This window comes from Conger conger, chromosome 9 (assembly GCF_963514075.1).
Source record: "Conger conger chromosome 9, fConCon1.1, whole genome shotgun sequence".
In the NCBI taxonomy this organism is placed as follows: Eukaryota; Metazoa; Chordata; class Actinopteri; order Anguilliformes; family Congridae; genus Conger; species Conger conger.
In genome coordinates this window covers 7,846,866-7,910,022 of record NC_083768.1, presented here as the reverse complement: position 1 = coordinate 7,910,022, position 63,157 = coordinate 7,846,866, and the positions used below count along the sequence as shown (strand labels likewise).

Sequence of the window (63,157 nt, the reverse complement as noted above, 5' to 3'; positions counted from 1 at the left end):
TGTGATGAGACCCTGACAAGGCGGTTGTAGGGAACTATAGTATAATAGTATAGTGTTGTAGTTCATTGCCAATTGTATGTGTTATCTTCTAAGTGTAGAAATGTGTGTTTATTGTAGTTAACTTTGTTATTGCTTGTCTGTTCTGTCCAGTGTATGCTTTACCAATGTCAGTGTGTCCTTACCCTGCCTATAAAGTTAATTAAATTTGAGTCTAAGACCGTCTAAGATGCAGCAGACTTGCGGTTGCAGTTCACTGCAGTTGCCCACCAAATACAGTGGGAGCAACAATTATTTGATCCCTTGCTGATTTTGTAGGTTTGCCCACTTACAAAGAATGGAACTGTGTAGAATTTTAATCATAGGTACATTTTAACATTGAGAGACTGAATATCACAAAATAATCCACAGTATTGCAACAACTTGGGATTTCTAGTTTCATGAAAATATGGTCAGGCTTTACTCTTTGGCAGCACATCCAGGATCTTAACCACATAGGAGGTTGAATGCTATGCCATCCTGTTAATGAGATTATGAGTAATCCAGCAATGAAATATTTTAGTAAAAATGAACTTCACTGTGATGCATGTTCATTTAGATGCAGCAGAGTACTTATGGTACAGGCACATAGTACCACAAACACAGTAGCTCTCAGAGGACATTACATATATATATATATATATATATATATATATATATATAATTTATATAATTATTTTTATTTTTATTTTTTATTTAGATGTAATGCTATAACATTTTAGCTTTTACCTTAATTTGCGCAGGTATGAGAACTGAGAACTCAGTTCACCTTTGCTGTTATTTCCTGATAGAAGAGTGTGTTGGCAACTCATTGTGTAGCCTACTGGATAGCAGATGGGTGATTAAGTAGACAGGTGTAAACAGTCAGTTTTGTGGGAATTCACACACTGGGGCTATTGCTCATTCTCTTTCAGGAAAAAGTGCCGTAGGGTCATGTGAGTCAGGACTTAATCTCTCATCTGACGTATAGCATACAGTGTCCCCATCACTGTGCTGGGACATTGCCTTTGTTTTCTCCAGGGGTACCTGCTTAGCTTCAGCACTTTGACATGAGAAGGGTGCCGTGGCATTTAAAATATTGTCTACTTGTAATAATAAAACTGGTAAGAAAAAATCTTGCTATCTGATTGGTTCATAGTAGTGATAAAATAAAGAGAGATGCAACCAAATTTCTTCTTTTTTCTTTTTTTTTGTCAAAATGTCCCCCCCGTTAATGCAGATTTTCTTCTTTCTTTCTTTTTTACATTGATGATATATTTTTTTCATTATTATTATTTTACAGAAAAAAAAAGAAAAGAAAGCATTTACACTGTGAGATCATTTTAATGATTTAATAACCACGATGAGCTGTAATGAGGTTTAAAGAGACAGCACCGTATCTCATGAGATGTAATGAGGTTTGAAGAGACAGCACCGTATCTCTTGGTTTGTAACAGGGCAACGGGTCTCAAAATGTGAACCCAATGTGGGATCACCAGACTGGAAGAGATCAAATGAAAGTTTTTTTGGAAAATAAATACCCAATAAATTATATCTAATTTTGTGACTCTCTAAAATGTGTGAAGTAATCACAAACCAAATTATGTTTTAAATGTAAATGTTGAAAAATGTAAGCCCCAAAAGACAGGAAATTTAATTGATCAGTCCAAACGCTAAAATCAGCCTGCAATCCATCAAGGTGTATCAACACAGAGCTCTCTCTGATTTATTTAATCACATATTCCATTGTTACGTTGCCTGTTTTTTCTTCTTCTTCTTCTTCTTCTTATTATTTTAATTGTATTTTTTTTGAATTATTATTATTATTTTATTTATTTTTTTTAAATATTTTTTTATTTTATTTCTCATAATGGCTTTCTTGACTTTCATTGGCACAACTCTGGTCCTTGTGTTGACAACCAGCGATACCAGACTCTAAAGGCAATCAAAAGCCTGGAAACAAGATTAGACTCTCAAAGCTTTTTTATACTTTACTAAGGAATCGATTGAAAACAACCAACAGCTGAGAAGCCAACGGCCCAATTATTATTTATTCATTCATTCATTATCCTAACCTGCTTATCCTGAACAGGGTCGCAGGGGGGCTGGAGCCTATCCCAGCATACATTGGGTGAAAGGCAGGAATACACCCTGGACAGGTGTGCATTCATCTTCACTCACACTCGCATAATATTATACAAACCCATATGCACTCAGTGATCAATTTATTAGGCAGACCTGTACACCAGCTTGTTAATGCAAATATTTAATCAGCCAATCATACTCGGGCGCCTGTAGCGTAGTGGTTAAGGTAAATGACTGGGACACGCAAGGTCGGTGGTTCTAATCCCGGTCCGCACAGCTGTTGGGCCCTTGAGCAAGGCCCTTAACCCTGCATTGCTCCAGGGGAGGACTGTCTCCTGCCTAGTCTAATCAACTGTACATCGCTCTGGATAAGAGCGTCTGCCAAATGCCATTAATGTAATGTAATGTAATTTGGCAGGAACAAAATCCATAAAAGCATGCAGATGTTATCAGACCAAATAACAGAATGCGGAATACAAGTGACCAAGTGATTGTTGGTGCCAGACACAGTGGTTTGAGTATCTCAGGAACTGCTGATCTCCAGGGATTGTCACGCACAACAGTCTCTAGATATCGCAGAGAGTGAAAAACAAAAAAATATCTAGTGAGCAGTTCTGCAGCCAAAAACATTACATTAATGGCTCTTATCCAGAGCGACGTTCAGTTGATTAGACTAAGCAGGAGACAATCCTCCCCTGGAGCAATGCAGGGTTAAGGGCCTTGCTCAAGGGCCCAACGGCTGTGCGGATCTTATTGTGGCTACACCAGGATTAGAACCACCGACCTTGCATGTCCCAGTCCTTTACCTTAACCACTACGCTACAGGCCGCCTTTCACCCAATGTATGCTGGGATAGGCTCCAGCCCCCCTGCAACCCTGTTCAGGATAAGCAGGTTAGGATAATGAATGAATGAATAAATAATAATTGGGCCGTTGGCTTCTCAGCTGTTGGTTGTTTTCAATCGATTCCTTAGTAAAGTATAAAAAAGCTTTGAGAGTCTAATCTTGTTTCCAGGCTTTTGATTGCCTTTAGAGTCTGGTATCGCTGGTTGTCAACACAAGGACCAGAGTTGTGCCAATGAAAAACATGTTCTTCATGAGAATATCTCTGAACACGGAACGTGTCAAACCTCTAAGTGGTTAGGCTACAGCAGCAGAAGACCCCAAAAATGTACTTACTGAGTGGACATACATTCTCTGGACCTCATACGCACACTTGCATCTGCACACAAACATGGACATGCGCACACACACACACACACACACACACACACACACACATCATACAAGCAAGCAAACCTGCACATACACATTATTCTCTGAAACACGTGCATCTTCACGCATACACACAGTCAGACACACGCAGACACACAGTCAGACACACGCAGACACACAGTCAGACACACGCAGACACACAGTCAGACACACGCAGACACACAGTCAGACACACGCAGACACACAGTCAGACACACGCATACACACAGTCAGACACACGCAGACACACAGTCAGACACACGCAGACACACAGTCAGACACACGCATACACACAGTCAGACACACGCAGACACACAGTCAGACACACGCATACACACAGTCAGACACACGCATACACACAGTCAGACACACGCAGACACACAGTCAGACACACGCAGACACACAGTCAGACACACGCAGACACACAGTCAGACACACGCACACACACAGTCAGACACACGCAGACACACAGTCAGACACACGCAGACACACAGTCAGACACACGCAGACACACAGTCAGACACACGCAGACACACAGTCAGACACACGCAGACACACAGTCAGACACACGCAGACACACAGTCAGACACACGCATACACACAGTCAGACACACGCAGACACACAGTCAGACACACGCATACACACAGTCAGACACACGCAGACACACAGTCAGACACACGCAGACACACAGTCAGACACACGCAGACACACAGTCAGACACACGCATACGCACAGTCAGACACAGTCAGACACACAGTCAGACACACGCATACACACAGTCAGACACACGCAGACACACAGTCAGACACACGCATACGCACAGTCAGACACACGCAGACACACAGTCAGACACACGCATACACACAGTCAGACACACGCAGACACACAGTCAGACACACGCAGACACACAGTCAGACACACGCAGACACACAGTCAGACACACGCAGACACACAGTCAGACACACGCAGACACAAGCCCACCTGTCTTCACAGGTGCGCACACGCACATATACAGGTAGATTTTTATCGTTAGAAACATTACAGTCTGTTGTTTTTCATTCTCCTTATTTCATGATATTTCAAAACTACTTCATTTGTAAAAAGTGATATAATGTTTCCATAATACAAATGTATTATTTGTCATAAAACGGTGGTGTTCTGAATTTCTTGGTGTCTCTGGTAAGACAAAAAATAATAACAAAATGGCCAAGAGAAAAATAGAGTAAATCATCCACAAGCTTTCTATAAAGTTCTCTGCCACTAGATGTCAGGCTAGCTGTAGTATGCAGCATATGGACTTTCATGACTAAGGTTTGTGTATAGTTGTCGGTAAGATCAGTACATTTAAATTAAAGGTTTCTGTTCATGTGTTGGGAGTAGAAGTCTGAACTAGGAGTTCGTGAGTAGTTTCGGTAAGTAAGAATGTCGTTTGTGAATTGTTGTGCAAGTAGGCCGAATGCACACTGACTCAGTGAGAAAGCATGAGAACGGACTCTTGTTTCAGGCTGGATTGGAATCCAAGCTAGATGCGTCTTCCTTCATAACCGAAAGCAAAGGACGAAAAAGACAAAGTGAAACAGCGTATTTAGCCTAACCTCGTTGAAGTGCATGATTCTGCCTGGATTCATGCCTACACCCATCAGGGATTTGGGGCCCGTGAAAAGATAATACAATAGGCCCAAGTACACTCCCCTGCACTGCATAATTACAGTAGGCTACATGTTTTGGGTTGCAGTCAGCCAGGGATCTTGGAATCGTTCTAACCCCCCCCCCCCCCCCCCCCGATCCAAAATGAACAGCAAACCTGACCCCCCCCCCCCCTCCTCCCCATGTAACTGCAATTTATCAATCTAATTGTTCAAATAGGAATCCTGCGATTTCATAGGAGAATCCGCTGGTCACGCGGAACCGTACTGTCCTCTAGGGTCCTCATCACACTTGTCCCTGTATTCGTCCGCTAAATTCCTGTCATGTAATGTAACGTAATGTAATGTAACCCTATCCTGTTAAAGCGTTCTTTGTTGGTCAAAATGAAATGGTCTAGGGGTGTTCACACTTCACACCTATGGCATAGGGTTCCATAAGGGAATTTTTAAAAAAGGTTTCCTTTATGGAATGAAGCCAAAGAACCCTTTCAGACCACTTTTTTTTTCTACCAGTGTAGTCTCGGTCCGTTTGCGTTCACGCCCTGGCAGTTGCTGTGTTTTTTAAAATCGAAGGAATCTGGGTCGGTGAGTGAGTGCGGATCAGGGAGAGGTGAGTGCTGACGTCACACTCTCAGCAGAACAGGTGTAGTGCACAAGAAAAGCGTTTGGAGCATGGCGGCTTAGCGGAGGGAATGAGTCGATTTTCACCTATTGTTTTGATTTATTTTTATGTTGTTTCTTTTTAAATATATACAGCTTGTTTGCCGCGGGACTTGATGAAAATGGGGTCACTTTTCAAACTCTAACCTCGTGTTTTTTTTTTTATGTTATTTAAACTTTCTTTGTAGAAACTCTGATTTTAAAGTCCGTCTCGTCTGTCAAGAAGGCGACATTTTACAGTCGCCTGAAATGCTTTCCGCCGTAGTTGCCTTATTAATGACGCGTGTGCGAAACTGGAATTACAAGTTATGCGATCTTGTTTAATCGTTACTGCCAAGAGAAACGGATGGGCTGGGTTGAGTTTGCGCAATAAAGAAAACAAGTAAACCAAAAAAACAAATCGAATTATTGGAGAACTTCGGCACAGGTTCGCCGACTGTCCAGTAACGGATTGCTGTCCCGATTTTGCCCGATCGCGTCCGTCTAGCTCGAGGACTGGATATACCGTTTCCCCGAGTCAAGTCGAGATTGTTTTGAACTGGATCTAAACTGGGGAGAAAGCTCTACGATAGCACTGAGCACACCTGCGCTCCGCTGAACTGAGACGAGCTGTGTCGGAGCGGAGCTCATGGGCCGGCGAGGCATGGCGAGTCGCCTTTTGGGAACGGGACTTTTGCTTCTAGCGCTCCAGTATTTCGGTAAGAACACGGGGGCCCGGCTACGGTTTGAACAGAATGAGATGTTGTTTTTGCTGGTTGGCGTGTATGTCGGGGGTGGACGACATTTAACCCAAAAGTTAAGCCATTGGCATTGCTGAACCGTAGAACCTCCGTTGCTAACTCTCATACTACAAGTTTCATTAAATGTCATGTCTAGAGTTCGAGCTGCGCTCTTGGGGGGGATGTAAATGTGATATCAGTTGTTACAGAAAACCCTCTCAAGGTGTGTTTTTGTTCACTTTGTTAAAAAAAAGAAGAAACCGGTTGGTCCTGTTTTGCCGTGTGTTAGACATGCAGTAGGCGTACTGTCTGCGGCACAGACAGACGACGCAGGCATAGGACAGAGGCAAACGGCACATACATGCAATACAGACGCGCAGAGGATAGTACAGACAGACCCATGCCATATTGTTCTGGCTCATAAGGGAGGGACAAAACACGGGTCGTGACTAACATCCCTGTAAAATTCCTGTGAAAAAAATATACAAATTAGTAATTTGGCTATGTAACATGGATAGGTTAATCTCAAACTTAATTTCGGTCTTAATGTTCAACTACTATCTCTCAGTTAACGAAAATCACCATAACCAGCAAAACCTGTTGATTATTTTTATTGTATGTTGTGACCTATATGGTGTTTAAAACCATGTCCTGCTCGGCTGTGTTATACAAAGTCACATTACTGACATCTAACAGACATTATTGGCAATACATTTTTAATGAGCTGTGGGAGCTTGAGGCAAGGAAAAATGGCTGTAAACACACACTTGAGATAAAATTGGAAAGATGGAAACATGTCAGATATTTTTTATCAACAGAGGACCTATTTTTATTATTAATTTTTCAATCGCAAACATAGGAACACCAGGTGAGGGAGAAAAAAAAAAAGAAAAATTCCTAAAAACATTTTTCAAACATTTGAAACATAACGGCAATAAAACTTTCAAGTAAACAATAATGAAAACGAAAATTAAAGTGATTAAGATCAAAATCAATAAGATTCAACATTGGGTTCTGAAATTATTTTAATTCAAAAGTTTTTTTCACAGATCATTCCAAATACGAGGTAATTAAGATGGTAGCCTGCCCGGCAGGGCTTCACAGATGAAAACATAGCAGTGCTGATCAGGTCTCAGGCACTCAGGCACACTGTCTGTGCACAGGTAGTTTATTATCGAGTGTCACCTCTCACAGTTAATATTACGCTCTCAGGGCCAGTGAGCTGCAGGTGCGTTCGTACCCAGCAGTTTGTGGAGGCGCAGGGCCGTCGTATTTAAGCCCTTAAATTGAGCCCTTTGCTCAAACGGGGCCTGGTTATTACACTCCTCTAGACACAGCTGATCTGCAGGCACTGACCCCGCTGTACTTAAGAGTGTGTGCAAGAAGGCAGGCAGGAATGTGTGTGTGTGTGTGTGTGAGGACAAGGCCGTGTTTTTGTGTGTGAGTGTGAGCATTAAAGTGTCGACAGTATGTCTGTGTCTATGTATCATTTTGCCTATGTTTTCCATTTGTTACAAACTATTATATTTTAGTGTCTTTTATGGGTAAACTGCCAGGGCCCAGGTTTTACAGTACTGTTCTAGCAGAGACGGACTGTTTATGTGACTTAAGAACCAAGGTGTATTTCACAATGCAGAGGTTGTTTGTAAACATACTGGAACAAATTAGACTTTCTAGTGTCCTGAGAATATACAGCTAGTCATAGTCAGGCTTTATTCTTTGGCAAGACATCCAGGATTTTAAATCGAAAGCTATGCCACCCTCTTTAAGTTGAAATGTTTTAATGTTTTCCAGCAATGAAATCAGAGGTTCTCCATTATGAAAAATGAACTTGACCGTGATGCATGTTCATTGAGATGCAGTGCAGCCTCATACGGTACAGGCACGTAGTACCCCGAAAACAGTAGCTCAGTGCAAGTCGGATATGGCTATTTTTAAAAAAATGTAAATGTAATGCTTCAACTTGTTTTGCTTCAACCTTAATTTAACCAGGTAGAACTCCGTTCACCTTGGTGATCAAAGAGTGTCAGACGGGAAGTGATTGTGTAACCTACAGCACTAGGTGACGGATGGGTGATTAAGTAGATGGGTGTAAACAGTCTGTTTTGTGGGAATTCACACACTGGGGTTATTATTCATTCCCATGGGACCACAATGAGTCAGGACGTGATGTCTCATCTGAAGGACAGCACCTCCTAAGCTGGGCGGCCTGTAGCGTAGTGGTTAAGGTACATGACTGGGACCCGCAAGGTCAGTGGTTCGATCCCCGGTGTAGCCACAATAAGATCCGCACAGCCGTTGGGCCATTGAGCAAGGCCCTTAACCCTGCATTGCTCCAGGGGAGGATTGTCTCCTGCTTAGTCTAAATCAACTGTAAGTTGCTTTGGATAAAAGCGTCAGCCAAATGGCATGTAATGTAATAATGTAATTCTGGGGCATTGGGTTTTCTGTTTGGTCCAGAGGGACCAAAAGCCCACACCTGCTTAGCTTCAGCACTTTTACATAAGAAGGGTACAGGGTAGTATGGCCGCTTAGCTTCAGCACTTTTACATAAGAAGGGTACAGGGTTGTATAGCTGCTTAGCTTCAGCAGTTATCCATGAGAAGAGTACAGGGTGGTACGGCTGCTTAGCTTCAGCACTTTTACATAAGAAGGGTACAGGGTGGTATAGCTGCTTAGCTTCAGCAGTTATCCATGAGAAGAGTACAGGGTGGTACGGCTGCTTAGCTTCAGCACTTTTACATAAGAAGGGTACAGGGTGGTATAGCTGCTTAGCTTCAGCAGTTATCCATGCGAAGGGTACAGGGTAGTATGGCTGCTTAGCTTCAGCAGTTAGTCATGAGAAGGGTACAGGGTGGTGTGGCTGCTTAGCTTCAGAACTTTGACATGAGAAGGGTACATGATGGTATGGCTGCTTAGCTTCAGCTAAGCTTCAGAATAGAGGCAAAAAAATTATTTGTCCCATCCTCAGGCAAGCTACTGAATAATTAATTGCACTTATTGGAATTGTCAGTTACTACGCAGACTGTGTCACTGGGATGATATCTGATCCGGTCATTACTGAATATGATGTTATCATCTTGCGTCAGGTCCTCACCTGTCGTTTATAAAATCAGTTTGCTGTTAAACGTGTCTGTTTATGTGCCTGATATGGAGATGCAACCAAATTTCTTTGACGTATATTGCCCTGTCCGCCCCCGCCCTCCCAGTGCTGAGTGTGCAGGGGGACTTTGTGGAGCCCCCTCCCTCCTTCTCTCTGCGCTCCATCTCGGAGGAGAGGACCCGGCTGCCCTGCAAGTTCCAGGTGGAGGACGGACAGGTCGTGCAGGTGAGCTGGGTCCGGGAGCGGCCCGGCGGAGTCAAGGAGCAGCTCATCACTGCGCATCACACCCAGGGCCAGCCAGGTAACACACCTGAACACTGTTACCTCACACACAGGTAACACACCTGAACACTGTTACCTCACACACAGGTAACACACCTGGACACTGTTACCTCACACACAGGTAACACACCTGGACACTGTTACCTCACACACAGGTAACATACCTGAACACTGTTACCTCACACACAGGTAACACACCTGAACACTGTTACCTCACACACAGGTAACACACCTGGACACTGTTACCTCACACACAGGTAACACACCTGAACACTGTTACCTCACACACAGGTAACACACCTTAACATGGTTACCTCTCACACAGGTAACACACCTGAACACTGTTACCTCACACACAGGTAACACACCTTGACATGGTTACCTCACACACAGGTAACACGCCTTAACATGGTTACCTCACACGCAGGTAAAACACCTGGACACTGTTACCTCACACACGGGTAACACACCTTAACATGGTTACCTCACATGCAGGTAACACACCTTAACGTGGTTACCTCACACACAGGTAACACACCTTAACATGGTTACCTCTCACGCAGGTAACACACCTGAACACTGTTACCTCACACACAGGTAACACACCTTAACATGGTTACCTCACACACAGGTAACACGCCTTAACATGGTTACCTCACACGCAGGTAACACACCTGGACACTGTTACCTCACACACAGGTAACACACCTTAACATGGTTACCTCACATGCAGGTAACACACCTTAACGTGGTTACCTCACACACAGGTAACACACCTTAACATGGTTACCTCTCACGCAGGTAACACACCTGAACACTGTTACCTCACACACAGGTAACACACCTTAACATGGTTACCTCACACAGGGCCAGCCAGGTAACACACCTTTACATGGTAACTCTCACACAGGTATGCCTTAACCTCACAGACAGGTACGCCTTAATCTCACACACAGGTACACCTTAACACAAGTACACCATAACCTCACACAGGCACATGTTAATACTGGTACCCCACACAGCTATACCTTCACATGGATATCTCACACAACTTCACACAAATTTGGCAGCCCTTGCCCAATTTGTGCAGTTTTCTACTTTGAGAGCTGAGCATTGCAGCGATTTGAGAAATGTTGTTTATTTTAATAATAATTTAGGTATCGATGCAGTTCTACAAATTTGTGGAAGTTTGGAATTCTTTTCATCAGTATAGGGTCTTAAAATATTTTGGTGTCTGAAAACCTGTCCAAAATCACTCTGAAAATGAATACAATTATATTTATGCCCCTTGTGATGGTTTAAGATTAAACATTGACATTGAAAAATAATGTAAAATAAATACAACTCGCGGAAATGGAAATTGGGGTTTGTGTGATATCTTTGGCATTAAAGCAGGGAAATGTACTCTGATGACATTATGAAGCTTGGCAAAAAATAATTCTCAATATGTGATGGCTTACTACATCAGCACCACTTGGTGTATGATTTCCAAACTTCTAAGATGAGCAGATATTTTGGTTAAAGGTACAATAGGTAGTTTCTGACTTGTAACAGTCAAGAGAGGAATTGCAGCAACACACACGCTCAAACCACAACACTGTTTATCCCTCCCCTGAACGCGTTGACGTTGAAACGCCATTGGCTGTGGCAGTTGGAACTAATTTTCAACCAATGAACTTGAATAATTGTACAGCTATACAATGTTTTGCTATAGAGTGCCGGCCCGTTAACTGCATATTTTGAAACCCGAATTTAAGGACTATAAATGCAGGCAGAGGGTGAGTCAACATGTCAGTGAGCCTTTTTCAATGATAGGAAGGGATTTACAGTGGTCTTATAACAATGTTTTAACACAGACATCTTACCTATAGTACCTTTAAGAACAGCCACAAGGAAAATTAAGTCAAATGGATAATTAATAAAAAAATTATAAAAAGCCAAAGTTGGGTCTGGCCAGACAATGACTAAAACGTGTTCATTATTCAACCGAGTAGATGGTAAGGTAAAAAGTTTATGAACAAAATTAAGAAGAACTTTATGTTCTTCAAAATGCATAATACAGTGGTGTGAAAAAGGGTTTGCCCCCTTCCTGATTTCTTATTTTTTTGCATGTTTGTCACACTTAAATGTTTCAGATCATCAAACAAATTTAAATATTAGTCAAAGACAACACAAGTAAACACAAAATGCAGTTTTTAAATGAAGGTTTTTATTATTAAGGGAGAAAAAAAATCCAAACCTACATGGCCCTGTGTGAAAAAGTGATTGCCCCCCCTGTTAAAACATAACTGTGGTTTATCAAACCTGTGTTCAATTTCTCTAGCCACACCCAGGCCTGATTACTGCCACACCTGTTCTCAATCAATAAATCACTTAAATAGGACCTGCCTGACAAAGTGAAGTAGACCAAATGATCCTCAAAAGCTAGACATCATGCAGAGATCTAAAGAAATTCAGGAACAAATGAGAAAGAAAGTAATTGAGATCTATCAGTCTGGAAAAGGTTATAAAGCCATTTCTAAAGCTTTGGGACTCCAGCGAACAACAGTGAGAGCCATTATCCACAAATGGTGAAAACATGGAACAGTGGTGAACCTTCCCAGTAGTGGCCTGCCGACCAAAATTACCCCAAGAGCGCAGCAACGACTCATCCAAGAGGTCACAAAAGACCCCACAACAACATCCAAAGAACTGCAGGCCTCACCTGCCTCAGTTAAGGTCAGTGTTCATGACTCCACCATAAGAAAGAGACTGGGCAAAAATGGCCTGCATGGCAGAGTTCCAAGATGAAAACCACTGCTGAGCAAAAAGTACATTAAGGCTCGTCTCAATTTTGCCAGAAAACATCTTGAAGTTCCCCAAGACTTTTGGGAAAATACTCTGTGGTCAGACGAGACAAAAGTTGAACTTTTTGGAAGGTGTGTGTCCCATTACATCTGGCGTAAAAGTAACACCACATTTCAGAAAAAGAACATCATACCAACAGTAAAATATGGTGGTGGCAGTGTGATGGTCTGGGGCTGTTTTGCTGCTTCAGCACCTGGAAGACTTGCTGTGATAAATGGAACCATGAATTCTGCTGTCTACCAAAAAATCCTGAAGGAGAATGTCTGGCCATCTATTTGTGACCTCAAACTGAATCGAACTTGGGTTCTGCAGCAGGACAATGATCCAAAACACACCAGCAAGTCCACCTCTGAATGGCTGAAGAAAAACAAAATGAAGACTTTGGAGTGGCCTAGTCAAAGTCCTGACCTGAATCCTATTGAGATGCTGTGGCATGACCTTAAAAAGGTGGTCCATGCTCGAAAACCCTCCAATGTGGCTGAATTACAACAATTCTGCAAAGATGAGTGGGGCCAGACTTCCTCCACAGTGCTGTAAGAGACTCATTGCAAGTTATCGCAAACGCTTGATTGCAGTTGTTGCTGCTAAGGGTGGCCCAACCAGTTATTAGGTTTAGGGGGCAATCACTTTTTCACACAGGGCCATGTCGGTTTGGATTTTTTTTCTCCCTTAATAATAAAAACCTTCATTTAAAAACTGCATTTTGTGTTTACTTGTGTTGTCTTTGACTAATATTGAAATTTATTTGATGATCTGAAACATTTAAGTGTGACAAACATGCAAAAAAAAAAAAAAAAGTTAAAAAAAGAAATCAGGAAGGGGGGCAAACACTTTTTCACACCACTGTAGGTCTTTCCAACTGGACCTTTACAAGTCACATTGAAAATGTCTTTGGTGTAAAACAATGATCAAAACATATTTTGCATTTATGTATTTAGGTGAAGTTTTTTAACATTGATATAAAATAATGTATAAATAAAAATATTAATATAAGCATATGTATATGAAACTAGATATTTTACAAACCGTTTTCCACACAACTTGAACACCTACCGAAGAAACATTTGTCATTTAATGGACTTTTTTTGAACATGCATTTTTATGGATTTCTGATGTGACTTATAAGTAAATGTTCCTGTAAACTGAGGTCCTGTTTGAACCGATCAAAACATGCAAAGGCATTAGAGTATCAATTGAATTATTTTGACAAGTCATTATTATTATTATTATAAGCCTATTATACATTTTGAGGAACATAACGTTTTGAACTTTCTAGCTTACCAACTGCTTGGTTGAATATACAAAACTTTTGGGCAGTTGTCTGGATGGACCCAAATTTGGCATTGTATAAGTTTTGAATAAATTATCTATTTGACTTCATTTTCCTTGTGGCTGTTCCTAACCAAAATACCCACTAGGCTTGGACGTTTGGAAGTCATACACCAAGTGGGGCTGATGCAATCAAATATAGATTTTTCTTTTTCATTTTTGAATGACGATACAACTTTTTTCATAATGACTATTATGAAAATCGCAAATACAACATTGGAAAAATCTGAAAGTCTGTGATTGCGAAATCTGAATTGTGTTAGAGTAGACATTTTCAGGTTTTTCCCTGCTTTAGTGCCAAAAGATCTAACGCGTACATCCATCATCCAGCAGGTAGTCTCCTAGACTTCATACTTCATCTTCTTCTTCTGACTCACCCCCCCAAACCCATGTCAGCAAGGCTAGAATTTGCTTTTGCCATCCAGGTGCCTCGGCAGAATAAGAGCAAAATCTTCCCGAATCCAGAGAAAGCAACAATTGCGACTCGAGTGCCTGTAATTGTTAAAATGTTCAATGTTAGCTTGAATGTCCTATGCGGTGTAAAGCCAGCATTCAACCTGCTTACGCTGCAGTGGCTGTTATTAGTTTACAATTAGGCATACCATACACCAGGGCTGCCCAACCCTGTTCCTGGATATCTACCGTCTTGTAGGTTTTCACGCCAACCCTAACAAAGCCACACCTCATTCAACAGCTTCAGATCTCATTGAGCTACTTAGTAGGTATTAGTAGTAGTATCAGGTGTGCCAAAGTAGGGTTGACGTGAAAACCTACAGGACGGTAGATCTCCAGGAAGAGGTTTGGATAGCCCTGCCATACACCGTTGGAAAGCTTGTACTGTCCTCTACTCACAGCCAGTTGAGCGCGAAGCTACGCCTACCCCCACTTCCTATTTGTGTTTATATTTCTCAATCGGATTGTTCCGAGACAATAAATGACCACCAAATCTTGAAAGGGACCTCTCTATGTGTAAAAGTAATGCGAAGATGATTGTATATGCATTGTTGTGGCCCAACCATGGTCCATGGACCGGAAACCTAAATTGCCACTAAACCAAAGTCCAAAATGAAAAAGTAGTCTCAAAAACACAGTACTTAAACCAGTGCCTTCAAATCTTCAAATGTGTCTTTCCTAACAGCAGAAACTTCCACCTTTTATTCTTTTTGGGTGGCTGAACATCATTGTCTATCAGTTAATTAGTCAACTGGCTGCAGCTGAAGGGGCCAGCCACATGCATACAGGGGGACTTGTTCCATATTTAGTTGCAGATATTGACAGTAGAATGGCATGATATGATTACAAAGGAAGTCCTCTTGCTTATTTGGCTATTCAGAGAGCAGTGTTTTTCACCGCTGTACTGGAATACCTTCAAGCTATTTTTGCCATTATCTTGTTGCTTTGACGGAATAGAAATTTCTGGCGGTGGAGTGTTCGTATTTATCCTCGCGTTCATGCTCCCAGATAGACGCCATTTTGTATGGAACAGCAGTGGCACTGAGGAAACCCGTATTTCATTTACGTTTCGTGTTTTGCTTAGTAATGAATGTGGGACAAACCTTTCATGTTTTGGCTGTAGTAGCACTGAATGCTCACGGGCAAGGGGCGTTGTTTTCTCTCTCAGTGTTTGGGAAGTTTTCTGAGCGACTGCATTTCGAGAACAACAACCCCATGGCAGACTCGGCGCTGATCATCCAGAACACGGAGGTGTCGGACGAGGCGGTCTACACCTGTCTCATCTCCACCTTCCCCTCGGGAAACTTCGAGAGAAAGCTGTCACTCACCGTCTGGAGTAAGCCCGGTCCACCGCACTGCTCTTCCACCCGTCCATCGACATCACCGACATTAACAGTCGACAACGCCGCAATCATTTCGATCACAGTTATAATGTATAGTATATCTATCAAGAATTATACCTAATCTGGTAAAAATCTAAACATTTTTGGTGCCCCCATTTGTAGTAGAATTTCTTTAAGACCCCTCCCCCCCTCCCTATGTTGTGCCTTTTTCCTTGAACACTTACCCCCCTATTATGTGTTTGCCTGCAGCCCCCCCACCCCCCGCCCCCCACCACTCACTTTGAAAACTCTCAAATCTAATCAGCAATTTAGCAGCAGGGGTTTAATCCGACTGCGTTCCTTGTCTGCGACAGCCACGCCCATCGGCAGCCTGGATCCGGTGGAGCTGGTGGAGGGGCAGGCCTTCGGCCTGGCCGCCACCTGCCGCGCCATGGCCCGCCCCTCCCCCCGCCTCTCCTGGGACACGGAGCTGCCCGGGAAATGGCACAACCGCACGTCGGAGGACGGGCTGGTCTCCACCTACTTCTCCCTGCACCCGCTGCGCAGCATGAACGGCCGGGCGCTCGACTGCCTGGTGTGGCACCCGTCGCTGGGGCGACCGCGCCGGCTCAGCAACCGTCTGGTGGTGCGCTGTGAGTCCGCGCCTGCCGGCCGCCCCGCGTTTGGCCCGGCGCCGCCGTGCGTCTGTGCCGCTTTTAACAGCGTGTTTGTGCCGCTTTTAACAGCGTGTTTGTGCCGCTTTTAACAGCGTGTTTGTACCGCTTTTAACATTGTGTTTCAACACTGTGCGTTTGTGCTGCTTTCAATACTGTTTGTGTGCTGCTATTAACACTGAGTTTGTGCTGCTTTCAACACTGCGTTTCTGCTGCTTTCAACACTGTGAGTTTGTGCTGCTTTCAACACTGAGTTTGTGCTGCTTTCAACACTGAGTTTGTGCTGCTTTCAACACTGAGTTTGTGCTGCTCTTAACACTGTGTTTGTGCTGCTTCTAACACTGAGTTTGTGCTGCTTTCAACACTGAGTTTCTGCTGCTTTTAACACTGAGTTTGTGCTGCTTTCAACACTGTGAGTTTGTGCTACTTTCAACACTGAGTTTGTGCTGCTTTTAACACTGTGTTTGTGCTGCATTTAACACTTAGTTTGTGCTGCTTTTAACACTTAGTTTGTGCTGCATTTAACACTGAGTTTGTGCTGCTTTTAACACTGTGTTTGTGCTGCTTTCAACACTGAGTTTCTGCTGCTTTTAACACTGAGTTTGTGCTGCTTTCAACACTGTGAGTTTGTGCTACTTTCAACACTGAGTTTGTGCTGCTTTTAACACTGTGTTTGTGCTGCATTTAACACTTAGTTTGTGCTGCTTTTAACACTTAGTTTGTGCTGCTTTTAACACTTAGTTTGTGCTGCATTTAACACTGAGTTTGTGCTGCTTTTAACACTGTGTTTGTGCTGCATTTAACACTGTGTTTGTGCTGCATTTAACACTGTGTTTGTGCTGCATTTAACACTGTGAGCTTGTGCTGCTTTCAACACTGAGTTTGTGCTGCTTTTAACACTGAGTCTGTGCTGCTTTTAACACTGTGTTTGTGCTCCTTTTAACACTGTGTTTGTGCTGCTTTTAACACTGTGAGTTTGTGCTGCTTTCAATATAGTTTTACAGTGAATTTGTGTCTCCACTTCCACTGCATAAAACAATTCCAGGAAGTGCGAGATCCCTGCTGTTACACAGTGTGTTTATCTGTTTTCTGTTGTGTGTGTTGAACAGATCCTCCAAACCCTACGGTGAAAGGGTACGATCACAACTGGGTGGTGGGTTATGAGGGAGCGTCTCTCAGGTGTGAGAGTGGAGGGAACCCCAAGCCAGAGAACTTCACCTGGTCTAGGTATCACCTGACTCCATTTTATTTTTTACTTGTGTAAATACACACCTGTTTGTGTATTTGTGTGGGTGTGTGTGCGTGTTCGTGCATGTTTCTGTGTGTTTTTGAGTGGCTTGGATAACTCTGTGTACTATGTGCTCTGTGTGTTTGCATTTATATGTATGCATGGCTGGAAATTAAGTTTTTTTTTGAGTTCCAGAAACAGAGCACTAACCCATTAAAAAGGAGGCCCGTATTTCATTTACGTTTCGTGTTTTGCTTAGTAATGAATGTGGAACGAAACCTTTCATATTTTGGCTGCAGTAGCACTGAATGTTGTATACGCTGCTCTGTGCCTGTGGTGGCACCTTAAATTTCAGTGGTGACGTGTGTAAGTCCCTCTGCACCAGCTTTCCCCTGGGGCATCCCAGTCCGCCAATCATATTTGAATTAGGTATTCAACACCGTTCTGCAGCTCGACTGCTTTTACAGACAAGACTCGCATAGTGTAATCTATTATGTTTGCATCCGTAATAACGTCAGTTACTGCAGAATGCGTCATTTGGTTTCTAACAAACAGTTCTACACCGAAGAACTCTTCATCAAAAGAGCGTGAGGAAACAAGAGTGAGTTTGTAGATGCAGCAGCCGGATGACTGCCAGGGACAGGCTTTCTGTGTGATGCTCTATCTCCTGTGCACATAAACATGGGCACCTTCACACTGTCTGCTTTTTATAGTTAAGGCGTGCAAAAGACTCTGTTTGCTTGAGACGGGTCAGGTGGATGAGCAAATTGGGGTGGTTGATGGGTGGCTAAGTGGGACTTGTAGCAGCACTTGTAGCCTACGTCACATGAATGAAAACATTATTTCTATACGGAGTTTTGTTGTCAAAAATAAATGATACTACACATAATTATTTTGTTATTTTTACAGGGTAATTTATACATGGTTTATATTAAACCCAACACTGGGGCGGACAATTTGTGTATGCATGTGCGTGTGTGTGTTTGTGCGTCCGTGTGTGTGCATGTGTGTGCCTGTGTGTGTGTGTGTGTGTCCTTGTGTGTGCATGTGTGTGCGTGCGTATGTATATGTGTGTGTGTGTGTGTGCATGCGCGTGTGTATATGTGTGTGTGCGTGCATGTGTGTGCATGCGCGTGTGTATATGTGTGTGTGCGTGTGTGCGTATGTGTGTGCGTGCGTGTGTATATGTGTGTGTGCGTGTGTGTCCATGTGTGTGCATGTGTGTGCGTGTGTATATGTGTGTGTCCGTGTGTGTGCGTGCGCATGTGTGTGCGTGCGTGCGTGCGTGTATGTGTTTGTGCGCATGTGCAAGAAAATGTTTGAATAAAGTAGCAGTAAAACTGAACACTGAAATGTAAAGAGGATGCACTCCAGGACAGATCATTTACATATCACGCCCTGCCTCTTTCTCCTTTGCATATCACTGTGTGGAACTTGCAGTTCACATGCATAAAAGCTCAGAGCTGCTTCTGGCCCCATGGGAGGTGTGTGTGTGTGTGTGTGTGTGTGTGTGTGTGTGTGTGCACGCACGTCCATGCAGGTGTATGTGTGTGTTAATGTGTGGATCAGACAGATGTCTGTATCTTTGTGTGTGTGTGTGTGTGTGTGTGTGTGTGTGTGCGCGTGTGCGCGTGCGCGCGCGCGTGAGTGTGTATGTGTGTATGTGTGTCAGACTTGTGTATGTTAATGTGTGTGTGTGTGTGTGTGAGTGTGTATGTGTGTCAGACTTGTGTATTTCAATGTGTAATGTGCCGTGTAGTACTCCGTGAAGTTGCATTGTGTTCTGTAGAAGGGGCGAGGCCTAACCCTGTGTTCTATAGGAGGGGCGGGGGCTAACCCTAACTGTGTTCTATAGGAGGGGCGGGGCCTAACCCTAACTGTGTTCTATAGGAGGGGCGGGGCCTAACCCTAACTGTGTTCTATAGGAGGGGCGGGGCCTAACCCTAACTGTGTTCTATAGGAGGGGCGGGGCCTAACCTGAACTGTGTTCAATAGGAGGGGCGGGGCCTTGCCTGACGACGTGACCGCGGAGGGCGGGACTCTGCGGTTCGGCCGGCCCCTCGCTGTGAGTGACGCGGGCGTGTACGAATGCGAGGCCAGAAACAGCGTGGGCGCTATGAAGGCTGAGGCTGAAATCCTGCTGCAAGGTAAGGGGGCGCAAACTCCTCCCCTTTAGGGTGTCACGGCCATGACGTCGTTTTTAAGGTCAGTTAAAAAAAAACGGCAGTTTCTTCCGCCGTTGCGTTCCGTGCCTCGGTGGTCCGTCAAGGTTTAGATTTAGATTTCTACCGAATATAAGGTCTATGGTTAACATCAGCTTAAGCTTAAGAGAGCTTCACATTTTGTTCTCACGAGGTAAATTACATCCACTAATATCTCAAACGTGTGTGTCTATGCTGTTATGTCTTGTTTCATACAAGCCTGCCTGTAGGCGACATTACGGTTGTAGTTTCAGTATAGCAGCTTGTTAGCAACTTACCTTTTTAAAGCACATAACAGCTTAGACATTTGTGGTTACGATATTAACAGAAACCCTCTTGAGCGTATGTTAACCACAGACCTCCAAGTCAAAATCCCTATGGGATAAAAGCATGGCAAATCTGCCAACGGAACCCATGGCTCAAAAGTGCCAAGTCTCTTCCGGGTTTTCGGACTACAAACTGTAGCAGTCTATTTGACGGTGATTTCTGTGACTCGGTGGACAGATGTTCCACTGCAGGAGCTGCTCCTTGAGGCTGTCCTGGTCTATAACGGCCTGGTGTAAGAACGGCATTGCTGACATAGCTGTGTGTGTGTCTTGTGTGGTTACACGCCTCTCTCGTTCAGGAACTGCACGTCAGGCGTCCACTCTCGAAGGCATGATGCCCATTTTGGGCGGGGCTATCGGGGCGCTGGTGCTAATCCTGGTGGTCTCCATGGTGACAGTGACGTGCTACCACAAGCGCAAAAGCCGCAAGCTGGAGAAGGAGCTGAGCGAGAAACTGTGAGTGTCTAACCCCAAACACACCCCCAAAACCCCAAACACACCCCCAAAACCCCAAACACACCCCAAAAAACACCACCAAACACACCCCAAAACACACCCCCAAAACCCCAAACACAACCCAAAACCCCAAACACACCACCAAACACACCCCCAAAACCCCAAACACACCCCAAAACACACCACCAAAACCCCAAACACACCCCAAACACACCCCCAAAACCCCAAACACACCCCAAAACCCCAAACACACCACCAAACACACCCCCAAAACCCCAAACACACCACCAAACACACCCCAAAACCCCAAAACCCCAAACACACCCCAAAACACACCACCAAACACACCCGAAAAACCCCAAACACACCCCAAAACCCACCACCAAACACACCCCAAAACCCCAAACACACCCCAAAACGCACCACCAAACACACCCCAAAACCCCAAACACACCCCAAAACACACCACCAAACACACCCGAAAAACCCCAAACACACCCCAAAACCCACCACCAAACACACCCCAAAACCCCAAACACACCCCAAAACACACTGCCAAACACACCCCAAAACGCACCACCAAACACACCCCAAAACCCCAAACACACCCCAAAACACACCCCAAAACCCCAAACACACCCCAAAACCCCAAACACACCCCAAAACACACCGCCAAACACACCCCAAAACCCCAAACACACCCCAAAACACACCACCAAACACACCCCAAAACCCCAAACACACCACCAAACACATCCCCAAAATGCACCACCAAACACACCCCAAGACCCCAAACACTCATATCCTCTGTTTATGCATCTCTCTCTCTCTCTCTCTCTCTCTCCCTCTCCCCCTCAGGGAGGAGTACAGCACTCTGTCCAGACAGGCGTCCATCAGGAGATTCTCCTCCATCAACACTGAATGTCGAACACCGGTATGAATAATAATGAAGACGTGGAAGCCATACACACAACCACACGTACACACCTCCACACACCCATACATACACAACCACACGTACGCACCTCCACACACCCATACATACACAACCACACGTACACACCTCCACACACCCATACATACACAACCATACGTACACACCTCCACACACCCATACATACACAACCACACGTACGCACCTCCACACACCCATACATACACAACCATACGTACACACCTCCACACACCCATACATACACAACCACACGTACGCACCTCCACACACCCATACATACACAACCACACGTACGCACCTCCACACACCCATACATACACAACCATACGTACACACCTCCACACACCCATACATACACAACCACACGTACGCACCTCCACACACCCATACATACACAACCATACGTACACACCTCCACACACCCATACATACACAACCACACGTACGCACCTCCACACACCCATACATACACAACCACACGTATGCACCTCCGCACACCCATACATAAAACACACCTACATATGTACACAAGTGCACAGCACTCAGATTTTGACCGAGCTGCTTGTCTCCCTCTCTCAGATGGAGGAACATATTCCCCTCCCATCTGAAAACCACGTAAGGAACAGCACGTCCTCTCTCTTGGTAAGTACTCTGCTGCTAGTACTTCTATTTGTACTCTATCTACTGCTATTCTCTACAATAGCTACTGCTAGTGCCCCTGTCTCTTCAATATCTACGGGGTGTAGATGTTGAAGACCCTGGGACCCGCAAGGTTGGTGGTTCGATCCCCGGTGTAGCCACAATAAGATCTGCACAGCCGTTGGGCCTTGAGCAAGGCCCTTAACCCTGCATCACTCCAGGGGAGGATCGTCTCCTGCTTAGTCTAATCAACTGTACGTCGCTCTGGATTAATGGCTATTAATGTAATGTAATGTAGTGCCTCTTGTCTCGACAATATCTACTCCTTGTGCCTCTATTTCTACTGCTAGTGCCTCCATCTCTGCAATCTCTACTGCTAGTGCCTGTTTCTACAATATCTACTATTTTTACTAAAAAATAATCCATCCAGCCTGACTAAAATTCATACCCAGCGTCATTGACCTTTATACTGCAGTGCAGACAGGGTCGGGGGGGTCATACTTACGTTGCCGTGGGAACCTGAGTGAGATGACGCTCGGGGGGGTAACTGTACTGCATGAAGAGAGCGTCGTCCTGTTATATATCGCCGTCAGCTGCCTGCCTGTATGGCTGTATTTATATAGCGCCTTTCCCCCAGGGCCCCCCGGGTAAGAGAGACAGCCACTCCACCCTCTCCATGGGCCGGGCAGAGAGGCCCGTTCTGTACACCTCCTTCCGCCGAGCCGAGAGAGACGCCTACGTACCGAACGGCATCAACGGCCAGGTGAGTGTGTGTGTGTGTGTGTGTGTGTGTGTGTGTGTGTGTGTACAGAACAGCAGAAACACTACGGTGAGTATGTGTGTGTGTGTGTGTGTGTGTGTGTGTGTGTGTACAGAACAGCATCAACGCCAGGGTGAGTGTTTACGGAATGGCACAAATGCCACGTTCTGTGTGTGTGTGTGTGTGTGTGTGTGTGTGTGTGTGTATAGAACGGCACAAATGCTACTGTGAGTGCACGTCTGTGTATGTGTGCACATTTTTTACATATTTACTTTTGTGTTTCTGTAATGTAATTTTCATTGTAATTTGTCTATACATAGTGTCATGTTACATCATGTTATATATGCATCTCTTGCAAAATAGATTTTTAATCCAAATCGGGGTTTTTTTCCCCAGACTAAATACGACTGAAGCTCAGGTGTGTACGTGATTTTCGTGTTTTATAACGCAAGTTTTTTTTAAAATACTGAATCTCCTCCAACCCCCGGCCTCTTTCAGATCGTGTCCTCCGGCAGCCAGAACCCCTCCCCCCTGACGGTGAGCCCCGCGCCCGTGTCTCTGAGCTCCGTGCCCCCCCCGGTGAAGATGGCCTACAGCAGCGCGTGGAGCGGAGCCCCCACCCCGCCCGACGACGAGGCCGAGGAGAACGAGGAAGAGGACGGCAGCAGCGTGCAGATCTCTGACGCGGTGTCGCGCTACTTTCACTACAACAACAAGGGAGTGCTGGCCCCCAAAAGCCAGCCCAAGGTCATCCTGCTGCAGCCCAGGGGCCAGCTCATCTAGAGTGCTCCTGCAGCAGCGTCCTCCTCGCCCAATCACCGTCCTCCACCGCAAATCCAACAGCCAATCGCCGTCCTCCAACTGAAACCCAACAGCCAATCACCATCCTCTACCGCAAATCCAACAGCCAATCACCGCCCTCCGCCGAAAGTCCAACAGCCAATCACCATCCTCCAACTGAAACCCAACAGCCAATCACCGCCCTCCACCGAAAATCCAACACCCAATCACCATCCTCTACCGCAAATCCAACAGCCAATCACCGCCCTCCACTGAAAGTCCAACAGCCAATCACCATCCTCCAACTGAAACCCAACAGCCAATCACCGCCCTCCACCGAAAATCCAACACCCAATCACCATCCTCTACCGCAAATCCAACAGCCAATCACCATCCTCCAACAGAAACCTAACAGCCAATCACCATCCTCCACCCCAAATCCAACAGCCAATAATTGTCCGCCACTTCCAGCCAACCCAAAAGACAATCCCCATCCTCCTCCTAACGCTATGGCTATGTCCGAATCGGGACTACTGTTGAGTATACATGTTCAGTACACTGGATGAGAACGTTGTTGTCGTTGTACATTTTCTGTGAATGTAGTGTACTTAAAATCCCTGGATGATCTGGGGGTTTCACTGAGCATATCCGGGAGTGGAGCATACTTTGCAGGAAGTAGACGACCATTTTGGGCCTAGAAATATGATGCACAGCTCCTCCAATGCTTCCACAAAGACTCATGAGCATGGCCATGGTGGAACAGCTTAAGTAAAGCGTAGTGCATACTTTGAGGACACAGTCTATGGCTCCTGTGTGTTTTATTTTGTTTTTTTTGTTGTTTTTTTTATAACTTGGGAGTGGGGCTATGCATATCCAATTCCCACCCTACTATGAAATGCCTAATTGTCGCCCCAACCCCAATCATGGAGCAGTCCCCGCCAAACAGGACACACGGGAGTTTTCAGACCTCAGTGCAAAGCCACAGCTTTCATTTGAAACGCATGGCTTAGCCTACAGCCACCTCCCTTGCGTACCTTCGCCGAACTCACACGGGGGGGCAGAATCGAATGCTGAATGCATACAGTTGCGCATCTCCGGGGCTACCAGCCACAAGTCAGCAGTGTGGCACGGTCCGGATTCGAACCCAAGACCGCGGGGCACATCCACATCCACATCCACCACAGCAGCAGATGCTGTCCTCCAGGAAAGCAGGATTACGGAGTTGGCCAGATCACAGCTTTGCTGTTTCGGGTTTTCCTTTGTGCAGTGACCTGGCGAACTCCGTAATCCTGTTTTGTGGAAGGACCACCAGGTGTGAATGTGAGTGCGTAGCTGTTACCATGTGTTATGATTTTGTGATGTACACTTGTATAATATGCAGAACGTTTTATTTTTAATAATGATGACATATGAGGTCATCTGGACGAGGCTTGCCAGTATTTTTATTATTATTGCGGTCTGGTGGTGGTAATTGGTGAACTAGAGGACTTTGTACTGACTCTGTTTACGTTTTATAGGTTACACATGTACTTAAAAGCAGGGATGCACAGCAAGGGCCGATCCGTTTCAGGATTTGTGCCAACTTCTGGTCTTAATGAATCAATCGACTCAATCATGTTATCTGACGTGTATGTACGGCTACAGCAGCACACTGCAAGTGTTTCCTAATGATTTTACTGTGCTGAAGTACAGGCTTGAACCAGGGTAATTTATAGAGCTGTCAGCAAATTAAAACGGCAATTGGTTGGAACAAAAAGCAGTATACAGACGGACCCTTGAGGACCGGAGTTGTGCACCCCTGACTTAAAGAAACCCAGGTATTTTGTTTTGTAATGTATTTCTGTGTTCAGTATTGTATGAGCTTATGTGTTTTGCTTTGTACAGAGATCTCAGCTGTGTCTGCCCAAATACAAAAAAAAAAAAACACTTTCCAAAAGCCTTTGGGAGATGCAGGATATCACATTTTTTTTTTTACAGATTTTGAAGACCAGAGTCTTCATAACTTCATGGAAAAACCTCATAACCGTTATCTCGTCTTTGTGAAAACAGTTTCAGGTGCACCTGTGCTACACCAAACGTTTGTCCCCATCTCATTAAAAAATAAAAAAAATAAAAAAAAATAAAAAGTTTATTGACACATATGTTAACATTAATAACAGTATTAGTCTTCAGTTGTACACCCACAGACGGGGACTGGTGGTCACATGCTATTCCGGCCTGCAGATCCAAAGATTGTTCAAGCAGCTGTCGCGTAAAACAACAAAGTGACAAAGTAGGCAAACGTGTCTATGCTACGCACAAGATTCAAGCCAAAATATTGGAATCACCAGAATATTTTGGCCTCAAAGAGGATTTTATAAGCTGCTTGGGAGTTTAAATAAAAATAAGTGCTACATTTTTGACAATATAAATATGTTATTTAGAGTTTTTTTTTTTAGTATTTGTTTCTTGCCTGTAAATTCGTGTTTAACTGACTTTATTTTACACTTCCACTGTAAGGGTGAAATAAACAAGAAAGGAGGCATTCCAGTCTTGCCGGTTAGAGTGAGCTGCGGTCGACTCCAGTAATTAAATGTACACACCTGGAAGAGTTTAAACTGGGGTGTATACCACAAAGCAGTTAGTTATCCGGTTAACTCTGTAATCTTGGGGGATTGCAGCTAGCTGGATAACTGCACTGAATAATACCCGGAACAGCTCTTTTTACTTCAGTCCATGTTCCAGGTCTGGGGGGGGTTCCAGGTTTTACTCGGTGCAGTTATCCAGATAACTCTGTAATCCAGGGGTCCGTTCCAGAAAGCAGGCTCAAGATGATGAAGATAAACTAGTCTGGTTTGCTTCAGCTAGATGCGGCATGTCCCGATTTCTCTGCTCCACAACAGCGGATTCCAAATCAGCCGATAAAGCTCACTCCAGCTCGGGTAGCCCAACCGTGCTGAACCATTTAAGCCCAATCATGACGATTAAAAGCCATTTCCAATTTTAAAAGATGCCATTTCCAATCACACACAGGAAAAATGTCCCAGAACAAGAGACCATCATTACGGCATACAAGTGCAGATTTTTCAGCTTTAAGTTGAGGCAATTGTGCAATCACTTTCGGTCCTATAGGAATTAGAGAGGACTACATATAAAAAGGGCTGTAATTACCACATGGTTCACCAAATATGGATGTCTAATTTTGTCTGCAGTTTAACCACACAGCGATTGTTTTACTTTACTGTTTGTTTGCTGGAGTATAGAGTCAAAACAACAAAAAAATGTGTCACTGTCCAAATATTAACAAACTGCACTGTATAAGCATACCTCAGCAGTAGCACAAGCAAGGAAGATGATGTCAAAAAAAAAGATGATGTCCACAAAGATATTCTCTCTCATTCAGAAATAAGAGCATCTAATCATAGTCTTAATTATAATTTTTCACAATGTAAAGCCTGGAGAATAGATTCCCATATTGATCTGCAGCACACACAACTGTAGCCTATTTTTACGGTGAAACCATTTTCCAACCCTCTTTTATAGAGCATAATCAAATAAAGTTCACCTGCTAAGTGACACGTCAGATAACTTGCTAAACCCGCTTTCCAGAACGGACCACAGGTTAGAGACAACAGGAGTTTACAAGCACAGTGTTTTTTTTTATGCAAAAGCTGAAGTGTATGAATCAAATTAGTCCACTTTTGCTGTGAACTCTCTGGTGCGTTTTAAGGCTACTTGACTGAGTGAAACTCTTCCCACACTGGCTGCAGGTAAACGGTCTCTCTCCTGTATGAATTCTCTGGTGTGTTTTTAGACTCGATTTCTGGGCAAAACACATCCCGCAGTGTGCACAACAGAACGGTTTCTCCCCGGTGTGAATTCGCTGGTGTGTGCCAAGATTGCACCTCAGACTGAATCGCTTTCCGCAGTGAGGGCAGCTGTATGGCTTCTCCCCCGTGTGACTTCTCTGGTGTAACTTAAGGTGACTGTAGCGATCAAAACTCTTCCCACAGTGTGCACAACTGAACAGTTTCTCTCTGAAATCGGTCCTCCTTGGAGTCTTGCCCTTCTTCCCAGTGTTGAAAGCCCTGGTACTCAGAGTAGAGCTGGTCTCATACTGAGAGCCTGAGTGTGGCTGGGCTGGGCTCTCACTGCCTCTCGTGTGTTTTACTGAGGGTCCATGTTGCTGCTGCTGGGGCAGTAATGTCTGATTCTCTCTCTCCACTGTGTGCACAAGTCTCTCTCTGTACTGACCCTGCTGTGTGTGAATGGCCTCTGATCTGAGCTCCTCACTGCAAGCAGACGGCTTCTCACCCATCTGATCAAACTCCTCAACATATGAAGCCCCAAAAGAGGGCAGTGTGTTTCCAGAGACTTCCATGGTGGCAGGAGCATGTTGTAGCTGTGTGTGAATTGACAGATTCTGTGAGCAATGTTCTGTAGCATTAGAACACACCGGATCATCAGTCTCTAGGTCACTGTCCTCTTGGGTAAAGGAAGTCCATAGCTGACTGTCTCTCTCATACATTACATACTCAGAGCCCAGGTTGTTGAGTCTTCCTGCACTGTGTTCACATCCTGTCTGATTGAGTCTCTGGGCTACATGCTCTCCCTCTTGCTCTGCCTTCCCCACAAACTCCAGTCCACTGAGCTCCTCATCACCGTGTCCACACCTGTGCTTCTCACTCAGCTCCTCTGGATCTCCTACAGGTGTGGGCTCTGTGTCTGGTTTCTTCCCATCTTCTACAGGTGTGGGCTGTGCTACCCGTTCCTCTTCTACAGGTGTGGGCTGTGGGTCACTGTAACACGAGTCCTCTTCCAGTCTCTCCTGCTTGATAAGAACTGGTTCAGTCCTGAACTGATCCACGTTTGCAGACTGTAAGATGAGACAAGAGATTACTGTGAATATAGCTCAGATCCCAACTCACACTTAGTACAGTAATCTAAATCTTACTAATACTAAATCTGAGCTTTAGGTTTGGGCATTTAAGTTTGGGCTTTGCAGCCTGTTGCTCCCAGCTCTTGGTCCAAGCGATGGTTTTGACCTGTCTGGACTACTGCAACTCTCTCCTGGCTGGCCTTCCACCATCTGCCATCAGACTCATCCAACTCATCCAGAATGCAGCAGCTCATCTGGACTTCCCTCCGCTGGCTGCCTGTCATGGCTCGCATCAAATTCAAAACATTGGTGCTAGCTTTCCAAGCAGTTAAGGGGTCAGCCCCCGCTTACCTCCAAAAGATCATCAGACCCTATACGCCTGCCAGACCTCTTTGTTCAGCCACCACAGGCCGCTTGGCACCTCCCCCTCTCCGCACTTCCACCTCACGCTCACGACTACTGTCTGTTCTGGCTCCACGGTGGTGGAACGAACTCCCCGTTGAGGTCAGAACAGCAGAGTCTCTGACCACCTTCAAGCGCAGACTGAAGACACACCTCTTCCAGCTGCACCTCTCCCCACCTCTACCTCCCTGTAAACCCTAAATGATTCTTGTTATTTATTTGGTTCTCACTAGTGTCTTTACTTAACTGTTACAACACTAGGATGACATTTTTGCTAGTTTTGTTTGGCTAGATAAGCTGCTTATTGTTCATATATTTGCGTTGTGCGGAATAAAAACAGTTTTTAGATATAAATTTAATACATTAATCAGATTACTCAAATTGGCCCTAGTCCTTATCTTTGCTTTACTTTTAGCACTTGAAATGTTACTTCCCTTTAGGGTCTTTCAGTGCACTTGCACTGGTTATGGGTATGCACTTTGCACTTTGTTGTATGTTGCTCTGGATAAGAGCGTCTGCCAAATGCCAATAATGTAATGTAATGTTGTAGCAATAAGGTAAGTTCAAACGTAGGCTAGTTCTAAATTCACTTTGAAGTTATGATTTACGCCATAACTTCATTAAAACTGGTTGCACCAACTGATTTAGGTCCGACGTAGAGTTAAGATATAACTTCAAATGTACACCTCCTCCCTAGAACCAGGTGCACAACCACAAGCTAGAATAGGTGTAAGGCAGATGTTGACTAATTTAGACATCATATTACTTGACGTTAGAAGGGCACGAGAGGCAAATAACGACTTGTTTTTTAAACGTGCTTGATTATTCGGAGTAATGAAACGTCACTGTGCGACAATGCTTTGGTTCATGGGATCATTTACGGTCAATTTAGCTAAGATGTAGCGTATGAACTGGGGAACGCGAACAAAAACGCAACTTTGGTTTTAAACGAACTAGTTAAAACGTAACATTTATTGTTGAGTTTACACAGTAACTTGCTATCAGACTTATGCTATATTGGTGCAACAGGCTGCCGTTTCACGAAGGCGGTTACAGAGTTAGCTGGATAGCCAACTGAACACCCAGAACCCTCCCAAATCTGGAATATGTCCGTGCAGTTATCCAGCTAATTGAGTAATCCTGCTTTGTGTTATGCCTCCCTGGTTTGAACCTCATTATTGCAGCCTGTAAAGGTGTCTCTACCTCTTCCAAATCTGCAGGTTCTCCATCTCTCCTCGGACTGAAGCTGCACTCCTGCCCAAAGACTCTCTCTGAAGGGGGAGACTGTCCATTATCTGAAAGTTCATAAAGTTCGTAATTAAAAATTCAGCAAATTCAGTGTTTTCAGCAAAAATATATATAATTCTGCGCTATTTATTAAGTATGTATGCAGTAACTGCTGGAAGACAGAAATGTCCGACAGCTTAATTTCCATCTTAAAAAGGATGTATATAAAAGTAAATTAAAAAACAGGCAGTTGTATACAGATGCATTGCCGTTTGTAAATAAATTTTTCCAGAATACAATATTTATATTGGAGTGCAGACTAGCTAATAGTAATCGTCATTTACAAATATTAGTATCATGCACCGTGAAAACACTTAATTGAAGGGAAAAAAAACCCCTGCGAAATTACGACCATTAGCCTACTAGTCTCATTGCATAATGCCCAACAGTACACCAGATCATTTTCCATGTAGACGGAAGAAATTAAATACGTACAGCAATGAGTAAAAAGTGTAGCTAAGTCGCCGCATGCAGCTCGTGAAATATTCTTTCAAATGATAATATTTTTAAATGAATACCTGAGTACAGCTCATTTACACCTGCTGCTTCTCCAGACCCCGGCGCCGTCACCAGATCGCATTCCATCAGTCGGATCTTCCTTCTGAGCTTTTCATTCTCAATTTGACACCTGTACATTTCCAAGCGCAGAACAGCGCAGTTTTCCTCAAGGAGTTTTTCGATTTGTACAACCGCTGCCTTTGCTAATATTTCCATAATGGAGGTTAACCGCACCTGAAAAGAGTCACACTTCAACATTGTACGGACTATTGACATTTCAAGGCTGACACAGACAACAAAACTCGTATTCGGTGCCAATTTGGACTGTCCAAACCGCACAACTTCAATAGACCAGCGATGTACTTAGCATTGTTATACTGAGCAGTTCGGACGTGGTGGTGAGCAAACGAATTACCGTAAACGCTTATTCGTCGTCCTTTAGCTTCATGGCGTGTGAACAAAGCTTGATAGTACCACACCACCACCTACTGCAACGGAGTGTGTAGCGCAGGGGTGTTCAACCTTATAGTCAACACTCCAGTCATCTGATTAAACAAACGGTCCATGTAAATGTTACTTTATAGATGGTATTGAGCAAATTAACACACATCATAGAAACGCAACAGGTGTACTCTTCAGTACAATCACTATAATGACAATTTTATTCATAAAAAGGCAGACGTGCATACATAGCATTGAACCCACGAATCTGAAAAATAGAAACTCCCAACATCATCATATACTTTATTAACAATAGCCCAAACACCCATTTTGGCACTGTGGGCAGATTGTGGTGTTTTAGGGGTTCGGTGAAAAAGCAGCCCAAACGCTCCACCCCTGCCATACAACCATGTCTGAGAACAGTTATCCTTGGACATGCAGAATAAATATGGACCACAAAGCTGGATGATAAACATCAACAATAGTTCTGGGTGTTTCAGCATCAAAAATCACCATTTGTTCTGGGTGTTTCTGTATTTAAGAGGCAGTTCATCCTAAAAATGAAATTAAAGTAGGTTTCCACTTAACAAGAGAGGCATCTATTCTTCCAGATAGTTTCACTAAGAGCTGTCATCAAATCTCAAATATTCATCACCTTTTCAGACGCAGTTAGCCATCACATAACGGAAACCCATTTTATGGAAATCAATGCGCCACAAATTTACATTAAAAAATCATATAATGTCAGTTACTCGCAAACAACAGAACTCCTACATTTTTATTAAAAATTACATTTTAATAGCATACTTCTACTGCCAGAACTCGCCAAGAATTTTCCGCCGAAGCACCCCAGTATTCTACGGAAAGGCGTGCACATCTTCTTTGTAGTCCGACATTGTGAGGTAAGGGAGTTCCGATATTGTTTTGGCACAATTTTGCTAACTAAAACTCACAGCTGGATAACACGTACACTTTCATGTTTCGATACGCAAGCCAAGTACAGCAAACAGCTGACTAAAACACTGATCAAATAAATGGACACTTTTACTAAGAATACTGATATGCTTTGGTGGAAACTTCTGCTGACGTGGACACGGTTGTCGAGTGTAGAAGAAATACTTCGCAATTAAAATGTGAATTTTTGAGCTCTGTTGATGTTCACAGGTAACTCTGGCATTAGATTTCGGAAGAGACATTGCAATTTTTTGGCAAATTGATTACCAGAAAAGGAGCGGTCCATTGTAAACTGCATCTAAAAAGTTATCTAGAAAATTCATCACATCAGAGAAATGGATCGATCATACTCTGGTTAAGTGGAAACATTAATTTATTTTCTTTTTTTGGGTGAACTGCCTCTTTAAATTACATTGTATCAATTGAATGTACATTGATTGCATCCTACATACTTACAGGTCAAACCCAACTTCCAACTTCACTTTTGAACGTATTTTCTGACCCACATGGGGGAAAAATCCTGCATGTACAGTCCTCTCCAAAAGTACTGGAACAGCAAAGCCAATTCCTTTGGTTTTGCAATACACTGAATAAAATTGGGGTTGAGATAAAAAGGTCAACAGGTTAAACAAGCTTTTTTTATTTTTATTATTACTATTTTTTTAAGCTTTTATTTCCGGGTATTTACACCTAGATGTGTTAAACTATTTAGAACATAGCACCTTTGGCATCAGACCACCCAATTTTTAGGAGAGCAAAAGAATTGCAATGGAGAGTATTTAAGTAAATTCAAGTAAATAACACCTAATATTTGGTAGCATATCTCTCAATATCAACAAACATGCAACCCATTGACATAACCAAACTGTTGCATTCTTCTATTGTGATGCTTTTCCTGGCTTTTCCTGCAGCCTCTTTCAGCTGTTTCGGGGGGCTTTTCCCTTCGATCTCATTTTTAGGAGGTGACATGAATGCTCAATTGGGTTAAGGTCTTGCTGCATGATGAATTTCCTCCCAATTAGTTGGGACGCGTTTCTCTGTAAATTGGCAGACAATGTTTTTGTAGATTTTTTTTTATTTTTTTATTCATCCTGCTGCTTTGAGTTACATCATCGGCGACATTGGCTCAGGAGGTAAGAGCAGTCGTCTGACAGTCGAAGGGTTGCCGGTCGAATCCCGCCCCGGGTGTGCCGAAGTGTCCCTGAGCAAAGCACCTAGTAACCCCCAAATGCTCCTGACGAGCTGGTTGGTGCCTGGCGGGGCAGCCAATCGCCGTTGGTGTGTGTATGATATGTATGAATGAGAAGCATCAATTGTACAGCGCTTTGGATAAATGCCATTAACCATGCAGACCATTAACATCCTCAATAAAGATTAGTGAGCCCACTCCAGAAGCAGCCATGCAAGCCCAAGCCATGACACTTCCTCCACTGTGCTTCACAGATTAACTCGTATATTTTGGATCATGAGCAGATGCCTTCTTTCTCCATACTTTGGCCATTCCATCACTTTTGCAGAGGTTAGTCTTGGTCTCATCCGTCCATAAAACCTTTCTGGCTCATCGCCTACTTTCTGGCTCATCGCTTAATTGTAATCTCGCCTTCCGATTCTTACTACTGAGGAGGGTTTGTATCTCGTGGTATAGCCTCTATATTGCTGTTCTCTTTTAACACGTTTTGCGGTTTACCTGCACAGCTCTCACAATACTTCTGCCTTCAACTGCTGTTGTTTTCCTTGGTCAATGTCTGTTGCTCAGTACACCAGCAGTTTCTTTCTTTTTCAGGACATTTCACGTTGTTGTACAAGCTATCCCCAATGCTTGTTCAATGGCTCTGATCAATTTCCTCATTTCTAACCTCCAAAATGGCTTGCTTTTCTCCCAAAGACAGCTCTCTCGTCCTCATGTGCTAAGTTGTTTAACAAATCTAGATAAATATACCAGGAAAGAAAAGCTAGCGTTCGGATCTGTCATCTCATGTACATATTTTTACCTCAACCTCAATTGTCTTCAGTGTATGGTAAACACAAAATAATTGACTTTGCCGTTCCAATACTTTTGCAGGGGACTGTAACTGTCACTTTTATTAACCATATCACATATAACTATCTACACACCTGTCATCTATACTAAGGTGAGGGGGGATTCAATAACAAAGAAGCAACAAGCGAAAGATTTTAACTCACAAATATTAAACAGAGTTATGGTGTCGAAACAATCTTGATATTTTAACCTGCATATTGAAACCTCCCGTTGGCTTAATTTTTTTTTTATCCAACTACGTGAGCAAGCAATTATTTTAGTTTAATGGGGACTCCAAGTGAGTAGTCTGTCATTAAAATATAAACAGCTTTCACCTGTTAATCAAGTTAATCAATTTTAAACTACAAGCTTTGTGCACTTAAACATGATAAATATTGAATATCTAAGGCCACCTGAAATAGTTACAATAGCCACTACAGGCACAAAATGTAATTATTGAAACCAAGCTCAGCACACAGCTTTTCCGTGTAAACCACCATTTGAGGGTTCTGCTCCCCACTGAGAATTGTTTTGTTTTGGTTTTTTTTCAAACCTCATGCCTTTTGGACGTTCAGGGGCCAGGCCCGGTTCTTGCCTTCTCTTGTCCCTTCCGTTTTCTGTAAAAAAAGCACTATACAAATAAAATTGACTTAATTACTTCATATCTGTCAATGAAATCAGTCCCCGTTTCTTTCGTGTGTCTTCCGCGGGGGTGGAGGGAGCGCGCGGGGCAGCGTGTTCACACAGCGTGACGGTAGTCGTCCTCCTCGGGATACAGGTACTGAATGCAGGGGAAGGTCACCTGTCCGGCGTGAATCCTCTGGTGCGACTTGAGGCTGGACCTCTGGGTGAAGCACTTCCCGCACTGCAGGCAGCGGAAGGGCTTCTTGCCGCTGTGGACGATCGTGTGCCGTATGAGGTTGCTCTGCTTGGAGAAGCGCTTCCCGCACTCCGCGCAGCTGTACGGCTTCTCGCCCGTGTGACTGCGGTGGTGCTCCTTCAGGTGGCTGAAGCGCGTGAAACTCTTCCCGCAGCACGTGCAGCAGAAGCGCCTCTCCCCCGCGAACGCCCTCTGGTAGTTCGCCATCGCCCGGTCGTCAGCCTCGCCCTTCTTGCCGGCGGTGAACGCGCTGGTGCTCTGAGCGGAGCCGGTCCCGTACGGAGAGCCCGAGAGCGGCTGGGCGGGGCTCCGACCGCCTCTCGTGCGCCTCTCTCCGTACTGACCCTGCTGTGCGCGAGTGGCCTCTGATCCGAGCTCCTCGCCGCAAGCAGACGGCTTCCCGCCCATCTTATCGAACTCCTCGACATACGACGCCCCAAAGGAGGGCAGCGTGTTTCCAGAGACTTCCATGGTGGCAGGAGCATGCTGTAGCTGTGTGTGAATTGACAGATTCTGTGAGCAATGTTCTGTAGCATTAGAACACACCGGATCATCAGTCTCTAGGTCACTGTCCTCTTGGGTAAAGGAAGTCCATAGCTGACTGTCTCTCTCATACATTACATACTCAGAGCCCAGACTGTTGAGTCTTCCTGCACTGGGTTCACATCCTGTCTGATTGAGTCTCAGGGCTACATGCTCTTCCTCTTGCTCGGCCTTCCCCACAAACTCCAGTCCACTGAGCTCCTCATCACCGTGTCCACACCTGTGCTGCTCACTCAGCTCCTCTGGGTCTCCTACAGGTGTGGGCTCTGTGTCCGGTTTCTTCCCATCTCCTGCAGGTATGGGCTGTGTTACCTGTTCCTCTTCTACAGGTGTGGGCTGTGAGTCACTGTAACACAAGTCCTCTTCCAGTCTCTCCTTCTTGATCACAACTGGTTCAGCCCTGAACTGTAACAGAGGACCCAGGAGATTCATGAGAATGCACCACAAATCACCACAGACTCTGCAACTGAATACCATGCACACACAGATGCACAGATATAGGTGATCAATGGGTATGTTATGAAATAAATGTTAATTTAGCAGCACTTTGGTGAACAGCACTGAGGTGGTTCATAATGATGCTGGGCTGTAAAGGTGCATCTACCTCTTCCAGAGTTGTGGGTTCTTCTCTTCTCCTCGGTCTGAAGCTCCACCCCTGCCCAAAGACTCTCTCTGCAGGGGGGAAATGTTCCACAATGGCGGGGGAGCGAACTGAAATGTCAACAACACGGACATTTACTCAACTTAGTTAGGTTTTGTAGTCTGCTCTGCGAATTAACTACGTCAGGCTTGCAAACCATATTCTGTTTCACGAGTTCAGAACTCAAAAACAAAACTATGTTATGAAACAAGATTTATTCAGATCTAATATGAAACATCAACAATGTTACTGTTTTGTCCCGCGAGTCTCTCACCTGGTTTCTTCCTTCGCGTCTTCATAAACTCGCGCTCCAGCACCTGTAGTTTGTGCTTCAGCGTTTCAATCTCCCTCTGACTCTGGGATATTTCCAAACGGAAAACAGCGCAGCTGTCGTCAACACGTCGGTTAATCTCAGTCACCGCTGCTTTCGCTAATATCTCCATGATGGACACTAACTGTGTCTGAAACGTCACAAAATTAGACATACTTGGGTTAATAGCTCGGCCTTCGTTATAAATGAAAAAGATGAGTCGTTTGAGTCTTCCTGTGCTGTGGGGCTCGGAAGAAAACACAGCTGCGCAGTTTGTTTCCGTGAACCGGTGACGAGTAAATTACCGTAAACACCGAAAACAACTAGCTCAATATTACAAATGTGGCTTTATTTTTAAATATATATAAAGTTTAACCGATAGTTTTCTGGAGATTTGTTTACTTACAGGAAAGAACCTGCTGCCCTTTGTTGCCAAGAAAGCAACTAGCCCACGGTATTATGAAAATGCTGATGCAAATATAAGCCTTTTGATTCTCCCATTTTACACCACCCTACTTCGCCAATGGATGGTTAGCCCTCACGCATGCGCGGGTATATACGTTAAGCATATCCGTTTCCAGGACGACTCGCTGTACTGTTCACCCGTGAATGTAAACAAACGTAAACAATGATTCTCAGTTAAAAGTACCGAGAGCCATTTGTAATTTTGAAAAATAAAAAATAGGTGTAGGACTTTTCCCCCCACAACTATTGTACAGTGCAAGTACTCTTGAATGAATACTGAATGCTGCTTTTCATCTTACTTTGACGATAATTTATTTTGATGGGCGTATGAATTGAAAACGGAAAACCTTGAGATATACGTATTAGATGCTAAAAGGCACGCTGTAAACGTCTAAAATATTTTTGAATAGCAAAGACAGAAGAAGTAATTACCACCTATCGTGTCTTGCCAAGCACTGCACTTTGTGCTTGCACCGGAATAAGCTTTGTCGTGTGCCCTAAAAGGACGTGTCAAAAAGCACCGAAAAAGTTAAACCGAGAATTTTAAGTGCATAACGACAATACTGTTGTATGTTCGAATTTTGACATTTATTTCCCTGTGTGCAAGATGAAATTGTATGTGCATGCCATTGGGTTTCTATGTGCTACTCTGGTTCAGGGATTTCTCCCAAAGATGGACACACCAGATCCACGTTCTCCCAAAGGTGGAGATTAAAGCTCTATTACTGACAGGAGGAAAAAGAGCAACTAAATTAGTGGTCTTCATTCCCGGTCCTGCCGGCCCAGAAGGTCGGTTGGTTTTTGTTTTCGCCTTATCAGCAACCAATTCAGGCGACATGGCTCAGGCAGTAAGAGCAGTTGTCTGGCAGTCGGAGGGTTGCTGGTTTGATCCCCTGCCCGGGCTGTGTCAAAGTGTCCCTGAGCAAGACACCTAACCCCTAAATGCTCCTGACAAGCTGGTTGGTGCCTTGCATGGCAGCCAATCGCCGTTGGTGTGTGAGTGTGTGTATGAATGGGTGAATGAGAAGCATCAATTGTACAGTGCTTTGGATAAAGGCACTATATAAATGCCAACCAAATAAAGATCACTGAACTAAATTATGTTACAACAGTGAAGTCTGAGTGTGTGTTAGGTGGTAAACTTTTAAGTTATTTGTTTAGTTTTTTTTAAGATGATGGGGTAAATGGGCATTATGAAACAATATTAGGCTATTTGTTTATTTATATACGGTTTATAGAATGACCAGTAAGGCAAAACAATCAACAAAGGCGGCAGCAAAAAAAACCAAAAATATATGTAGCACGGTGAGGAACATAGCAGGTACATAAAACCTCAAATGACCGAAGGAAGACCGCATTCATGAATTCATTGCTTTATTCACAAAATTGAAATATGATTTTTGTTCAGAAAATCTCACAAGAAAACTATGTAATGAAATTACACTGTACTGAGGCCAGACACTAGGCCTACTTATAATGACATCAGGAGTCATTTGGGGCTATATTGTGCTGTTTAAGATTAGCTGGATCTTGTGACTGATATAAACTCACAAAGGAGGTTTTGGACATTTTACCAAAGAAACATCGCTGTGAATACTGAACATTTTCTACATTAACTTTGCTCTAGCAGGAACACATATAGAGTGCAGTATAAGTATTTGGACAGCAACAAACTTTGTATTGAAACTTTGGGTCTGTACTCCAGCACATTGGATTTGAAATTAAACAATGAATATGAGGTTAAAGACTAGTGATCTTTAATTAGAGGATGTTTACATCCATATTAGGTGAAGAGTATAGGCCAATTGCCACCATTTTTATACATAGTTCCCCAATTTCCAGAGGACCAAAAGTAATTGGACAAATTAACATGATCATACATAATGAGGTCATATTCAGTACTTGGTTGCAAATCATTTGCATTTGATGACCTTTTTCCTGGCCTGTGCTATAGCATTCTTCAGCTCCTGTTTGTTTTGGAGGCCTTTTTGCTGTCGGCCAAGTCTTCAGCAAGTGAAACGTACGCTCAATTGGATTCAGGTCAGGTGACTGACTTGGCCAGTCAGACACAATCCACTCTCCTTGTTTGCATGAGTAGTGTTTTTGCGGTCATTGTCCTGCTACAAGGCGGAGCACCGTTCAATGAGTTTTGAGCAATTCGGCTGGTACGGAGCAGAGGTTTCTGTACATCTTAGAATTCATCCTGCTGCTGGGGTCATCAGTCACATCATCAATTAAGAAAAGTGAGCCATGTCCCGTGTTAGTCACACATGCCCAAGCTGTAACACCGAAACACTACCACCGTGTTTCAGAGATGATGGCGGGTGCTTTGGACCGTGAGTAGCTCCTTTCTCTCTTCACATTGTTTGGCCATTCTTGACAGTTCTCGATCTGTTTGACATTTTGATGCAACGACAGCACCGCTGGCCAAGAAACAGCTGAAGAAGCCAAGTGTCCACTTTACAATTTCTGGACACAACGTTCACCCGATATTCCATCAAATAAATGCAGAAACAAAACAACAAAAATTGCTGTCCAAATAATTTTGGACTGGTATGTGCAGCCTGTTTATTTTTATAGAAACATCATTCTCCCCTACCAGTCAATTTCTACTATGAACTCTTTGGTGTGTTCTAAGGCTACTTGACTGAGCAAAACTCTTCCCACACTGGCCGCAAATAAATGGTTTTTCCCCTGTATGTATTCGCTGGTGCGTTATGAGACTAGACTGTTGCGCAAAACACATCACGCAATGTGCGCAACGGAACGGTTTCTCCCCAGTGTGAAGTCGCTGATGTGTGATGAGATTAGACCTCTGACTGAATCGCTTCCCACAGTGAGTACAGCTGAAGGGTTTCTCCCCCGTGTGACTTCTCTGGTGGACTTCAAGATGACTATAGTGTACAAAACTCTTTCCACAATGTGTACAACTGAACAGTTTCTCCTTTGTGCCAGACCTCCTTACAGTCTTTCCCGTTATCCCAGTGTTGAAAGCACAGGCGCTCAGAGTAGAGCTGGTCTCATACTGAGAGCCTGAGTGTGGCTGGGCTGGGCTCTCACTGCCTCTCATGTGTTTTACTGAGGGTCCATGTTGCTGCTGCTGGGGCAGTAATGTCCGATTCTCTCTCTCCACTGTGTGCACAAGTCTCTCTCTGTATTGACCCTGCTGTGTGTGAATGGCCTCTGATCTGAGCTCCTCACTGCAAGCAGACGGCTTCTCGCCCATCTTATCGAACCCCTCAACATATGAAGGCCCATAAGAGGATAGACTGAGTCTCTGGGCTACATACTCTTCCTCTTGCTCTGCCTTCACCACAAACTCCAGTCCACTGAGCTCCTCATCACCGTGTCCACACCTTTGCTGTTCACTCAGCTCCTCTAGGTCTCCTACAGGAGTGGGCCCCGTGTCCAATTCGTCTTCTACAGGGGAGAGCTCTGCATCCTGTTCCTCGCCTGCAGGTGTGGGCTGTGGGACACTGTAACACAAGTCCTCTTCTAGTTTCTCCTTCTTGAAAAGATCTGGCTCAAGTCTGAGCTGTAACAGAGGAGCAAAGAGATTATTGTGAATGCATGTTAAATCGGATGACTATGTGCCAGCATCTTATTCGCAAACAGATGCACAGTCTTAGGTGCTAATTTAGCAGCATTTGGTAGGTGAACAGCACAGGTGAACTCACCTGGTTCCTTGTGAGACTGGGCTGTAAAGGTTTATCCACCTCTTCCACAGCTGTGGGATCTTCCCCTCTCCTTGGTCTGAAGCTCCATTCTTGCCCAAAGACACTCTCTGCTGGTGGGAAATGTTCCACCAGAGTAGGGGAACAAACTGAAATACCAGCAATACTATTATTTACTTGGCAGCCATTTTTCATTCTGCTAAATACAGCCAACTAATTAACGAGCTAGCTACAGATCAGGCTTCCAACTACAATTCCGATTCATGACTTCATAATTCAAAAACAACGCTATGTCACGTTTATTCATATGGAATTGGACAGTCAAACGTCAACAACGTCACGGTTTTGTCCCGCGAGTCTCTCACCTGATTTCTTCCTTCGCGTCTTCATAAACTCGCGCTCCAGCACCTGTAGTTTGTGCTTCAGCGTTTCAATCTCCCTCTGACTCTGGGATATTTCCAAACGGAAAACAGCGCAGCTGTCGTCAACACGTCGGTTAATCTCAGTCACCGCTGCTTTCGCTAATATCTCCATGATGGACACTAACTGTGTCTGAAACGTCACAAAATTAGACATGCTTAGGGAGATATCTAGGCCCTCGTTATAAATAAAAAAATATCCTAAACTGACAGATAAGTCGTTTGAGTCTTCCTGTGCTGTGGGCTCAGAAGAAAACACAGCTGCGCAAGACCGCCGACGAATAAATTACCGTAAACAACGGAAAATAATCGCACACAGACACTCTTCAAGAGAACTGTTTACGTACAGGAATTATTACCGGACGCCCCGGAACTAAGAAAGGAACTGACCGATGTTACAATGAAAAATCATTTTGATTCAATAAATAAATAAATAAAACTTTTAATTCTTCGATCTAACACCACACACACTTCACCAATGGACGGTATCATAAAACTAATATGAGGCAATTATTTTCTTTATACACCGCCTACGAAATGAACGATAAAAAAGGTCAACAAATAAACGCAGCAGCAAAAAAAAAATGAAATAAATAAAAATAAATAAAAAATTGTAGCCGCACGTGAGGAAGAGAACAGGAAAGTAAAACTGAAATCACAGAAGGAAGACTGCATTCTCTGATCACATGCTTTATACATTATAAAGACATAAAATGCACTACATTATTCACAGAATTTACAGAAAACTATTAAACGAAATTACACTGTATTGAGGCCAAAGACTACTTAAAATGACACCTGGAGTCAGTTGGGGTAAGATTGTACTACTTAAAATAAACTGGATTTCATAAATGACAGATAATTCCACAATAGAGTTTTGGCAGCTAATTTTGCCAAAGAAACATCACTGTGAATACAAACAAATTTGTTGGCGAATTGTATCAAGTCAAATCAGACAATGATTCTTCTTATTATACAGTGGGCTCCAGAAGTATCCACACCCCTGGCTGGCAATGCCAAAAATACTTTAAAAAAATAAACAAGATGATTACTGAGAAACTCAAAATGTTGAAGATGTGAAAAATATTGTAATTATTGTTTGCTCCTGTTTGCTCCCGTTTGCTCCTTACTCCACAGTTCAACTAATCTGACATTTATATGGAAACATCACCCCCCCCCCCCCCCGGAATGGACATGTCAATTTCTACTATGAACTCTCTGGTGTGTTCGAAGGCTACTTGACTGAGCGAAACTCTTCCCACACTGGCCACAAATAAATGGTTTTTCCCCTGTATGTATTCGCTGGTGCGTTGTGAGACTAGACTGCTGGGCAAAACACATCCCACAATGTGCGCAACGGAACGGTTTCTCCCCAGTGTGAATTCGCTGATGTGTGATAAGATTGCACCTCAGACTGAATCTCTTTCCACAGTGAGTACAGCTGTACGGTTTCTCCCCGGTGTGAATTCTCTGGTGTATTTTAAATTGACTGGAGTGATCAAAAGTCTTTCCACAGTGTGCACAAATTAACAGTTTCTCTCTCATACCAGACTTCTTTACCAGACTTCCCACCTTCCCAGTGTTGAAAGCACAGGTACTCAGAGTAGAGCTGGTCTCATACTGAGAGCCTGAGTGTGGCTGGGCTGGGCTCTCACTGCCTCTCATGTGTTTTACTGAGGGTCCATGTTGCTGCTGCTGGGGCAGTAATGTCTGATTCTCTCTCTCCACTGTGTGCACAAGTCTCTCTCTGTACTGACCCTGCTGTGTGTGAATGGCCTCTGATCTGAGCTCCTCACTGCAAGCAGACGGCTTCTCACCCATCTGATCAAACTCTGTAAAATACGAAGGCCCAAAAGAGGACAGTGTGTTTCCAGAGACTTCCATGGTGGTAGGAGCATGTTGTAGCTGTGTGTGAATTGACAGATTCTGTGAGCAATGTTCTATAGCGGTAGAACAAACTGGATCATCAGTCTCTATGTCACTGTCCCCCTGTGTAAAGGAAGTCCAAAACTGACTGTCTCTCTCATACATTACATACTCAGAGCCCAGATTGTTGAGTCTTCCTGCACTGGGTTCACATCCTGTCTGATTGAGTCTCTGGGCTACATGCTCTTCCTCTTGCTCTGCCTTCACCACAAACTCCAGTCCACTGAGCTCCTCATCACCGTGTCCACACCTGTGCTGCTCACTCAGCTCCTCTGGGTCTCCTACAGGTGTGGGCTCTGTGTCCGGTTTCTTCACATCTCCTACAGGTGTGGGCTGTGTTACCTGTTCCTCTTCCACAGGTGTGGTCAGTGGGTCACTGTAACACAAGTCCTGTCTCTCCTGCTTGATAAGAACTGGTTCAGCCCTGACCTCCATGTTTGCAGACTGTAACAGAGGAGACAATAGATTACTCTGATTGAACCCTAGCAGTTGGTGATAACTAAATCCATATGAGATGATATTTAAAAGTATTTAGGCATGGGTGCAGACAGAGAAACCAAAACAGGACAGAATGAAACTAAACCTGTTAATGCAGCTTTCATATTAACAGTCATATGGAGCTGTGAATATTGCATAATGCATGTTTTATCTGTAGATCACATCACCGGTGTAGCAGATTAACACCTATTAACTTAAATGTACAACCCCTGAAAATTAGAACTTTGCACAATAGTAACAGTTTGATTAGTGTGATATCGGAATCGATTCCTAGTGTGAAATGACTGTAAAGGTGTCTACCTCTTCCACACCTGCAGGTTCTCCATCTCTTCTCAGAATGAAGCTGCACTCCTGACCAAATACTCTCTTTCTGTGCTGCTCTTCCACTGCATGACAGGACAATTGGACACACATACAATTGATGTATATGATAAATAAATATGCACAGTAATCATGTGTATAATATTACTTTACTACGTGGACCAAGTTAGGAGGGAATCATTCAGACAGCCTCAGTGTCCCCTTTCCAACCCACCCCAAAATCATTAGATTATGGTTTTGTGTTTTGTATTTAGGTTTCTCTTATTAATCGATGCAGTCTGTGTGCGTTTACAGCTGTTGTTTTGATTTTTAGTTACCATATGGCTAGTTAACTTGCACTAGCGCTATATAGTGAAGTTGCATCTTTACTTGTTGGTCTAGGAATGTTTTTGGCCAGGTTGCTGTGTCTATTAATATACACAAAATATTTCCCCAAAGCACACGCAGAAAATAAACCACATCATGCTTTCTCCATATTAATATTCTTAAGGCAAATACACTCACAAACATCATTACGTAACAAAATATGCCGCACTCACATTCACCGAAAACTTGAACTCCCACAGATCGAGTTTTGACAGGACTCTCACGAGCTCGTTCCATTGCCCCTTTCCGCGCCGTCGTCAGCTCGTGCTGCAGCAAATTTAGTTTATTTTTCAGCGCTTCATTCTCATCTAAACTGCTAGATATTTTCAAATACAAAACTGAGGAACTGTCGTCAAAAAGTTTGGTAATTTCTGCGATCGCTGTCTTTGTCATGATTTCCATAACAGTGGTTATCTGTGTTTGAAAATGAGTATAATTCGTCATATTACCGAGCAATTTTAATCAAGCTCTTAAATAACAAAATAAAACAGCAATTCTTTTTTTTTTGGTATCTGCCTATACAATTGGAACGACCAACGAGGATCCGTGGCTGGCTTTGCTTGTTGGCTGAGAAGCGAGCAGCTTTGTTGTAGGTGAAGACCACGACCATTTTCGCAGGTTGATGACGTAATGTTTTACCGTAAATACCGAGTAAAAATAGCTAAACAATTGACAGAGCACACTGCTTAATGCGAAGTGCGTATAATTTGTGTTAATGCGTTTATTTAATTCCAGCAAAATCAACAATGGCAATGACTAATGGAAATAAATATGAACATTAATAAATATGTGGCTTATTGAAACATTTCCAGGAAAATTTGAGGGGATCCCAGTGATCTTGGAGACCACAATTTCCAGGAAAAATCAGCAGAAACATTTAGCTGTTACTGTACACTTTAGCCAGTCTGTATCTTGGATCATCCCAGTAATAAAATGCAGCATTGGCCTTTGTGTAGGACAAGCACATACTTGTAGTAACTAGTAGCATGGTACAATACCTCCTATGTTACCCCAAAATGTGTGGATGTCAGATCATATAAGACACTTTACTGTGCAATTCAATGTGTGTAAAAACTGCAATATAGCAGCAGGATTGCAAGTATGACAGGGCTAGCGTGGTTTCTGCCTCTGGTGCCTTCTGTCTTCTGGGTGGGGGTGTGCTGATGTTCAGCTCAAACAAAAAAAAGAAGTCAAAACTACAATTTTAGATTAAAACAATTTATATATTATGAAAGCCACATGAAGGGTAGCACTCATGTGTGATGTGGTCATTCAATATATCGCAAACATACAGACTAATAACACAGATAACATCTCAATCAAAACGGTTCATTTCAACAGTGAAATCTGATGAGTTTGAAAGAAAAGTATTCTCACACTAGTTACAACTGTACGGCTTCGCTCCTGTGTGAATCCGCTCATGCGCAACAAGATTACTCTGGTGAGAGAAACTCTTCCCACACAGGGTGCAGTGATACGGTCTCTCTCCTGTGTGACATCTGTGGTGCGCTCGGAGGGTAGCTCCTCGAGTGAATCTCTTCCCACACTGTGTGCAACCAAACGGCTTATTTCCGCTGTGAACCCTCTCATGTTGCACAAGATTACCTTTGTGATTGAAACGCTTCCCACACTGCGTGCAGCGGTACGGTTTCTCTCCTGTGTGAATTCGGTGATGCGAGGTGAGATAACTACAGCGGTCGAAACTTTTCCCGCAATATGTGCAAATGAACAGTTTCTTTCCAAAGTCAGCTTGTCCATTAGTCTTGCCCTTCTTCCCAGTAATGGAAACAGTGGTACTCAGAGTAGAGCTGGTCTTGTACTGAGAGCCTGAGGCTGGACTCTCACTGCCTCTCATGTGTTTTACTGAGGGTCCATGTTGCTGCTGCTGGGGCAGTAATGTCTGATTCTCTCTCTCCACTGTGTGCACAAGTCTCTCTCTGTACTGACCCTGCTGTGTGTGAATGGCCTCTGATCTGAGCTCCTCACTGAAAGCAGACGGCTTCTCACCCATCTGATCAAACTCTGTAAAATATGAAGGCCCAAAAGAGGACAGTGTGTTTCCAGAGACTTCCATGGTGGCAGGAGCATCTTGTAGCTGTGTGTGAATTGACAGATTCTGTGAGCAATGTTCTATAGCAATAGAACAAACTGGATCATCAGTCTCTATGTCACTGTCCCCCTGCGTAAAGGAAGTCCAAAACTGACTGTCTCTCTCATACATTACATACTCAGAGCCCAGATTGTTGAGTCTTCCTGCACTGGGTTCACATCCTGTCTGATTGAGTCTCTGGGCTACATGCTCTTCCTCTTGCTCTGCCTTCACCACAAACTCCAGTCCACTGAGCTCCTCATCACCGTGTCCACACCTGTGCTTCTCACTCAGCTCCTCTGGGTCTCCTACAGGTGTGGGCTCTGTGTCCGGTTTCTTCACATCTCCTACAGGTGTGGGCTGTGTTACCTGTTCCTCTTCCACAGGTGTGGTCAGTGGGTCACTGTAACACAAGTCCTGTCTCTCCTGCTTGATAAGAACTGGTTCAGCCCTGACCTCCATGTTTGCAGACTGTAACAGAGGAGACAATAGATTACTCTGATTGAACCCTAGCAGTTGGTGATAACTAAAGCCATATGAGATGATATTTAAAAGTATTTAGGCATGGGTGCAGACAGAGAAACCAAAACAGGACAGAATGAAACTAAACCTGTTAATGGACCACACGCTGAGCTTTCATATTAACAGTCATATGGAGCTGTGAATATTGCATAATGCATGTTTTATCTGTAGATCACATCACCGGTGTAGCAGATTAACATCTATCAACTTAAATGTACAACCCCTGAAAATTAAAACTTTGCACAATAGTAACAGTTTGATTAGTGTGTTGTAAAATAACTATAAAGGTGTCTACCTCTTCCACACCTGCAGGTTCTCCATCTCTTCTCAGACTGCAGTTGCGCTCCTGCCCAAAGACTCTCTCTCTCTGCTGCTCTTCCACTGCATGACAGGGTGATTGGACACACATACAATTGATTTATATGATAAATAAACAGTAATCATGTGTATAATATTACTTTACTACATGGACCAAAGGTATCATTCATTGGAAGTGCCCCCCTTCCAAACACACCCCAAAAAAGCCCCTCCCTCCAGATTATGTTTTTTCTCATGGTTAGGTCTGTTTTTCACATATTGTAAGGTGTTCTGAATGAGAACGGCCGCTAAATGACTAATGTGATATTTGGCCCTAATTCTAAATGCTAAATTTAAGGAAGAGTGACTGAAGAGGAAATAGCCGTCATACAAAATATATTCCCCCAAAGCACACGCAGAAAATAAACTTTCTGCATGTTAATATTTACAAGGCAAATACTTTCACAAATATCAAAACATAATATACTCACGTTCACCGAAAACTTGCACTCCAACGGATCTAGTTTTGACAGGACTCTCACGAGCTCGTGCCATTTCCTCTTTCTGCATAGTCCTCCGCTCATGCTGCAGTATCTGTAGCTTGTTTTTCAGCGCTTCATTCTCATTTAAACTCCGAGATATTGTCAAACACAAAACGGAGGAACTGTCATCAAAAAGTTTGGTAATTTCTGCTATCGCTGTCTTTGTCATGATTTCCATAATAGTGGTTATCTGTGTTTGAAAATTAGTATAATCCGTCATTTTACCGAGCAAGTTTAATCCATTTGTTAAATAACTGAATAAAACAGCATTAATTTTTTTCCGTCTCTGCCGAGATGACTGGAACTATCGATCAGGGGCCGGGGCTGGCTTTGCTCGCTGCCTGAAAAGCGAACAGCTTTGTTGTGGGTGAAGACCATGACCATTCATTGTCGCAGGTTGATGACGTAACATTTTACCGTATATACGGAGTAAAAATCGCTAAACAATTGACGGAGCTCACCGCTTCGTGCGATGTGTGTATAATTTGTGTTAATGCGTTTATTTAATTCCAGCAAAATCAACAACTACAATGACTAATGGAAATGAATATGAACATTAATAAACATTAATAATAAATATGCAGCCAATTGAAAATATTCCAGGAAAATTTGGGCGGAAAAATCCTTGTGATCTTGGATACCACGATTTCCAGGAAAAATCAGCAGAACCATTTAGCCGTTGCTCCACTGTAGCCAGTCTGTATCTTGGATCGTCCCAGTAATAAAATGCAGCATTGGTCGTTCTGTAGGACAAGCACATACTTGTAGTAATTAGTAGTAAAGTACAATACCTCCTGTTACCCCAAAATGTGTCCTTGTCAGATCATATAACACACATGGAACCTTTTATTGTGCAATTCAATGTATCAAAACTGCAGTATAGCAGCAGGATTGCAAGTATGACAGGGCTAGCATGGTTTCTGCCTCTGGTGCCTTCCATCTTCTGGGTGGGGGAGTGCTGATGTTCAGCTCAAACAAAAAAGAAGTCAAAACTACAATTTTAGATTAAAACAATTTATATATTATGAAAGTCACATGAAGGGTAACACTTGAGTGTGATATGGTCACATTTCATGATGTTTCTGAAGAAATTGTCTTTTTAACCCGAATACACTCAGTCAGCACTTTAATAGCTATTCATTAGACTGATTATTTAGACTGAGGAAATCTTCAGCTGCTGTAGCCTATCTACTTAGAGGTTTGACGGGTTGTGTGTTCAGATGCTCTTCATGCTCTTCTGCATACAACTGTTGTAATGTGTGGTTATTTGCATTACTGTCACCTTCCTGTCAGCTTTGACCAGTCTGGCCCTTCTCCACTGAACTCTCTCATTAACAAGGCGTTTCTGCCCGCAGAACTGCTGCTCACTGGATGTTTTTCGCACCATTCTCTGCAAACTCTTGACTGTTGTCCATGAAAGTCCCCGGAAAGCAGCCGTTTCTGAGATACTCAGACCACCCTGTCTGGCACCAACAATCATTGCACATTCAAAGTCACTTAGATAATTTTTTTTCTTCATTCTGATGGTTGATGTGAATATTAACTGAAGCTCCTGACCCGTATCTGCATGATTGTATGCATTGCACTGCTATTGGCTGATTAGATAATCACATAAATAAGTAGGGGTACAGGTGTTCCTAATAAAGTGCTCAGTGAGTGTATATTGCTAATATACAGATCACTAATATATATATACCATTTCAATCAGAACTTTACTTCAACAGTGAAGTCTTCTGGGTTTGAAGGACCTTTGAAAGAAAAGTATTCTCACACTAGTTACAACTGTATGGCTTCACTCCTGTGTGAATCCTCTCATGCGCAACAAGATTACTCTGGTGAGAGAAACTCTTCCCACACAGGGTGCAGTGATACGGTCTCTCTCCTGTGTGACATCTGTGGTGCGCTCGAAGGGTAGCTCCTCGAGTGAATCTCTTCCCACACTGTGTGCAACCAAACGGCTTATTTCCGCTGTGAACCCTCTCGTGTTGTACAAGATTACCTTTGCGATTGAAATTCTTCCCGCACTGCGTACAGCAGTACGGTTTCTCTCCTGTGTGAATTCGGTGATGTGTGATGAGATGACTACAGCGATCAAAACTCCTCCCACAATATGTGCAAATGAATGGTTTCTTTCCAAAGTGAGCTTGTCCATAAGTCTTGCCCTTCTTCCCAGTGTTGAAAACCCTGGTACTCAGAGTAGAGCTGGTCTCATACTGAGAGCCTGAGTGTGGCTGGGCTGGGCTCTCACTGCCTCTCGTGTGTTTTACTGAGGGTCCATGTTGCTGCTGCTGGGGCAGTAATGTCTGATTCTCACCAATCTGATCAAACTCCTCAACATATGAAGCCCCAAAAGAGGGCAGTGTGTTTCCAGAGACTTCCATGGTGGCCGGAGCATGTTGTAGCTGTGTGTGAATTGATAGATTCTGTGAGAAATTTTCTGTAGTGTTAGAACAAACTGGATCCTCAGTCTCTACATCACTGTCCCCTTGGGTAAAAGAAGTCCACAGCTGACTGTCTCTCTCATACATTACATACTCAGAGCCCAGATTGTTGAGTCTTCCTGCACTGGGTTCACATCCTGTCTGATTGAGTCTCTGGGCTACATGCTCTTCCTCTTGCTCTGCCTTCACCACAAACTCCAGTCCACTGAGCTCCTCATCACCGTGTCCACACCTGTGCTGCTCACTCAGCTCCTCTGGGTCTCCTACAGGTGTGGGCTCTGTGTCCGGTTTCTTCACATCTCCTACAGGTGTGGGCTGTATTACCTGTTCCTCTTCTACAGGTGTGGGCTGTGGGTCACTGTAACACAAGTCCTCTTCCAATTTCTCCTGCTTGATAAGAACTGGTTCAGTCCTGACCTTCTCCTTGTTTGCAGACTGTAACAGAGTAACACAGCAGTTGGTGATCACTGAATGTCTATGAAATAAAATAACACTTAGCAGTGTTTATAGTATTTAGACTGAGACTGAGAAACGAATACATTACAGAATGAAACTGAACCTGTAATCGACCATAAGTTCATATTAATATTAACAGACACATGAAGCTGTGGACATTGCATGATGCAGGTATTATAGTCAGCCTCACAAATGTGTATTCTACCACATCACTGGTGTGGCACATTATCATCTATAAAGTGAAATGTACAGAACAAACTCATTCAATTAAAACTTTACACAAAGGTAACAGTTAGCATAGTGTGACATCTGGTTCCTAGCGAGAAATTACTGTAAAGGTGTGTCTACCTCTTCCACACCTGCAGGTTCTCCATCTCTTCTCAGGCTGAAGCTGCACTCCTGCCCAAAAACTCTCTCTCTGTGCTGCTCTTCCACTGCATGGAATGATTGAATGTAGTGTTATTACATTAACTACAACACCAATGTACATCAAGTGTATTATATTACTTTACAACATGGACCAAGTCAGTAGGGAATTATTCAGACAAATTGCAAAAGGGCCGAAACCACATCATGTTTTCTCCATGTCAATATATGAAAAGTAAATACCTTCACAAATATCATTCGGTAACAACACATCCTCATTTTCCGTTAAAACCTGAACTCCTACAGATCGAGTGTTGACAGGACTCTCACGCGCTCTTGCTATTCCCTCTCTCTGCCGTCGCGCTGTCCTCAGCTCATGGTGCAGCAACTGTAGTTCCTTTTTCAGCGCTTCATTCTCATGTAAACTCCTCGATATTTCAAAACACAAAACTGAGGAACTGTCGTCAAACAGTTTAGTAATTTCTGATATCGCTGATTTTGTCACTATTTCCATAATGGTGGTTATCTGTGTTTGAAAATGAGCATAATTCGTCATTTTATCAAACGATTTTACTCCACCATTTAAATGCCTTAAAAAACAGCAATTCTATTGAAGAATGGAACTATAAATCGAGAGCCGGAGCTGGCTTCGCTCGCTGCCTGTGGCGCTAGCACCTAAATTGCAGGTAAAGACGCAGGTTGATGGCGTAACAATTTACCGTAAATACTGAGTAAAAATGACAATGAATTTGATGGAGCCCTAGGCTTCCCAGTGAACAAAAGAAGGAATCTAGACGTTTAGAGGTCTGTAAATCTGGGACTGAGAGACGTTTTGACACAATTAAATTAGCCCAGTTTAGTGCAGGTTCCACTGTAAAAACAGCTAAATCCACACAGAGGCCTCTGTCCAGATTCAAATTCAGGATGTTCTTGTTGTGAGATGATGGTGTTATCCACAACGCCACTGTGCTACCACATAGCTCTAGCTACAAATCCCTCTATAAAAAAACTCTCAACAGAAATCTCATGAAACTATGGGAGGAGATATGCAATGGGACGAAAACATTGATTGTCAAACATGATCTGGACACAATAGCTCAGTGTCTGGTAATAAATTGAACTCCACTCATTTAATCCCCACGCAGGAACAGATGGAAATGTCTCGACTGAAATAAAGTGAAATTGCAATGCAGTTGATTTCTCAACTGTTGCTGATTTTCTTAGTGCATACGATAATAACGCCATACAATGTAATTTGAATTAGATTTCCACTTAGTCACTTCAAAGCAACCATGTTTTTAAGGGCCACAAACTGGAATGTTCTTGACTGGTCAAGTCAATTTCCAGACCTAAATCTAATTGACCATGCGTTTCACTTGCTGAATGCAAGAATGAAGGCAAAAATCCCCACAAAAATAAAACAGGAAGTGTAGATTGCTGGCAGGTCATCGCCAGGGAAAATGCCCAGCACCTGATGTCATTAAATGCAAAGGACTTTCAACCAAGTATTACAGTAAATTTGACACCAAGATAATGCAATTAAACCCTCCCCCACCCAATGATTTATGGTCCCCTAAAATAGCGTAGTGGTTAAGGTAAATGACTGGGACATGCAAGGTCGGTGGTTCTAATCCCGGTGGAGCCGCAATAACATCCGCACAGCCGTTGGGCCCTTGAGCAAGGCCCTTAACCCTGCATTGCTCCAGGGGAGGATTGTCTCCTGCTTAGTCTAATTAACTGTAAGTCGCTTTGGATAAAAGCTTCAGTCAAATGTAATGTAACAATGCAATGTAATTTAAATCCAATGTGCTGGAGTACAAAAATTGTGTCGCTGTTCTTGTGCCAAAACAACAAAAAATGTGTGACAGTCCAAATACTTACAGACAGCACTGTATGATACACTTGGAACATTTTATTGTGCAATTCAATGTGTCAAAACTGCAGTGTAGCAGCAGGATTGCAAGTATGACAGGGTTAGCATGGTTTCTGCCTCTTGTGCCTGCTGTGTTCTGGGAGGAGGTTTGCTGTTGGTCAAATAACAAAGCCAGATCTACACTCGAAATTAAAACATTATCATTTTATTGAAGCCACATGACGGGAAACACTCATGCTTGATGTTGTCGAACGTTTCCGTTCATTTTGTGAGCCAAATGTCCTTTTAACTGAAATACACTGCTAGCATACAGACTACACACCGTATTCAATCAAAGTCGTATATTTCAACGGTGAAATTTTATGAGTTTGAAGGGCCTTTTTCCCCCCCCACATTAGTTACAGTTGTACGGTTTCGCTCCTGTGTGAATCCACTGGTGCGCAACAAGAGTACGCTGGCGAGCAAAACTCTTCCCACACAGGGTGCAGTGATAGGGCCTCTCTCCTGTATGACTTCTGTGATGTGCTCTAAGGTTAGCCCCCCGAGCAAAGCTCTTCCCACACTGCGCGCAACCAAATGGTTTATATCCGCTGTGAAGCCTCTCATGTTGCACAAGATTACCTTTGTGACTGAAGCACTTCCCACACTGCGTACAGCTGTATGGTTTCTCCCCAGTGTGAATTCGGTTATGTGAGGTGAGATGACTATATCGATCAAAACTCTTCCCACAGTACGTGCAAATTAATGGTTTCTTTCCAAAGTCAGCTGGTCCATTAGGCTTGCCCTTCTTCCCAGTGTTGAAAACCCTGGTACTCAGAGTAGAGCTGGTCTCATACTGAGAGCCTGAGTGTGGCTGGGCTGGGCTCTCACTGCCTCTCGTGTGTTTTACTGAGGGTCCATGTTGCTGCTGCTGGGGCAGTAATGTCTGATTCTCTCTCTCCACTGTGTGCACAAGTCTCTCTCTGTACTGACCCTGCTGTGTGTGAATGGCCTCTGATCTGAGCTCCTCACTGCAAGCAGACGGCTTCTCACCCATCTGATCAAACTCCTCAACATATGAAGCCCCAAAAGAGGACAGTGTGTTTCCAGAGACTTCCATGGTGGCAGGAGCATCTTGTAGCTGTGTGTGAATTGACATATTCTGTGAGTATTGCTCTAAAGCATTAGAACAAACTGGATCATCAGTCTCTATGTCACTGTCCTCTTGGGTAAAGGAAGTCCATAGCTGACTGTCTCTCTCATACATTACATACTCAGAGCCCAGGTTGTTGAGTCTTCCTGCACTGGGTTCACATCCTGTCTGATTGAGTCTCTGGGCTACATGCTCTTCCTCTTGCTCTGCCTTCACCACAAACTCCAGTCCACTGAGCTCCTCATCACCGTGTCCACACCTGTGCTGCTCACTCAGCTCCTCTGGGTCTCCTACAGGTGTGGGCTCTGTGTCCGGTTTCTTCACATCTCCTACAGGTGTGGGCTGTGTTACCTGTTCCTCTTCTACAGGTGTGGGCTGTCGGTCACTGTATCGCAAACCCTCTTCCAGTCTCTCCTGCTTGATGAGAACTGGCTCAGTCCTGACTTTGTCCATGTTTGCAGACTGCAACAGAGGAGCCCAGCAGTTGGTGAGAACTGAATGTGTATTAAATAAAACAACGTTCAGCAGTTTATAGTTTATAGCTTGATGGACTTGGAAACCGGAGCAGGACAGAATGAAATTGAGCCTGATACAGCACCACTGAGCTTTAATATTAGCAGTGATATCAAGCTGTGAACACTGCGTAATGCTTGTTTTATGGTATTTGTAGACCACATCACACGTTTATTTTACAATCACATCGCTGGTGTAGCACATTATCATCTATAAATGTACAGAGCAACCTCAGAGGAACAATTTGCAAAGTGTGATATCTGGTTCCGAGTGAAAAATAACTATAAAGGTGTGTCTACCTCTTCCACACCTGCAGGTTCTCCATCTCTTCTCCGACCGAAGCCGCACTCCGGCCCAAAGACTCTCTCTCTGTGCTGCTCTTCCACTGCATGAAATGATGATAGATAAATAAATGTGAGAATAAATATGCACAGTAAACATGTGTATAATATTACTTTAATGCCTGGACCAAGTTAGTAGAGAATCATTCAGACAACCCCAACTCAGGCCAAAAAAACTACGTTAAAATCGTAAGTTTCATACAACGTTCGTGAATATCTTTCATTTCCTCTTCAATTCATGAAACTTTTGACCGTAATCTAGCTCCATACTGTAAAGGTGTTAGAGCGCAGGCAAAACTGTAATTTGGCCTTAAATGCTAAATTCAAGCTCATTGAACACATTTTTAGGTAACAACATTACCTAAAGGAAAGAAACCATATAATGCTGTCTGCGTGTCAATATTTCAAACGACCATATTTGCAAATATGTGTGATTCCTTAACCACAAATTCTCATATTCACCGATAACTTGAACTCCAACAGATCGTGTGTTGACAGGACTCTCACGAGCTCGTGCCATTTCCTCTTTCCGCATAGTCCTCCGCTCATGCTGCACCAACTGTAGCTTGTTTTTCAGCGCTTCATTCTCCTGTAAACTCCGAGATATTTCCAAACATAAAACTGAGAAACTGTCGTCAAAAAGTTTCGTAATATCTGCTATTGCTGTCTTGGCCATGAGTTCCATAATAGTGGTTATCTGTGTTTGAAAATTCGTATAATTCGTCATTTTACCAACAATTCTACGCCACCCTTCAAATGCCTTAATAAAACAGCATTTATTTTTTTCGTAGCTGCGTAGATGAATAATTGGACTATCAATCAGGAGCCGTGGTTGGCTTCGGTAGCTGAGACGCTAGCAGCTTTAGCTAGTTATGGGTGAAGACGACTTATTTCCGCATGTTGATGACGTAATAATTTACCGTAAATACTACGCAAAAATTGCAAAAAGACATTGACAGAGCCAATTGCTTACTGCTGGGAGCCCACGTCATCAATGTAAATGAATCGATTAATTCCGGTAGAATAAACGACGATAACAACGATTATTGATGGATATGAATAAAATATGGACATTAATACTTTTGTGGCCTATTGAGGCGTTTTCCAGGAAAATCTGAGAAAAAAAATCCCAGTGACCTTGGAGACCATGACATAATTTCCAGGAAAAATCTGCAGAACTATTTAGCTGTTGCTCCTTTTGGGCCAGTCTGTATTTTGGATCATCCTGGTTATAAAATAGTGATTGAATGCAGCATATTCGTCTTTGGGTAGGGCAAGCATAGACTTGTAATAACTAGCCAAGTAGTAATAATAAACTGTAATAATAAAATGTATATCCTAATAATAAACAGTTTTACAAAGTGCTTCAGACCAGTGTTAAAGAGCGATTCACAACAAGCAACACTAACGTTTTCAATTCAGTTCTATGACTTACGTGGAAATGCTTCGGTATTTTTAAATATTGTAAAGGGGTGAGGCGGCACGGATGGTGCAGAGGGTAGCACTGCCGCCCCACAGTAAGGAGGTCCTGGGTTTGAATCCTGGTCGGCCGGGGCCTCTCTGTGTGGAGTTTGCATGTTCTCCCCGTGTTTGGGTGGGTTTCCTCCCACCAGGTACTCCAGGTACTCCGGGTTCCTCCCACAGTCCAAAGACATGCAGGTTAGACTGATTGGAGAGTCTAAATTGCCCGTAGGTGTGAGTGTGTGAGTGTGTGAGTGTGTGAGTGTATGAGTGTGTGAGTTAATGGTGTATGTGCCCTGCGATGGACTGGCGACCTGTCCAGGGTGTATTCCTGCCTTTCACCCAATGTATGCTGGGATAGGCTCCCCCGCCCCCGCGACCCTGTTCAGGATAATGAATGAATGAATGAATGAATGAATGTAAAGGGGTGTGATTTGGTTAGAAGCAGTGGGAAATGCCCACATAAACCATGATTAGTTGAATCATCAATGAATTAACAATTTCCCATTTGCACGACTCTGCTGGGCCAAAACCTGTTCCAGATGAGCCATAAGGCTCATTCCAATCGCTTATTTTTCTTCACTCTTTTCCTTTCCTTGCTCCTGACCCGGAAATCGATTGAGGTCTGCCATCTTTAAGAGCATTCCAACCCCTTAGATCAGGGGTCGGCAACCCTGGTCCTGGAGAGCCGCAGGGTGTGCTGGTTTTTGTTTTTGCCTTAAGACCAGCAACTGATTCATACCCAAGAAACCAGGTGAGGCCAGTTAACTGAGTAATTGACAGCTTTAATTGATCAATTAAGTGCTGAGTAACAACAAAAGCCAGCACACCCCGTGGCTCTCCAGGACCAGGGTTGCCTTAGATGTTCCTTCTCAGAGCTAGAAGTAGAAGTTAGGAAACGGCCAATCTTTCCTTTGAGCAAGAAAACATCAGTGCATCCTGACATATAAACGATCAACCTGTGGATCCACCTTTCCCTGTCTTTACATTACATTACATTAATGGCATTTGGCGGATCTTATCCAGAGCAACGCATCGTTGATTAGACTGAACAGGAGACAATCCTCCCCAAGGAGCAATGCAGGGTTAAGGGCCTTGCTCAAGGGCTCTTATTGTGATCTCACAGATCTTATTGTGGCTACACTGGGGATTGAACACGTCTGTAACCGACCTGGCTTCGAACTGACATTTGAAGGAGCAAGGACATTCCTAATTCACATTTTTCTTCACTTCCCTGTCTTCATTTATTTTATTCTTGCCACTTTTCTTAGCCTCTCCCGATGGGTGGAGCAACTAGATAAAGAGGTGAAAAAGACATAATTGCAATGAACACATAATGAACACATAATGAACACATAATGTCATCTGGCCTTTCTGACCGATTGTGACCCAAGAAACCAGGGGCCTGTACAGGGCTCAAGAGTACTCCCATTTTAGAAGCATTTTCTCCCGCAATTTGATGTGCACAAACTGCACAAAAATGATAGTGTAGAGGCCCGGGGCCTGTTGCACAAAGCAGGATTGTTGAGTTAGCCAGATAACTGCACCGAGTAAAAACCTGGACCCCACCCAAATCTGGAACATGGACTGATGTAAAAAGAGCTGCTCTGTGTTTTATTTTGGCTAACTGTGTAGTCCTGCCTTTGCGGAGCAGGTCACAGGTGACCCGAATTAACGGTGTAATCAACTGCCCTTTAACTGATCAGCTGTTGCGCTACTCAAATTCTGAGAAACAATGAAAACCACCAGGCCCTGTGGCTTCCATGACCTGGGCCTGTTCCACAAAGCAGGATTACTGGGTTCTTCTGGGTTGTGCTACGTGCAGTTATCCGGATAACTCAGTAATCCTGCTTTGCGGAACAGACCTCAGGAGTGAGGACCACTGGGTCAGACTTCCATCCATGTTCACTTTTCTTCCTGACTCTCCCAATACTAGATTGGCAAATTGTTTATTTTTATTTTTTATTTTTTATAAATGTCTCAATAAGAAACTCAATTGTGCAATAGGTCATGTCACTGTGCTGTTGAGTGTGCCTATGGGGACCGTTGGAAGATAACCATTGGAAAAACACATTTGAATCCCTCCAGGTTACATGGTGGAGACAAAAAGTTCACCCAGCGTACAGCACTTTTTGTGTGCAATCCAATGTGTGTAAAAACTGCAGTATAGCAGCAGGATTGCAAGTATGACAGGGCTAGCGTGGTTTCTGCCTCTGGTGCCTTCTGTCTTCTGGGTGGGGGTGTGCCAATGTTCAGCTCAAACAAAAACAAATAAGTCAAAACTACAATTTTATTTTATTAAAGCCACATGAAGGGAAACACTGATGACAGTTGTTGTCATGGCGATTCATGAATTTTGCGAGCAAACTGTCTATAATACATTGTATTGTCTAATGTAAGGAATATTAATACATGCTATTTCATCACGGTTTTTCTCACACTAGTTAAAACTGTATGGTTTCACTCTTGTGTGTATCCTCTCATGCACAACAAGATTACACTGGTGAGTGAAACTCTTCCCGCACTGAGCGCAGTGATACGGTCTCTCTCCCGTATGAATCCTCTGGTGCGCTCTAAGGTTAGCTCCCCGGGAAAATCTCTTCCCGCACTGAGCACAACTGAATGGCTTGTTCCCGCTGTGGACCCGGTCATGTTTTACAAGATTACCTTTGAGACTGAAACACTTCCCACACTGTGCACAGCTGTACGGTTTCTCCCCGGTGTGAATTCGGAGATGTGAGATGAGACGACTGCAGCGGTCAAAACTCTTCCTGCAGTACATGCAAATGAGCGGCTTCTTTCCAAAGTCAGCCTGTCCATCAGCCTCCCCCGTCTTCTCAGTGTCCCCATCAATCTCTAAGATGTCACTGTCCTCTTGGGTAAAGGAAGTCCACAGCTGATCATCTCCCTCATACATCACATACTCAGACCCCAGGTTGTTGAGTCTTCCTGCAGTGGGTTCACATCCTGTCTGATTGAGTCTCTGGGCTACATGCTCTTCCTCTTGCTCTGCCTTCCACACAAACTCCAGTCCACTGAGCTCCTCATCACCGTGTCCACACCTGTGCTGCTCACTCAGCTCCTCTAGGTCTCCGACAGGTGTGGGCTCTGTGTCCAGTTTCTTCCCATCTGCTACAGGTGTGGACTGTGTTACCTGTTCCTCTTCCACAGGTGTGGGCTGTGGGTCACTGTAACACAAGCCCTCTTCCAGTTTCTCCTGCTTGATAAGAACTGGTTCAGTCCTGACCTCCATGTCTGTAGACTGTAACAGAGGAGGCAAGAGATTACTCTGAATGTATCCCAGCAGTTGGTCATAACTCAATGGCTATAAAATCTAAATAACATTTAGCAGTATTTATAGTGTATAAATGAGAAAACCAAGCGGTATTTGGTTCCTAGTGTGAAATGACTAAAGGTGTGTCTACCTCTTCCACACCTGCAGGTTCTCCATCTCTTCTCAGATTGAAGCCGCACTCCTGCCCAGAGACTCTCTCTGTGTCTTGCTCTTGCACTGCATGAAAGTGATAGGAAGTATAGAACTGATTTATATGAGAAATAAACATGTACACTAATCATTAATGTGTATAACATTACTTTACTACATGGAATAATTAAGTAGGGAATCATTCCGACAGCCTCAGTGCCCCCCTCATAATCCCACCCCAAAGTAGCCGCTCCTTTTAGATGAGTAGATTTTGATATCATAACATAATAATAAATCCCCATATTCACCGAAAGCTTGAACTCCAACAGATCGAGTGTTGACAGGACTCTCACGCGCTCTTGCTATTCCCTCTTTTTGTTCTCGCGCCCTCAGCTCATGCCGCAGCGACTGTAGTTTCTTTTTCAGCGCTTCATTCTCATGTAAACTCCGAGATATTTTCAAAAATAAAACCGAAGAACTGTCGTCAAAAAGTTTGGTCATTTCTGCAATCGCTGACTTTGTCATGATTTCCATAATGGTGGTTATCCGTGTTTGAAAATAAGCATAATTCGTCATTTTACCAAACGATTTTATTCCACCTTTCAAATGCCTGAATAAAACAGTATTTTTTTGGAGCTATCTTGATAAAGAATGGAACTATTAATCAGGAACCGTGAGGCTGGCTTAAATTGCTAGGAGTCCCTAGCAGCTAAGGTGGAGGTGATAAGCATCTATTTCCGCAGGTTGATGACGTAATACCTTACCGTAAATATGAAGTAAAAATCGCACATTTATTTGAGAGCCTAACTACAGCGTGCGTCCCATTTCTGTCAATTCATTTAATTAATTTCAATACAATCATCAATACCAATAACAATGGCTGATGGATATTAATAAGCATGGGCATTACTAAATATGTGGCTTACTGAAGAATGTTCCAGGCTTCTTCAATAGTAGTTACTACTAGTAAGCTACGATACCGAAATCCCCCAAAATCTATAGTTATCAGATCATGTCCAACAATGTCGGTCCTGGAGTACTGCTGTGCATGCTGATTTTCGTTGCAACGACAATTGCAATCCAATTATTTTAACGAGCCGTTAATTTTTCTTAATGATGCGCTTTCATGTTTAGAGGGATTATTTACCTCAAACCACATTATGCCAGCAATAGCTGTCCAATGCCATGAATATGAAAATGCCCATGTTCATATTGCAAACAATCATCTAAAAAGACAAGAGGTTAATGTATAGGCTCTTAATTAAATATTTGAACATGTATTTAATTTCATATATATTTTCCCCCCTTTCAACGTGTCAACACAGTGCAGTTTTGCCTTGCTATTTGCTTTGCCTTTGAATTCTTTATCATCTTCCAGATAATTCATTTTTGTGGCCAAGTGTCCACACGTTCACCAATCTGGGAGCCGACTCATTCACCCTAGTCTTTAATGTTATCAGTTTAAAAAAACTGACCACTTTTTATAATACTTCTATGCAAAATGTATGCATAGTTTGCAATATAGCACAATATGAGCATGGGTATTTTATTCTGCATGGCCATTTCTAACATAGTGTGGTTATAAGAGGGTAAGAAATCCCTCTAAACATGAAAACGGTATTTTGACAGTAGTATGATGACAGTAATTAAGAAAAATGAACTACTTTGTCAAAATTCCTATAGCAGCATACACAATTGTAATCCAGGACCGGATGGCAACCAGATATACAACCCACTTGGATTGTATTGTGCAATCCAGGGTGTGTGAAAACTTCAGTATAGCAGCAGAATAGAAAGTATGATAGGGTTAGCGTGGTTTCTGCCTCTGGTGCCTTCTGTCTTCTGGGTGGGGGTGTACCAATGTTCAGCTCAAACAAAATAAGAAAAAACTACACTTTTAATTTATACATTTATTTTGTTATTAAAGCCACACGAAGGGAAACACTGATGCTTGATGTCACATTTTTTTAGGAATTGGTAAAATGTGTGAAATTGTCCTTTCAACTCATATTTTGCAATTTACACAGATTACTAATAAATAGCTCTTCATCAATTCATTTCAACCAGGGAACCAGGGGTTGACATTCCACCAGAAGTTCCCAAGCTAGCAGAGGTATTGTAGTTTATTATAATTTATAATTATACCTCTGGAACTAGTTAAAGGAGCACTATCGCACTTTTTTTCTCAGTTGAGCTTATTTGGATGAAATGCTTACGTTTAAATTTAAAGAGTGTCTAGTACAGTTCAATTGCTTAGAGATGATGATTGAAAGTGGGAGGAGGTGGGAGGATTCCTCAGTCTGCCGCCAGACTTGCCTGGATGGGTGGCTATCCATAAACCAGTCTCTGCGTTCAAGGGTGGAGTTTGAGCGTCCGTTGCCTTCTGGGTAACACAGGATGCAGATTCTGGACGTGAAGAATCGTGACGTCACTGGACGTGTTTGTTTTGAGAAGTTTTGCCCCATATTTAGGAAACGGCTACACAGATGCCTACACACATAATTTAAGCATTTAATCCAAATAAGCTCAACTGAAAAAAGTGTGACAGTGCTCCTTTAAGCAAATTTCCCCATTTAAATTATGAACAGTACTTTTAAATTCTAAAACATTTTCACATTGAACTAATTACTAAGCTATCCTCAAACTAGTTACAGATGTATGGTTTAACTGCTGTGTGAATCCTCTGGTGCACAACAAGATTACTCTGGTGAGTAAAACTTTTCCCACACTGGGTGCAGTGATATGGTCTCTCTCCTGTATGAATTCTGTGGTGTGCTCGAAGGTCAGCTGCTCGAGAAAATCTCTTCCCACACTGCACACAACAAAATGGTTTATATCCACTGTGAACCCTCTCATGTTTTACAAGATTACCTTTGAGACTGAAACACTTCCCACACTGTGTACAGCTGTACGGTTTCTCTCCTGTGTGAATTCGGTGATGCGAGACGAGATAACTACAGCGATCAAAACTCTTCCCACAGTATGTGCAAATAAACAGTTTCTTTCCAAAGTCAGCTTGTCCATTAGCCTTGTCCATCTTCCCAATGTTGAAAACTGGGCTCTCACTGCCTCTCATGTGTTTTACTGAGGGTCCATGTTGCTGCTGCTGGGGCAGTAATGTCTGATTCTCTCTCTCCACTGTGTGCTCAAGTCTCTCTCTGTACTGACCCTGCTGTGTGTGAATGGCCTCTGATCTGAGCTCCTCACTGCAAGCAGACGGCTTCTCACCCATCTGATCAAACTCCTCAACATATGAAGCCCCAAAAGGGGACAGTGTGTTTCCAGAGACTTCCATGGTGGCAGGAGCATGTTGAAGCTGTGCGTGAATTGACAGATTCTGTGAGAATTGTTCTGTAGCATTAGAACAAACTGGATCATCAGTCTCTATGTCACTGTCCTCTTGGGTAAAGGAAGTCCACAGCTGACTGTCTCTCTCATACATTACATACTCAGAGCCCAGATT

General features: G+C 43.5%; 9 protein-coding genes across 19 annotated transcripts in view; 1 reads left to right on the top strand and 8 right to left on the bottom strand.

The window, feature by feature from the left end:
* Positions 1–5,657: 5,657 nt before the first annotated feature.
* LOC133136970 (nectin-4-like) lies at positions 5,658–26,277 on the top strand. 2 transcript variants are annotated; one of them, XM_061254880.1, is made up of 11 exons: positions 5,658–6,359; positions 9,590–9,784; positions 15,563–15,730; positions 16,091–16,369; positions 17,500–17,617; positions 19,614–19,765; positions 20,445–20,601; positions 21,460–21,535; positions 22,136–22,198; positions 22,833–22,958; positions 23,454–26,277. In XM_061254880.1, exons 1-11 carry the CDS (start codon positions 6,290–6,292, stop codon positions 23,736–23,738), a joined length of 1,689 nt encoding a protein of 562 aa, XP_061110864.1. In that variant the 5' UTR covers positions 5,658–6,289; the 3' UTR covers positions 23,739–26,277. The 2 variants fall into 2 exon arrangements, with proteins under 2 accessions (XP_061110864.1, XP_061110865.1); XM_061254881.1 differs by lacking the exon at positions 16,091–16,369.
* On the bottom strand, positions 25,850–31,205 carry LOC133136982 (zinc finger protein 235-like). Its single transcript, XM_061254910.1, has 3 exons — positions 30,801–31,205; positions 30,199–30,290; positions 25,850–28,590 (listed from the first exon to the last, which is right to left on the bottom strand). Exons 1-3 carry the CDS (start codon positions 31,054–31,056, stop codon positions 27,400–27,402), a joined length of 1,539 nt encoding a protein of 512 aa, XP_061110894.1. The 5' UTR covers positions 31,057–31,205; the 3' UTR covers positions 25,850–27,399.
* Positions 31,206–31,419: 214 nt separating this feature from the next.
* Positions 31,420–37,081, bottom strand: LOC133136990 (zinc finger protein 543-like). Of its 2 annotated transcripts, XM_061254927.1 has the most exons (4): positions 36,975–37,081; positions 36,533–36,719; positions 36,223–36,329; positions 31,420–36,023 (listed from the first exon to the last, which is right to left on the bottom strand). In XM_061254927.1, the coding sequence occupies exons 2-4, from the start codon at positions 36,699–36,701 to the stop codon at positions 34,935–34,937; spliced, it is 1,365 nt and encodes a 454-aa protein (XP_061110911.1). In that variant the 5' UTR covers positions 36,702–36,719; positions 36,975–37,081; the 3' UTR covers positions 31,420–34,934. The 2 variants fall into 2 exon arrangements, with proteins under 2 accessions (XP_061110911.1, XP_061110909.1); XM_061254925.1 differs by lacking the exon at positions 36,975–37,081 and having other exon boundaries at positions 36,533–36,827.
* Positions 37,082–38,390: 1,309 nt separating this feature from the next.
* Positions 38,391–41,533, bottom strand: LOC133136993 (zinc finger and SCAN domain-containing protein 2-like). The gene is made up of 3 exons (XM_061254931.1): positions 41,073–41,533; positions 40,711–40,856; positions 38,391–40,568 (listed from the first exon to the last, which is right to left on the bottom strand). Exons 1-3 carry the CDS (start codon positions 41,281–41,283, stop codon positions 39,636–39,638), a joined length of 1,290 nt encoding a protein of 429 aa, XP_061110915.1. The 5' UTR covers positions 41,284–41,533; the 3' UTR covers positions 38,391–39,635.
* Positions 41,534–42,310: 777 nt separating this feature from the next.
* Positions 42,311–44,818, bottom strand: LOC133136983 (zinc finger protein 664-like). Of its 2 annotated transcripts, none has more exons than XM_061254911.1 (3): positions 44,411–44,818; positions 43,851–43,936; positions 42,311–43,496 (listed from the first exon to the last, which is right to left on the bottom strand). In XM_061254911.1, the coding sequence occupies exons 1-3, from the start codon at positions 44,679–44,681 to the stop codon at positions 42,324–42,326; spliced, it is 1,530 nt and encodes a 509-aa protein (XP_061110895.1). In that variant the 5' UTR covers positions 44,682–44,818; the 3' UTR covers positions 42,311–42,323. The 2 variants fall into 2 exon arrangements, with proteins under 2 accessions (XP_061110895.1, XP_061110896.1); XM_061254912.1 differs by having other exon boundaries at positions 43,862–43,936.
* A 621-nt stretch (positions 44,819–45,439) lies between these two features.
* On the bottom strand, positions 45,440–48,064 carry LOC133136981 (zinc finger protein 184-like). Of its 2 annotated transcripts, none has more exons than XM_061254907.1 (3): positions 47,637–48,064; positions 47,144–47,229; positions 45,440–46,797 (listed from the first exon to the last, which is right to left on the bottom strand). In XM_061254907.1, exons 1-3 carry the CDS (start codon positions 47,905–47,907, stop codon positions 45,616–45,618), a joined length of 1,539 nt encoding a protein of 512 aa, XP_061110891.1. In that variant the 5' UTR covers positions 47,908–48,064; the 3' UTR covers positions 45,440–45,615. The 2 variants fall into 2 exon arrangements, with proteins under 2 accessions (XP_061110891.1, XP_061110892.1); XM_061254908.1 differs by having other exon boundaries at positions 47,155–47,229.
* Positions 48,065–48,322: 258 nt separating this feature from the next.
* On the bottom strand, positions 48,323–51,619 carry LOC133136986 (zinc finger protein 629-like). Of its 3 annotated transcripts, XM_061254919.1 has the most exons (4): positions 51,194–51,619; positions 50,933–51,018; positions 49,687–50,563; positions 48,323–48,430 (listed from the first exon to the last, which is right to left on the bottom strand). In XM_061254919.1, exons 1-4 carry the CDS (start codon positions 51,504–51,506, stop codon positions 48,360–48,362), a joined length of 1,347 nt encoding a protein of 448 aa, XP_061110903.1. In that variant the 5' UTR covers positions 51,507–51,619; the 3' UTR covers positions 48,323–48,359. The 3 variants fall into 3 exon arrangements, with proteins under 3 accessions (XP_061110903.1, XP_061110902.1, XP_061110904.1); XM_061254918.1 differs by lacking the exon at positions 48,323–48,430 and having other exon boundaries at positions 48,500–50,563; XM_061254920.1 differs by lacking the exon at positions 48,323–48,430 and having other exon boundaries at positions 48,500–50,563; positions 50,944–51,018.
* A 1,393-nt stretch (positions 51,620–53,012) lies between these two features.
* On the bottom strand, positions 53,013–60,419 carry LOC133136978 (zinc finger protein 180-like). Of its 4 annotated transcripts, none has more exons than XM_061254901.1 (3): positions 60,003–60,419; positions 59,696–59,781; positions 53,013–54,417 (listed from the first exon to the last, which is right to left on the bottom strand). In XM_061254901.1, exons 1-3 carry the CDS (start codon positions 60,268–60,270, stop codon positions 53,218–53,220), a joined length of 1,554 nt encoding a protein of 517 aa, XP_061110885.1. In that variant the 5' UTR covers positions 60,271–60,419; the 3' UTR covers positions 53,013–53,217. The 4 variants fall into 4 exon arrangements, with proteins under 4 accessions (XP_061110885.1, XP_061110886.1, XP_061110887.1 ...); XM_061254902.1 differs by lacking the exons at positions 59,696–59,781; positions 60,003–60,419 and adding exons at positions 54,768–54,853; positions 55,272–55,695; XM_061254903.1 differs by lacking the exon at positions 53,013–54,417 and adding an exon at positions 58,709–59,532.
* Positions 60,420–61,589: 1,170 nt separating this feature from the next.
* LOC133136987 (zinc finger protein 267-like) overlaps positions 61,590–63,157 on the bottom strand; it is a 3,395-nt gene continuing 1,827 nt past the window's right edge. For both annotated transcript variants that reach the window (XM_061254921.1, XM_061254922.1), the window contains exon 3: positions 61,590–63,157. This exon is cut by the window's right edge and continues 288 nt beyond it. In XM_061254921.1, coding sequence (XP_061110905.1) covers positions 62,339–63,157 — 819 coding nt within the window. In that variant the 3' untranslated portion in view covers positions 61,590–62,338.

Bases quoted from the DNA above. Each gene is read 5' to 3' on its own strand.
- LOC133136970 (XM_061254880.1), top strand. From the start codon at position 6,290: ATGGGCCGGCGAGGCATGGCGAGTCGCCTTTTGGGAACGGGACTTTTG. The intron at 9,785-15,562 runs GTAACACACCTG...TTTCTCTCTCAG, and splicing joins TCACACCCAGGGCCAGCCAG to TGTTTGGGAAGTTTTCTGAG. The intron at 22,199-22,832 runs GTAAGTACTCTG...CCTTTCCCCCAG, and splicing joins ACAGCACGTCCTCTCTCTTG to GGCCCCCCGGGTAAGAGAGA.
- LOC133136982 (XM_061254910.1), bottom strand. From the start codon at position 31,056: ATGTCAATAGTCCGTACAATGTTGAAGTGTGACTCTTTTCAGGTGCGG. The intron at 30,291-30,800 runs GTATTCATTTAA...ATGAACTTTCAG, and splicing joins TGTAAATGAGCTGTACTCAG to ATAATGGACAGTCTCCCCCT. The intron at 28,591-30,198 runs GTAGAGACACCT...CTCATCTTACAG, and splicing joins AACCTGCAGATTTGGAAGAG to TCTGCAAACGTGGATCAGTT.
- LOC133136990 (XM_061254925.1), bottom strand. From the start codon at position 36,743: ATGTCTAATTTTGTGACGTTTCAGACACAGTTAGTGTCCATCATGGAG. The intron at 36,330-36,532 runs GTGAGAGACTCG...TTGACATTTCAG, and splicing joins GACGCGAAGGAAGAAACCAG to TTCGCTCCCCCGCCATTGTG. The intron at 36,024-36,222 runs GTAGATGCACCT...CCTCTGTTACAG, and splicing joins AACCCACAACTCTGGAAGAG to TTCAGGGCTGAACCAGTTGT.
- LOC133136993 (XM_061254931.1), bottom strand. From the start codon at position 41,283: ATGTCTAATTTTGTGACGTTTCAGACACAGTTAGTGTCCATCATGGAG. The intron at 40,857-41,072 runs GTGAGAGACTCG...CTGGTATTTCAG, and splicing joins GACGCGAAGGAAGAAATCAG to TTTGTTCCCCTACTCTGGTG. The intron at 40,569-40,710 runs GTGAGTTCACCT...CCTCTGTTACAG, and splicing joins CCAGTCTCACAAGGAACCAG to CTCAGACTTGAGCCAGATCT.
- LOC133136983 (XM_061254911.1), bottom strand. From the start codon at position 44,681: ATGACGAATTATACTCATTTTCAAACACAGATAACCACTGTTATGGAA. The intron at 43,937-44,410 runs GTGAGTGCGGCA...CCTGTCATGCAG, and splicing joins AGTTCAAGTTTTCGGTGAAT to TGGAAGAGCAGCACAGAAAG. The intron at 43,497-43,850 runs GTAGACACCTTT...CCTCTGTTACAG, and splicing joins AACCTGCAGGTGTGGAAGAG to TCTGCAAACATGGAGGTCAG.
- LOC133136981 (XM_061254907.1), bottom strand. From the start codon at position 47,907: ATGACGGATTATACTAATTTTCAAACACAGATAACCACTATTATGGAA. The intron at 47,230-47,636 runs GTGAGTATATTA...CCTGTCATGCAG, and splicing joins AGTGCAAGTTTTCGGTGAAC to TGGAAGAGCAGCAGAGAGAG. The intron at 46,798-47,143 runs GTAGACACCTTT...CCTCTGTTACAG, and splicing joins AACCTGCAGGTGTGGAAGAG to TCTGCAAACATGGAGGTCAG.
- LOC133136986 (XM_061254918.1), bottom strand. From the start codon at position 51,506: ATGACGAATTATGCTCATTTTCAAACACAGATAACCACCATTATGGAA. The intron at 51,019-51,193 runs GTATTTACTTTT...CATTCCATGCAG, and splicing joins ACCGAATGATATTTGTGAAG to TGGAAGAGCAGCACAGAGAG. The intron at 50,564-50,932 runs GTAGACACACCT...ACTCTGTTACAG, and splicing joins AACCTGCAGGTGTGGAAGAG to TCTGCAAACAAGGAGAAGGT.
- LOC133136978 (XM_061254901.1), bottom strand. From the start codon at position 60,270: ATGACGAATTATGCTTATTTTCAAACACGGATAACCACCATTATGGAA. The intron at 59,782-60,002 runs GTGAATATGGGG...ACTTTCATGCAG, and splicing joins TGTTGGAGTTCAAGCTTTCG to TGCAAGAGCAAGACACAGAG. The intron at 54,418-59,695 runs GTAGACACACCT...CCTCTGTTGCAG, and splicing joins AACCTGCAGGTGTGGAAGAG to TCTGCAAACATGGACAAAGT.